The 72,089-nt window shown below is 39.0% G+C and overlaps 1 protein-coding gene across 3 annotated transcripts; it reads right to left on the bottom strand.

Annotated features, from left to right (window-relative positions):
- Window positions 1-36,766: 36,766 nt before the first annotated feature.
- On the bottom strand, window positions 36,767-69,234 carry Cav1 (caveolin 1). Of its 3 annotated transcripts, none has more exons than XM_046422437.2 (3): window positions 69,085-69,234; window positions 67,543-67,707; window positions 36,767-39,007 (listed from the first exon to the last, which is right to left on the bottom strand). In XM_046422437.2, exons 1-3 carry the CDS (start codon window positions 69,112-69,114, stop codon window positions 38,666-38,668), a joined length of 537 nt encoding a protein of 178 aa, XP_046278393.1. In that variant the 5' UTR covers window positions 69,115-69,234; the 3' UTR covers window positions 36,767-38,665. The 3 variants fall into 3 exon arrangements, with proteins under 3 accessions (XP_046278393.1, XP_046278394.1, XP_058428102.1); XM_046422438.2 differs by lacking the exon at window positions 69,085-69,234 and adding an exon at window positions 68,368-68,564; XM_058572119.1 differs by lacking the exon at window positions 69,085-69,234 and adding an exon at window positions 68,390-68,564.
- Window positions 69,235-72,089: the final 2,855 nt, after the last annotated feature.

The following is a 72,089-nucleotide window of genomic DNA, read 5'->3' as shown; positions in this document are numbered from 1 at the left end:
ACACTCAGAATTAATCATCACCTACAGCATGATATTTTCAGGCATGGTCTGGATTACCCACCAGACCATGTGAGTAATCTGTCTGATTAATCAAAGTCCTAGACAGGGCCCGGTAGGGCACACCTGTAATCCTCACAGCTTGGGAGGCTGAGGCAGGAGGATCACAAGTTCAAAGCCAGCCTCAGCAAAAGCAAAGTGCTAAGCAACTTAAAGATCCTGTCTTTAAATTAAAAAAAAAATACAAAATAGGGGTAGGGATTGGTTCAGTGGTTGAATGCCCCCAACTTCATTCCCCAGTACGCCCCTGCTCCCCCCCAAGAAAGAATCAAAGTCCTGATTCGCTGCATCTTAGTCATTATGTCCAGTTTTCCTCTACAGCAGAGTGAAGATAGGGGAGAAAAAAAAAGTACAAATATCTTCTCTATTTTCTATGTGACCTCATGTTTCAGAAGTTGCTTGTGTCTAAACTATTTCTTCACTGAATCCTCAGAGGCCATAGATTTTGTTATTTACTTGTTTAGCATTTCATTATCTCCACTACAATGTAAGCTTAATGAAGACAGGGACTTGTTTCTTTTGTCCATCACTGTTTTCTTCCGTAATCAAGCCTAATACATAGTAGGTATTCAACATGTATTTATTTAGCAAATAAGTACACATAAATGTTTTGACTGTGGCAGTACAGTCGGTGACTAAATATGTACGTTATATGTTCTGCCTAATTTTAACTGTTTGCTTCTATGATAGAAAAAATAATAAAAATAAAGCTATCAGAAATTTCATTCTTATATTTTAGTCCCTTAAAACTAAGAGATTTAATAGAGTTCGTCTATAAACTCTCTCTCTCTCTCTCTCTCTCTCTCTCTCTCTCTCTCTCTCTCTCTCCATACCTATGATACATGACATGTAGACATAGATGCTAAACAGATAAAAAAAATTCTGGTTTTGTTTTTAAAACATGTCTATACAGAATGAAAATTGATCCCATATTTATGGGCCTTTGTCTTACACTTTATAGACTTTCTTAATTCTTTTCCTCTATTCAGACAGTATCTCATTTCTTGGGCACTATTATCTGTGCAATGGGGACTACTTATTAAGTGTTCTGAGTGTAATCCAGACCTGGGAGAAATTGTTTTTGTCTCACAAGAAAATAAAAAAAAAACCAGTAAGGTACTGATAAAGCTTTTTCCAGATGATCAGTGTTTTTCACTAAAGAATTTAAAAACTATTTTCCATGGCAGAGAATTCCATATCTAAATTTTCCACTGTTGCCAGTAAAAGAATTTCCCAGTCCCAGCATAAAAAATACTCAGCTAACAATAACCTTGTAATATATGTTGAGTTCTCTAAGCTGAAAACTATGAGAGACACTTGCACATGGATGACTTATGTGACAGAATGTACTTTCCAGCATTGCAATGCTGTTTGTTTGGGATGACCAAAACCCTTGATTTTGGAGTCTTTAATCTCCTGGAATTCCTGATGAACTGCCTCAGGATATCTGGTACTGCATTACAAGTCACACCAGACTTACTGGGGGTGGGACAGTGGCGATCTTATTGTGTGCACTGATTCTTTGAGGTAGGAATTCAGATAGGGCATGATTAAGGATGGCTCCTCTGCCATTTGTTACCTGGGACCTCACCTGGGAAGACAACCAGCTGAGGGTGGCTGGAATGGCTCAGGGCTGGGATCACCGACAGGGTCCTTGTCTGTGGGCTGGAATTATCTGGAGGGTTTATGTTTCGTACCTGGGCTTAGCTGAGAGGATGATTGAGAGGATGGGTTTAATTGAGCTTTTAGACAGGGCCTCTCCATGGTTTGGGCTTGCACAGCACAGCTGGGTTCCCAGGGGGAGGACCCTGAGAAGAATCATTTTTTTGAGGTACTTGGCATAGTGGAATCAGACATGGGTTTGGGTTTCTGTTGTCCTGCTAGCTATCTTAAAGAGCTGAGATAGTGTTTTCCTTTCTTTCCTCTCTTCTTCTGCCTTCTTTGTTAATAACTTCTCTGAACTTCAGGTTTTTTTTTTTTTTTTTAATCTGTTTAGGAAGATTCTGGCAAAAGAGAAGTTATGCTTTTATTTCTTACTATAAGATGATCTACAATCATGTTTAGTTCTGGGCAAGGAGTTGTTTCCAGACTTCCAAGGATACTAAAATCTGTGGATGCTCAAGTTCCTTATTTAAAATGGTATAGTATTTGCATATAATTTATGCCCATCCTTCTGTATACTGTGTACATCCTTACTTATAATACCATATGTACTATAAATACTGTGCTAATAATTGTCATATTGTATTATTTAGGGAATAATGACAAGAAAAACAAAAGTCTATATATATTAAGTACAGATCATTTTTGCTTTTGTTGAATATTTTCCATTTGTGATTGAACCAGTGGCTGTGTGTCCCAAATAGTGTATTAACTATTGGGGAATGAGGTAGATGTGTTAGTGAGATTTTAGTCACCGTGACCAAAACACCTCACAAGAACAACTCAGAAGTAGAAAAGTTTTGGGGGGGCTTATGGTTTCAGAGGTTTCAGTCCATGGTTAGCCAAATCCGTGCCTCTGGGCCCAAGATGAATCAGAGCACTATGGTGAAAAGATGTGGCAGAGGAAAGCAGCTCATAACATGGTAGTCAGGAAGTAGAGAGAGAGAAGGAAGATCCAGGGCATCAAGCTATAGTCCCCAAGGGCACACCCCCAGAGACCTACTTTCTCCATCCATGCTCCACTTGCCTATAGTTACCACCCAGTTAGTCCATTCAAATTATTAATTCATCAAATAAAAAAATAGATTAATCTACTCATGAAGTTACAACTTTCTTAATCTAATAATTTCATCTGAGCATTCTTGCATTAACATGGGAGTTTATGGGGAATGCTGGAACACATGACTAAATCAGTCAGGATCAGTCCAGGTGAATTGGGCTGGCACAAACAAATCACACAGACACATAAAGTACCTTTTTCTTGGGGTTCGATGATGGCTCCTGTGCTCCAGCTCCCACAAGGGAGGCAAGAGAGACAGGCAAAAGAGAGAGAGAGAGCACTCCTGAAAACCTATTTATGGGGGGAAGACACTAGAGAAGGTTGCACACAAATGAGGCAAGGGATTGGGTTTCAGGGGAGTGAAGCCCAGTTCCATTGATTGACACCCACTCCCAGAGCTGTAATTCCTTGCCAAGTGAAGGTGAGGTCTACTTGCTTTCGCGCTGACTGCCTGTGGAAGCCAGTTCCACACCTCCATCGCTCAAGGCTAAGGGTATGTGCTCAGCTTCTACTTCCTCAGCCCCTTCATGGCAACCCCCAACAGGGGGACCCTTGCAATTCTAATCTTCCTGTGGTTCTTTAAGCAAACTTATCAAAGTAAAGCTTGGGCAGGGCCAGAGACTGGCATAGGTCTATGATTCCTAAAATAAAATAATGGAGTATGTACAGAGAGGGGACCAGGCGGTTGGTTGCAACCACTGGATGGGGGAAGTGAAGGGGACATGTTTTTGTCTTGAAGGAATGTTTGTGTGAGTCACTTGAAGAGGCCGCAAGGTAAGCCTGGGAGGGTAGGCACCTTCTGCTTTTGACAAAACTTGGGGATGAAGGGGCAGTTTCTGATGGCAGAAATACAGGCATGGGTTAAACAGTGTCCGTGTTTTCTATCTGTGGAGGAGAAGCTCTTCCAGCTGTCCACTCTGGTTGAGAAGTGGCCTTCATTTTTGAGGCAGCACCGGGAACACTGGTAACCTCTGGGTGTATACTTCGTGTGTCAGTTATGAGATTCCTCAGGATTAAGAAGGCATTTCTGAGTTGTAACTCCAGAGAAATCAATAGGTCTGGACCTCTACACATTTTATATACCAGCAGAAAACCTTGAGCATATCAAAGGAAGGGTGGAGGAAGTGTAGGTGACAGGTGGAGATTAGAGTCATATGCTCTAGAGCCCTTAGATTTCCACAAGAAACTGTTGTTATAGATATAAAGCTGAACAAATATGCCAACTTTATCTGTTGTTGAAAGAACTAAATAATGGCATACAAGTGTAATCCCAGTGGCGCAGGCACCAGAGGCAGGAAGATCACAAGTTCAAGGCCAGTCTGGGCAACTTAGTGAGACTCTCATTTTATTGGGGAGATCCTGAAAAAAAATCTAAATAATTGGAAAACCATCTCTTGTTCAAAAGAAATAAGACATATTGAATATATGAATATATTGAATATATAAAAGAATGAAAAAAAAACATATAATAAGTGCCTAGCCTAGAACTTGGCCTTTATTAGGAACTAGGTTAACAATTGAGTTTCCTTCCTGCTCTTCTCTATTTCTCTCCTCTCTATTCTTCCTTACAGGGAAAAGCATAGATTTGGGGGTCTAATACACTTGATGTTTAAACTCTTGCACCTTTACCTGCTGTGACCCTGATTTAGTCTCCTAGCCTTTCTGAGACTTAGTATTTTCATTAGTGAAATTGTTTTTAAAAAATCATTTCACTACTTTAGAAAATTAAAAGAAAATCAAGAAAATTGAATAAAATGGCATCTCCATCTCTTTTCTGAATCTTTTCCTTATCTTCCCTTTGCTACTCAAAAGAAATTCATGTCCACTTTATAGTTTCAACTTCCAGGGAAATTTCGAATTATTCCCCTTGATCTTTCCTGATTGGCTCTGGGATTTAACAAGTACTTCTTTGGGACTATCCATATTTCCTAGACCGAAATCCCCCAAATCTCCTTGACTAAACATCCAAATGGTCAAAATCACTTCTTTCCTTCATCCAGGGACAAGATGATCTCCTGTCAATTTTGGAATGTGTCCATTTGAGGCCCATTCCACATCTTTCATCGTTCAACTTTTACCTAAGGCTATAGGAAATGTTAAGCTTATGTTTTTCCATCTTGATGGCAAATGCATTGTCTTCCAGGGCACTAAAACAATTAGTGCCCACAAGGGGCACCCAAGTGCTCATCATTTTTCACAGTCAGTATTAACTAGGTGACCAGAAGCCGAAGGGCTCCTTATTATCAAAGTAATTAAGCTCAAGGGCTCAGACTAGTCTCAGAGTTTCCCTTACCCCAATCCCTACACTCAAAGCATTTTCCTAACTGAGAGTGATTTCACTTAAGAATCAGTGTCCCATAATACCAAGAATTATTCAACACTCCAAGTGTTGAATTCTTGATCTGAAACCCTTGGTAGTTTTGGGGTTTTTCATACTACCTGCCATTGGACCAGATTCATTGTCTAACATCAGTTGATACTGATTGATGGGAAGTCAACCTCCCTTCTTTGTTCTAGCTCCTGTCCAAGTGCAACTCCCCCTACTTTTGCAAGCAGTCACTGTCTTTTTATTTAATTTATTTAATTATTTGTTTGAAGGGGGGATAGATTTGAAGAATTTTCTAAGTGTTTAAATGAAAAGTTGTGCTTGCAAGGTGTAAGAGGGACACTGGTGTGACAGGTACTTCCCTGCATTGTGAATAGAAAATTTCATTATTTGGGACTATTATCTAGATTCCTGTTATAACTAGAGAGCTCAAGTATTAGAAGGACCAACTTATGCACATACACACACACATGCAAGTTCTCATATGCCACAGTTAGTATTAACTGGGTGACCAGAAGCCAAATGGCTCCTTATTATCAAAGTAATTCAGCTCAAGGGCTCAGACAAAGACCATTAATTGGAGACCAGGCAAGAGGAAACCTATCAACTTTGCTCTTTTATTTTGAGACAGGGCCTCACTAAGTTGCTCCAGCTGGTTTGAAACTTGACAATCCTACTGCCTCAGCCTCCTGCCTACCTTCGTAGGCATATGTAATAGTTAACAGATGTGCACCATGATGCCTGACTCTCAATCTTATCTTATTCTGACATTAAAGAAGGGGATTCTGTTGATACAAGGGCATATTCTTTAAGGGCAATTCCCTGTATAGGTTGGTCTGGAACTCTCTTGTGTTAGTAATAATAATCTGATGAAGGTTACTTAGGAAATGACCAACAGAAAGGACTAAATAGATCTTTAATTTTTCACTCTTCAAAGGGGAATTGGGGCAATGAGACCCAAGTGCTATTGATTAATAGATTACTTCCCCTGGAAAGAAAAGTTTCCGGTTGTCCTAGGAGATTTGGTTCTTTGCCTGGATCTCAGGATAGGGATCATTGGATGAGAGAACCAAGAACCAGATAGGCAGGAGGAATGAGCTAACTTTCACCAGATAAAAGAGATGACAATAAATGTAAATGTTTGTACTTGGGCTCCAGAACCCAATATAGAGGGATTGGATGGGGTAGACATGCCTTAGCAGTGGTGTGGGTGAAAATGTCTTTTGTGTCAAGAGATGACCACGTGGCAGTCACACAGAAAGTAATAAAGAGAAGAGTGGGTTCCAGTCTACTCTGAATTGGTCACATGATAATCTGTGATCCACTACTCATCACGAACCTGGGGAAGCAAATGACAAGCATGGTGAAGCATGTGCAGAACAGGGTGACTACGATGGTGGCAGTACTTGATATCATGTCACCAAAACAGTGAGAATCAAGGTTGCTTGGGTGGGAAAGAGAAGACTCATGAGCACATTAGGGTCCCAGTTAACATGGAAGTTAAATTGGACTTGTTCTTCTTCGCTCTATGGGGTGATGACAAACAATAGATAGAGTTTTCAGATATTGGGTTTACTTTTTTTTTTTTTAAAGGTCTAATAAAGACATAATGGATAGTTTAAAAGGCAGTAAATTTTCTGTGACTGGGAGTTTTTGCTCACAAGCTGAAAGACCAATTAGAGAGGGATTAAAGCATAGGAAATATGGTTGGACTAATAATTTTTATGATCCATTGAAGCTGGAAATCCTGAATGTATTATTCACACATCTGACTGAACATTTGTTTGTTAGCTGTGAAAACTTTGAATCATAATGAGGAATCCCAAACCCCAGTTTTTTGCAAACAAAAGTTCGGATAATTTAGTCAAAGTGTGTTGGTAGTTTGGAATGTGTAAGGGGAATTGTATTTTACTGTGTTTGTTCTGAGTTCTACTTTCATCCCACTGCTATGAGCTGTCAGTAGTGTGCTGGAACTGGCTCACAGCATCTGGTGGGAGTTGACTGTGAGCCTCTGTCCCCAACTTTGCATTCAAAGACTTTGTACTGGCAGCTTGAAATGGGCCATAGTGGGAGTATTTGCACCATGGGAAGTGGCAACCACTACAAAATGGCAAATACATGTAGAGAGCTGGAGAGCTGGTTGTTAAACATTTACCAGCAGAACTAGTTTTTAAAAACATATGCTTATGTAGAAACTCCAGTATAAAAATAGATAAAAGAAGAATAAAGCTAGAGAAAGATGGACCTACACAAGACACATTTAGATCCCTGTCCTTGCTACCACATGACCTTCCCTCATAAAAGGCTCTGTGGCACCCTCCAATGTCATGGGATTTAAAAACCTCTGGAAAAAAATAATCCTTTCGGCTCACAGTCTGACTGTATTCTTTTAACTTTTAACTATTATTTCCTTTTTCCCAGATCTAGGAATACAGACGTAAAACAGCAGGGTTTCCCTCAGTTTTATGAGATTGTTTTCAAATGGAATGCCAGAGGGATCACTCTGAGAACACTGGAAATCTGATTCCTATAAATACAAGAAGAAATGTATGTTAAAACAGTGAGTATCCTCACTTTGTAAATGTTCTAAATGGAATTGTGGGGTTTCTCTGGTCCAGACACAGGGCCAGTTCAACGTGTAATTGTGAGTTGTAAGGCCTCCTCAAACCTTTGCATACAAAGTATTACTCCTTTTTCTTCATCACACTGAAAACCTGATGCCCTGAGAGATTAAGATGTAGTGAAATGTTGCAATATGTGAAGGGGAGGAGCTATGGATGGAAGCTTTAAATTACCAACAGATCTTTGGCTAGGGTTTTTGAAAACCGCGAGGGGCAGCAAAATTCTCCCCAGTGGGACACTTTGTCCACTGGCTTTTTTTTTTTTTTTTTTTTGCTGCATAGTCTGTCTGCAGAAGTTCCTGAAATGTCTCCATGAGGATCCTGTAGATAGGCTGGAAGAGAAGCCCAGGCACCATCCATGAAATGCTTGGTGGCCCCTGATGTTTCCAGGGTGTGCAGGTGTCTGTGAGTGGGAGAACAAGGAGCACGAATAACATGATCACTGTAAACTGACTGAGTCCAATTGAGGTTTGTCATTGTGGAATTTCTTCTCCAAAACCGAAGTGATTTCGCATGCACTTCCTTTAGTTTTTGACTATTTTCATCATGATTTTTCTTGTGTGCTGAACTTTTTTTTTTTTTTTTAATTGCACCTTTCCCATTTTACCCAGAATTACACCGGGTTCTTTTTTACTTTCAAAGTCTCCTATCTGCTATCACTTCTTTTCTGGACTTTGTCCCCTGATTTCCCTTCTGTAAAGTTCTCATCTTCAAGGGAGGAGCAGCATTGAGGCTGGCCAGCTTGCTGCCCTTATCTCTACCCACACGCTTTCCTGTTCTCTTCTCTTGCCAAGCTTCCCTCTTCACTCTGCCCTTCAGCCCCCGAGCTGGCTGTGGACCCAGGCTTCTCTGCCCTACGCAGCCCGGGTTGGAGCCCCTCTCCTAATCAGTACTGCCAGGAATGCCCTCTTTCCTCTACTAAATCCTCTCCCTTACCTCCCCAGACTTCAACCTGCTACACGGTCTTAAATCTCCATTTCTTGCCTTACTTACATTTGTGTATTTTCTAAAGCAAATTATCTAAATTATCGAAAGCAAAGACTTTTTGTATTCACACGGGAGCTATGACACCTTACAGATATTAAGCACACTTCACGAGATGAAATGTAGTGCCACTCTCAATCTCTTTATAGTTGAGAAGCAATGAATATTTGTCTTCTTTTCAAATGTAATGAAGAACAATTAAAAATGTCCCCAAATGATTACCAAAAAATCAATTAAGTTTTATGAAAAGCAAATAGCCTTTCTTAGAAGAGAATCAGAAGCAATCAGAACTAGGGACCTGACTGATAGTATTGCTCCAATCTACAGGGACAGCCAAGTCAAGCACAACCACCATGTCAGGTCATTTTGCAATGTATTTGGGGAAGAGAGATCAAATGCACATGTGGAAACTCTTGAGTTCACCAGGTTTAACTTTTCCAATCTGATGATCTGACACCTAGTGTTAATTTTGAGTACTGCTAAATAGTTTACATATGAAGCATATATATTGAGAGTATCCATTCTTTTAAAAATTGAGTTTCTTTATATAACTTGTGAGATTTATTCAGGCTACAATATGGTCTTAGGACAGATTTAGCGTACCTACTGGTGTTCAAAATGCACAATTGGACTTGAAGTCTGGATGCGAGGTTCTACTCTTTATCCAACTAGCTCCTGTGACCTTATGCAGATTTTTTCCTCTTTGAGTCTGATCACTCTCACTGGTAAAAGGGGAGTGATGGACAATATGGAGCATAGGGTCTCTCTCTAGAACTTTTCAACTCTGACACCCAACATATTATCTTTTTAAAGAAATATCTGTGTATGCCAATTCCATTTTAAAGCTTGGGATATGTTCCACCCAATAAACCAGAAAATAAAACAGTTGTTAATTTGGGGCATATGGTTATTGTTTCATGAAGAAAAACTTATGTTAAAAGTTTTAATGAAGAGCCCCAAATAGGATTTTGATGAGTTATAGTAACGATATCAAATAGAGCTTCTGTTAATATGAAAATATTTCAGAACTGTGCTGTCTAGCACTGAGGCCCCAGTCACATGTGGCTGCCAAGTTCTTGAAATATGGCAAGTGATAGTGAGAATTAAAATTCAATTTTATTTAACGTAAGATTAATTTAAATTTAAGTAGCCACATGTGGCAACTGGCTTCAATCTTGGACCATATGGATTCATAGAGTATGGAGACATGCGGGTTTCTTGATGAATTTGGGGATGTATTATACTTAATTTACCTTCCATACTGATTGTCTTTGTATTAATCATGTTATTTCAGGTTCACTATTTCCATTTTTGCCTGAATTTATGATATAAATGCTTTAGCATTTATTCTATAATTGTGTTCTTTCTCATGGATTCAGCTATATAGGTCTGATTTATTTGGTTTTTGGTAAATATGTTTTTTTCCTTCTGTTTCACAAATAAGGATTAAAACATGAAAAAAATGAAGAACACATCTTGCATACTAAGGGTACATTTCAAAGATTAACTGCTACAGCTATTTTTATAAGCTAATACTGTGAATTTGAGAAGTCTTGTTCTAAAAGAAACAGGTTTCTCTTGAGATATAGAAATATATCATCTTCTATTTATTATGGTGTCTGTAAAAATAAAATTTTCAGATGATTTTGTTAAATTTAATTTAAAATTTAGCTTTCTTAAAATCTGTCTAGAAAATACCCAGTAACTTTGAATAGAAGCCTCATCCTATTTTATTCATTCAAAATTGTTTGTCACTAGTGTACTTTATTTGCTGCTCTTGAAATTGAAATTAAATCACCCATTTAACTCTTGTATTGGCACATAAACTGTTGTGGTTTCTTCTACTGGCTTCATCCAAGAGACTTTACTACCAGATGAACAACTAACACATCTTCTAACACATGCACACACATAGACAAACATACATGTACCGCACATACACACACATTCTTGCACACAAATATTCACCCCTCTAAGAGTTAAGGTGATGGGCTATAACTAAGCCCACTCTCCCCCAAACTTCTTATTATAAAACTAGTGTGTAGCCTTCAAAATAATGTCACATACCAAATTTGTATGTTAATTTTACTAACTAGTTACTTTGTATGTGTTCATGCAAAATCCATATGACTTTTTGCAATTCAAAGGATAATGCTTATATACCTATAGGAACATTAGGGAGAGCTTAACTAACTATATTTTTAAAATTTTATACAAAAGTATTTTTAATAATGACACTTGGTACTATAAAACCCTGACTTCTGAAACCAAGATTGAGATTTTTATGAGAATTTCAGTATTGTGAGTGTTATTGAGTTCAATTTCTTTAAAAATTGGTTAATTTCTCGTACTGTAATTGTACAAAAACTTATAACATATGTCCAGAGAATGTGATTAGACCAAACGTCCTATTCTGCTATTGTTTTGGGGAAAAGTGAAGTTCCACATACCAACTTTTATCCCATCCCATGAAGTTCTGAATTATCTGTTTTGCTGCCTAATCAAGAAACCACAATTGGAAAATCATTTTATTAGCATTAATGCAGTGATACTGCATTCACCATAGTGACCAATATTGTGGTGTCTGTGGAAATACAAACTCCTTACGAACAAGAATTTGTAGACTAGTTGGGTGTGGTGGCTCACATCTGTAATCCCAGCAGCTTAGGAGATTGAGACAGGAGGATCATGAGTTCAAAGTCAGCCTCAGAAATTTAGTGATGCCCTAAGCAACTCAGTGAGACTCTGTCTCTAAATAAAATTCTAAAAAGGGCTGGGGATATCATTCCGTGGTTAAGTGCTCCTGAGTTCAATTCCTGGTACCAAAAAAAAAAAAAAAAAAAAGAATTTGCAGGTACCAAAAAAAATGAGTTTCCAGTCTAGAACATTGTTTTGCCTATTTATCCCATTTAGCTATCCTAATAGTTATCTTTCTTATAAAAATTAGTGTTATTTGTAATTAGCTTTTCTTCTACAGGTTCTGCTTCAGTCACTCAATGCGCTTGGTCCTAGAGAAGGTTACTGAAATATTGTAAATGTCCAGTAGATGGCAGTCTATGCACTAGAATTCACAGAACATCCTCTTACCCGCTAATTGCATTTGCCTGAGGTTGAGAGTCAAATTTGAGCTACTGCTTCACCTTCAATCTTCAGACATAAATGAAACTTACATTTGCTTTTTTTTGTCTCATTGCTTTTGACAGAGATTTTGGCACAGTAAGAGTAGATCATTTATTTAAAACATCCATAAAAATTGGAATAATAAAGGCAATAATTCACGTTTCTTTAAGTTTTCTTGATTTATCAGAGAAACTAACTGGAAGGTGTGATTCACAGCCAAGATGCTGTCCTGTAAATGTGATCAGCGACATAGTAGAGTATGCTGTGTCATTTAAGTACATGTGATATGGGAAAAGTTATTTGCTATAGTTTGGATCTAAAATGTCCCCAAAGTCTCACATGTTAAAGGCTTGGGCCCCACCTTTGCACTAGTGAGGGGTGTGGGATATTTAAGAAGTGGGGCCTAGTGGGAAGCTTCAAGTCACTGGGGCATGTTCCTGAAGGGTAGTTGGGACCCCAATCTCTCCTCTTCCTCTTTCTGTCCATGAGACAAGTGGATTTTCTCTACTGTGTGCTTCCTTTGTGTTGTGCTCAAGCCCAAGGCAACAGGACCAATCAATCATGGAATGAAACCTTCAAGACTGTGGGCCAAGATAGTTATTATCATTAAATACTAACAAGTGGCTCATGTACAGTCTTCCAGTATGGTTTGTCAAAGAGAAAATTTTGGAAGAGAAGAGAGAGAAGAGAAGGGTGAGAAAGAGAAGGAGAGAGAGAAAGAGAGAGAGAGAGATATCCCAAGGGGACTTTTGCCTTTAGGGTTGTTCTTGTATACCTCAAAAAATTTGGAACAAGTAAAGTACCTTTCCCACCCCACTGGAGAACAGATAGAGGAAGAATCATTGTTTCTAAGAGTCAATGCATTCAGAGCATCCAGGGAGGAGTTAATCAGACCATAAATAAATAATTCTGTGAGTGTGTCAGAAGTGGAGAGGCTAATACGTTAGTGAAAGCTCAAGGAGAGACCTTTCCTGATCAGAAGACTAGGAAGGTACCAGGGGATGTCAGTGCCTGTTTAAAGCTAAGATAGATTTGGCATAATGAAGAAAAACAGGTCATACAGAACAAGGAAGGCGAGAGGAGATTAACTAAGCATATCTTCACACATGGCTTTTGCTCAGCTCGAGATGCTCTTCTCCCCTCTGCTGTTCACCAGGTCATCATCTTTTTAGTCTTCAGGTCTCAGACTCATAATAAGTGTTTTTTTTTTTTCAATAAATGATGAAGAGCTCATCATGCCGAGAAAATTAATATTCCAAGCCCAAGGATTTGATGATGCAAAAGAGGCAGCAACTACAGTCACAATAGGAGCAGAAGAGGGAGAACTCTTCCCTGGGAAAGTTAGCAAACTCTTGCCACAGAAATCCCAAATAGTCTCTGTGGCCTACTCCAAAGAGGCATGTAAGTCAGGATGAGAACCTAAGGAGAGGTCAAGACAATCTTACTTCTGGGTGTACACAGAAAAGAATTGAATCAGAGTCTCCAAGAGAAGATATTGGTTCTTTCATGTTCAAAGCAGCATTATTCACAATGGCCACGGCAACACAAATGTCCATGGAGATGTATAGATTGATAGACAGATGGTGGCTAAACAACATGCAGTTTACACAAACAACCAAATGCTGTTCAGCCTTAAAAAGGAAGGGCATTCTGACACATGCTACAATGTGGAAGAAACTTGAGGACACTGTGTCAAGTGAAATAAGCCACTGACAAAAAGACAAATATTGAATGGTTCCACTTATATGGAGGAACCTGGGACAAACACACCTATAGAAGCATAAAGTAGAATAGTGGTTGTTCGTGGCTGGGGGAGGGAGAAATACACAGTTCTTTAATGGGTATAGAGTTTCAGTTTTGCAAGGTAAAGAAGGTTCTGGAGATTGGTTGTTTAACAATAGGAATATACACAACACTACTAAATGTACACTTAAAATATATTTCTTAAAATTATTAAGAAGGTAAATTTCAGGTTATATATATTGTGCCACAATTAGAAGAAATACTTAAAAAGGAGAAAGAAAGAGCTCAAGAGGAGATAAGGCAGGACAGAGTGCTTTGGTGGACATCTGCATCATTCTTTGCTTTGGAGTGAAGAGCTCCACCTGTGGTTCAGCTTTGTTTAAGTCTTAGGCATTAAGCATTTTTAGTTTGAACCTCATGCTACCTAGACTAGTTGGGCCTTGACCTTACATTGTTGTCATCTTGCATTCCAGCTTTGTTAAACGGGGCTCTCTCATCTTTGAAGAGGCTCTGGACAGATGCCTCTAGGGCTGGGGTCCTGCCTAACCTGCACAGACCCTTCTTTTGCACCTCATTCTTTAGGTCCCATCTGAGTGGGACCTAAACTTGAGACCTTATCTTCTTACTAATTGACATCCCTGCAGATACCTCCTGCCTGCATTGCCTGCTTGGACTCTCTGCTCCAATTAGGGTGATGTAATATCTAGATTCCCCAGGACAGTCCCAGTTTTAGCATGCCAAGTCCTACATCCTGAGAAATGCCTCAGCATGTCTCAGGGCAACCTGGGACAGTTGGTCACCCTATCTGTTCCTGCCTTCCTTCAGCATGTTCCTTGTGTCCCATGCTCTAACACTTATTCCCTGACCCTTAGTGGAAGCAGGGGTTAAGCCTAGACAGAGTGCCAAACCTACAACCTGGAGTATGAGGCAGTAGCTACAGCCAAGCAATACAGGGCACAGAGGATGAAGAAAAATAAGTATTTGGAAGGCACTGAAGTTCAAAGATAGGAAGGCACAAAGAAAGGCAATGTGGTGCTATGAGATAACATTAGGAATTATACTGAGATTTGTAAAAGAACAAGTTCCTTTAATCCTTATAATCTTATAAATTAGACATGATTATCATCATTTTATAGATGAGGAAACTGAGACTTAGAACAGTAATTGGTTGAATTAGACTTTGAACTCAGGTCTTTGTATAGTATCTCAGTGGCCCTGGGAGCTTTCAAAACATTCCTGATAAGCCTGATTTAACTGTTTCGGGCATGGCCTGGGCTTTAGGAGTTTCACATACTCCCCAGGTGATTTTAATGTACACTTAGGGTTTAAACCACTGTGCTCAAGCTTGACTTTCTATAGTTATCTAATTTTATCTTCCATGAAGGCAAAGGTTCAGAATACAGGCATGGCTGGGGAAGTCAAGCCCTAAAAACAAAGATGGAAATAATGAGAATAGGTTCTAGGTTGATGGCATCAGTGCATCCCTAGTCACATGAGCTACTTCCTTTCATTAGCTTCTCACCATAGGTGAATCAAACTGCTTTAGATGTGCACAGTGAGGACCGGTGCCTTTGATCTGCCTATTCCTTCTTGACATCTTACCCAGATGTCATGTTCTATGTGCACAAGAGGCTGGGTGTACCCACCTCCATACCTGCTTTTAGCCACTGGGATAAATCAAAATCAAGCCTTAGCTTCTTCTAGAATTCCTGTCTTTTAAATTATCCTAAAAAAAAAAAAAAAAAAGAACTTCCTGCTATCCAACTCCATGCTTTTTGTCCTGTGAAAAGAGGCAGAATGAGGACTTAGATTTTGAGATTTTACTTGGGATGGTAAGAGTTACCATCTCCTTGGGGTGTATTCCTTTTGTTATTTTCCTGAAGAAACTCAACCAGGTAGAAAGTAGAGACATCCATACTCTGGGGGGACCACTCAATCAACCCTTAACTTTGGCACTCAGGCAAGAACCAGTTGACTACCAGGACCTCATCCCAGGAACACTGCCTACAGAGCTCTTAGTTTGAATACTTCCTGAAGGCCAAATCTTATATAATGGCCCTAAGTATATTCAAGAAAACCAGGTCTTAACGAAGGGCACACTTTAGGTAAGTTGACTAAGATTCCAATTCCTGTCAGTAGATGCAGGAGTTTCAAGAAATTTCATTTTCCTTCATACTCAAACTTAAAAGATCCTGTAATCATTTCCACATTTCCAGTAACCTTCTGTTTCCTCCAAACTTGGAGCTTGAGTTAATAATCCTGTGGTGCTGATAGAAACACTGAGATAGGTTCAATTTCTCTTGCTCAGTCTTCATTGGCCAGGAGAGGGTTTTAAGATAGCCTGTGGGGTGAAACCCAGGATGGTATGTGTAAGCCAGGTGTCACTGACCGACATTGGCTCTGATCACTAAATCAAGGATCAGCAAATTATGGGCACAAGGTAAATTTGGACTACTGCATCACCTATTTTTTTTATCCTAGTAAACTATAATTTTATTGCATGATAGCTATGCACATTCATTTACCTATTGTCTCTGGTTGCTTTATTGGGAACATGGCAAAGTTTACTAGTAGTGACAAAAATTCTGTTCTGTAAAGCTCTGAAATATTTGCTATCTGGCTCTGGATAAGTTGTAGTGGATTATTTACAGAATTAGCAGAGTTGGTTAAAGATATTCAATAGTGTCTAATCTTTTTTACTCAAATAGGCCACCACTTGACTTGAATGAGGTACTTGGGCAATTTAAGTTTGGTTTCTCAAAGGCTATTAGCAGTGAGACAATGCTTGTGTCCTGTTGGCACTTAAGAAGTTTTTATTTTTCAATACTCATTATGAAAATAGGTTTATTTTTTTTTTAAACTCCAGTGGAAGTCACAAACTAGTTTGGGGTATAATTTGGGTTAGTGCTCTAGTCAAAAGAAAAAAAATTGTATTGGAGGCCTCTTGGAAAACTTTTCCAGGACAGTTCTTTATATTCAGCCTGCAGGAATGAATGACTAGCTTTTTTTTTTTCTTTTTCTTTTTCTTTTATTTTTTTCACTCTTGTCCCCTTGGGTCTTATTGTTCTCATTTTTTTTTTTTTAAACTAGTGAGTCAGAGTCTTGCTACAATGAGAAAAACGTTCGGTCTCACAGGCCCTTGCTATCGTGAGAGATGGTGCTGCGGCACAAAATGTCACTGCAGAACTAAATATAGGCCCAGCAGTGCACTCGCTCCCAGGCCCAGCTATGTCTCTGCAGACAGCCTTGGCATTCCTCAGGAGCCTCCTCCTTTTTCTCTACCCTGAGCTTTTTTACACTACTCTGAGGAATCTTTCTCCTTAGGGTAGGGCTGATGAGGTGTCCCTAATTCCCCAGGGCACATGAGGAGAGCTGAGCCTTCTATGGAGGAGACAAACTGCTCTTGGACCAAGTGCAGAGTTAGGAGCCCTAAGACACCTTGCTAGAACTTGTTTTCGTTCTCAGGTCTTCAGCTATTTGCTCTGCATTTGGGTGATAGCACTTAGCTGTGAAGTGTGATGAGGACACAAAGGGTGGAACTTTTCAATTTGCTCCTTTGTAGAAATGAGTCGGGCAATGCATTCTATGGATTCAGTAATGAGAAGGTGCATTTCTAATGATACAAAGAAACTGATGCAATAACATCACTGGGAAGAGGAAGGGAGACGGTATTATATTTAAATCCAAAGGGAGGGAGACTGTATTATATTTAAGTCCAGCTGATTTTAAGTTTCCTTGCTTGTCTGAAGCTGGAATGCTTGTCTTCTCAACATTCTCTTCAGAAGGTAGGATCCTGAGCTCATGACTCTTCTTGTTATCGACCAACCCCCCATAACCTTAGGAATAGTACTTGGACCTCATCCTGCAAGAGGAGAGATGCCCCAGTAGAGGGAGGACAAAAAAATGTTGGCTTTGCTCTGACTCACTGTGTTACCATGAGAAATTCTGATTACAGACCAAATGGAAAAGTCAATGCTTTTCCCTAGAGAAACATCTCTGACAGTGCCTCCCACCCACTCACCCTATATTTCTGAAACTGCCTCTGTAGGCAGTAAGGAAGGCTGGGACCTCCACAACTATGAGAGGGGGCAAGCTCCAGACAGCTGGGATAACTCACTTGGCTGGGAGCCTTGCTTTTGGCATGGATGACTGTGTTCCATAATGTAAGTCCAGCTGCTGTAACAGATAAACCCTGAAATCTTCATAGCTCAGCTCAGTGGCAGTTTCTTACTCAGATAAAAGTCATTAGTGCTGGAGAGTCAGGTAAGGTAGGGGATGGTGCTGTCCTCTGTGCAGTCTTTTGAACACCTAAAGTAAGAAGATTTCCCGTCTCAACATATGACTTTTGTAGATGTCCTTGATCTAGATATGAAGCCAACAGTTAGAGGAAGGGTAAAAGATCACATATGAAGTTTTTTTGGTTTTTTTTTATGAATTAAAATCTTTAATGAATTATTTGTAAATGAATTAGTTAATATACAGTATGTACTCACTGATATTGTAAGGTATTTCTACAATACAAATACATAATTAATTTCTTTTTTTTTAAATTTTTTTTATTGGTTGTTCAAAACATTATAAAGCTCTTGACATATCATATTTCATACATTAGATTCAAGTTGGTTATGAACTCCCAATTTTACCCCAAATACAGATTGCAGAATCACATCGGTTACACATCCACATTTTTACATAATGCCCTATTAGTAACTGTTGTATTCTGCTACCTTTCCTATCCTCTACCATTCCCCCTCCCTCCCCTCCCATCTTCTCTCTCTACCCCATCCACTGTAATTCATATCTCTCCTTGTTTATTTTCCCATTCCCCTCACAACCTCTTATATGTAATTTTGTATAACAATGAGGGTCTCCCTCCATTACCATGCAATTTCCCTTTTCTCTCCCTTTCCATCCCACCTCATGTATCTGTTTAATGTTAATCTTTTCTTCCTGCTCTTCCTCCCTGCTCTGTTCTTAGTTGCTCTCATTATATCAAAGAAGACATTTGGTATTTGTTTTTTAGGGATTGGCTAGCTTCACTAAGCATAATCTGCTCTAGTGCCATCCATTTCCCTGCAAATTCTATGATTTTGTCATTTTTTAGTGCTGCGTAATACTCCATGGTGTATAAATGCCACATTTTTTTTATCCATTCATCTATTGAAGGGCATCTGGGTTGGTTCCACAGTCTAGCAATTGTGAATTGTGCTGCTATGAACATCGATGTAGCAGTATCCCTGTATGATTCAGATCTGGAAATAGAACTTATGATCTCTTCTCAAATTCCAATACCAGATCTTGCAGCACATGACCAGTTCAGTATAGGATGGAACAGGTATTCTAGTGTGTTCTGGAAAGAAAAAATTTTAAAAACATGCATATACAACTTGCCACTTTCTGTTTCAGTGGCCAAGGCCCACTTCCCAGATTAGCTACTATTAATGGTTGGTCCATCACAGGTTCTGGTCTTCAAGCAATGGAGAGCCTTGGAGTCTTGAAGATCGTGATTGTATACCTGCTTCTGAAGAGTCTGTTTAGTTTGAAGAGGTCAGTGACAGAAGGATGGAGAATAGGGTTCAGTGCCCTGGAAATCACTAGGAAGAACCAGGTAGGATTGTAAGGAAGGAAGATCATGGTCAAGTTATCTGGGCCCAAACAAGTTCCAGTCATGGGATAAGGAAGAGTGATCTCAGGATCCAAGGTGGAAACACAGTTGAAATTATATCTCTTGACCAATTCAATCAGTTAGGAGAAGCTGTAGCCTGGGTGCTCAGGAATTGGGACAAATGTTTTGTATATAATATTTTAAGTGAAATCTGAACAATACCTCCTGATAGAGAAGGATCTCTGCTCTATCAGACTTGGTAAAATTAACCCTGAAGCTAAGTAAGTTAAAGGACCCCAGAATCTCCAACTGGAGTAGGAGAAAGCAATTATATATACCATTTTCCCCTTTCCTTGAATCTGTTAGGCAGAGTGGTAGACTCCTTAATTCTATTCCACTACACATCCCAAACTGTCTTGGTAACTCTATACCATTTTCTTGGCCAGTCAGCTTGGCAACCTGTAAGCCAAATCCCCCATGTGAATCTGCAATTGTATGATTAATGAGAAAGTGTACTCCACAATTATAAGTAATGTCTCCCGAAGGTGAGCATTTTCCAGCAAAGGATGTAGAGATGCATTTGATTGGACCATCTCAGTTTAGTCACAATGAGAGGGAGGTGGTGAAAGTAGGAGGTGATGATGGGGTCTCAGATAGTTGGCTGTCCCCTTCCTTCTAGTAGGCAGCGGAAGCCAAGGCCAGAAGAATGGGCAAATTCAGAAACTATGCAGGAGCTCATAGCCCTGAATTTCAAGCTCACTGCTAAATCTAGAATGGACCAGAGGCCAGCACAGTGAGAGTATGTGGTTGATGATTCAGGATCGGAGAAACTAGAATGAGTGGCTTAACATCTGCCAAAATTAGGGGTTTCCTCTTAGATCTATGCAGACTGTTCCCATCACAAAACATGGAAATTTTAGAACAACCAAAAAAGGTTCCCACTCTTCATTTTCTACAAACACTAGCCCCAAAACAATGCTTGACATTACTCATGTTGCTTTCTGTCCTCAGTGTTATGTGGGTCCTCAACCAAGGAAAGAATTGACTCCAAGGTAAGTGTGTGGAAACAAGCATGCAGAGAAGGCCTGACCTTTCAGATGTGTCTCTGTAAGATCTGGTCACCTGAGCAGATGCTGTGAGTGCTCTGTGCATAACTCCTGGATCTTTCAGTGTCTGCATCTCAGGGCCCAAGGCCTCCCCACCCCCACCAGTGGAAACTTCTCTGCCTTACTCTGCCTAAGAGCAGGAAGGCCAGAAGTGTCAAAGGATTAACACCTGCCACTCCCCACTCCCGGCCCCAGCAGCACCCTTCCACCAACTTGAGAGCTGGCTATGTATACTTGTTCTCTGTCCCTTGGGTGGGATAATTCTGCCACATGTGGTCTTCCCCTCAGTTTTCCCATGTATATGAGCTAGCTGCTCCCCTTCATGTATCACTTTCCTAGTTCCCACCTAATATTCCCTTCTCTTCTCAAATGGACCACTTGCCTGTGGATCTTTGCTTCAGGGTCGGTTTCTGGAAGGATACAAACTAAGACTACACTTTTCCAGAAAATGTCCTGGGCTGCATGAGGGGATTATTCTTACACTTTAATATTTCCACAGGCAGATGTTTTGGGATCCTGATAAAATTTACTCCAAATATTTCTCCCTAGTTAAATCTTGATAGGTATGTAGGATTTTCCATTAGAATTTTATTACACTTTACTTGGGATCCAAAGAAAATTTATTTTCAAATAAATTATGGCAGTAGTCTAAATTTTTTTGATATTGTCTTTCGTACTAAATATGCTTTATGTTGCAATATTACACACATTGTCACTTGTTAGTCTTATTAAACTCATCCTATTACCCTTGCAATCTGGGATCTACTCAGATATTTCTCTCTTCTTTCTTCTTCCCTCCCCTTCTCCCCTTTCTTTTTAAATCTCTTCTCCTCATTTTCAGGTAGTCATTACTCAGTAAATCAATTTCACAATTCTATAACAGGTGCTGTGATCTAAATGTGTCCCCTCCAAATTTGTATGTTAAAATTTCAACCCTTAAGACAATGATATTAGGAAGCAGAGACTTATGGAGGTGATTAGGTCATAAAAACCCTCAAAATGGATTGGTGCCCTTATAAAAATGTCCTGGAAAAAAAAAAAAAAAACTAGCTCCCTTGCAACCTCCTCTGCCATGTGAGGACACAGTGTCCTCACAGTGACATTGCCAGAAAAACTCCTGGTACCTTAATCTTGGACTTCTCAGCTTCTTACAAATTTTTGTTATTCATAAGACACCCAATTTATGATATTTTTGTTATAGCACCTGAATAGACTAAATAAAAAGTCAACACTCAGAATTTGATAAACATTAGATAAAGAAGACAAAAAACAGGGCAGCCAAATTGGATTCTCAAAGAAAGAACATTTTCAAAAAGGGAGTTGTAAAAGTATTTTTTGTTTTCGGTCATAGATATTACTGCATAGCACTGAGAGCTATGCTGTGATCTTTATTACTATTCTCGCTTCTAGAAGAAAAAAAAAGTCAATACATTGAAGTACCAGGATGTTCAGCTCCCATCTGGGTATTTTTCCAACTGTCCCCATTCTGGGGAAAAGAAACTGGCAGATTGGAGGACCCTGAATGTTTGGAACAGCACTCCTGGGTCTATAGTTGTTCTTAAGGTTGGCACATGTGTGTTCTGGCTGTCTGGAAAATCCAGGAGCTGGGTGTGTGTAAGCTGTGTACCCACAATGATTTTGCACGTGTGGTATCTAAAGTCGGCTTGATGGCTTGTTTGTTTGGGAGACCTAGAGGAAAGACAATGACGGGAAACACTGAACTCCAAGGTCAACCTCTGTATCCTGTAAGAAGCAAGAGTTCAAACCTTTCAGCCGTTCACAGGAAGAACTCTTCTGAAGGGAAAGCAGCCCTATTATATTCTCTGTGAACTATTTTATGATCCTTTCACACTAACAGAAGGCTGTGTGTGTATTTTAGAGCATACCCCTTTCATAATGGCTGGCGAAGAAGTTCAAGCTCCAGGGATCCTCAGCCAGTGTCTGCAGGAACTTAACCAGGCTTCTGATTATAACCCATTTTCGATGGACACAGAAAGTTTGCTGGGTAACAACCACAGATTCTAGAAGTAAATATTCATTGGTGAAATGAGTAGTGATAAACATATGTAGATTAGCAGGAAATATTATGTAGGCACTTCTGCCCTTGTATAAACACAGGGAGTATGAATCTAGGGAGAGCTTCCCCGACTCCTCCCTTCACTTGGATATTTTTGGACCTTGGCTTCATTCAAAAGTGCAACAGGGGAGCCTATGATTTGACTTCTGATCAGAATTCATCAGGATATTTATGCACTGCCTTGAGGAACCTTTTCATGCATGATATTGCCTGGGACTCCATTGTGCTTACTGTTTTGGGTGTATAGTTGTTTTGGAGCCTACTTTGAATATTTGAACACATGACATCCTTGGTCTCAAATATGCCTTTTGGATAGTATGTCAACCAGTAATGAGATTGTGGAGGAGAAGAATTCTAATTCTCATCTGTTCCTAGCTGCTAGAGATGATCAACATTTGCCAGAGGAACCTAAAATTCATGAACAGAAAAATTTGCTTTAGTTGGTTCCCTAGGTACACTCCCTTGATCTAAGAAAAATTGCTTGTGAGTTAGAGAGAAACGCTGGTCTTTTGAACACAACCTAGCGAGTGTAACCAGACTTAATCCTCCCAGTTCTACAGGGTTGGGGGTTGTGACAAAGGGTGAGTCAAAAGTCCACCTCATGATAGTTCCTGTAAAAAAATGTAGAGTGGAAGGCAGCCTGCTTTGAATCACAGTCATCAAGAGGCAGGCAATATGATTTTTCTTTTAAAACACAGGATATGAGTAATATTACATTTCTTTCCTTTCTCTAAATAAAATGAATATGCTGCAAGCCTTCATTTGGCCTGACTAGTGGAAAGGTCAAGATTTATCATGGTGCTGTCTTTCATGGTGCCATGAGGATGCCAATATCTGATCCCCAAAGACCACTGTTGAAGTGCTCAGACTTCAAAGCTGAACTCTTCTTTAAAGATGGAGGCTCAGTTGGGGCTTCCATCCTGGAACACTGAGGTTATTGCCAAGGCTCCATGGGAACTCTAGGTGGCTGTTTCCTACTGGGGTCTCCTTGTTTCTTGGGTTACTAAAAGGGATCAGGGCACAGGCTGCTAGTGCTTATGGAGTTCAGGTGGCTTTGTTGTCTTCCCAGTTTTGAAGGATGCTACCCAGATTGCTCTTTGGTCTTGCTTTTCCATTTCTTCCATTTATTTGAGAGGTCTTTAGAAACACAATGGGAACTGTTCCTCTCAGAAGGGTGACTGGGAAAAACACTAGGTCAACACTAGCTACGAAGAGGGTCTCTATGGTGTAATTCACTTGTGCTGACAGAACCACATAATTGAGTGCCCAGTGCTTTGTAGCTGAGAGCTATTTGGCAGGATGCAGGTTTATGGAGGGATTGGGCATTTGTAACCATTCAATTCAAACTATAATATGTTGAGCATCATTTTAGACTCTATTGCTCTGTGTCCAACATAGTAGCCATGAGACACAAGGAGTGACTTAAATTTAAATTAATTGAAACAAAATTTGTTTCTCAGTCACAGCCACATTTTAAATGCTTAGCAACCACATGTAACTGGTGGTTGTTATTGAAATGTGTATTTATAATCTAAAGAAAAAAACGTTTCAAAAAACTTTCTGTTTCTTATAATAGCAATAGAGTATCTCCATTATCATAAAAAGTTTTACTGGACACCACTACTCCAGAGTTAAAATGATATCAAAGAACCAGGCTTGGTCCTTCCATTTGAAAAACTTGTAATTATTGTGTGCCTATGACAGAATTTAGTGTTATAATAGGGTGCCTTCTATATAGTGGTAAACTCTACAATAGGGTATCAGTTTAATTTAGCAAATATTTCTTCTGCCAGTCATTATACTAAGTTCTATGAATATAATTATGCCCAAATTCCGGTCTCTACCCCCTGGGAGTTTATAGTTCAATAGAGATAAGAATAGAATGTCTCAAGGCCTGGGGGACCAAAGCAACTTTCTTTGCCTGGGAAAGTTACAAGAGGCAAACACAATTATGCCCATTTCTTCCTTCTTCTCTGTCATCAACATACATGCCTTGTTTCTTGAACAACACAGAAAATACTTTAATAACTGTATTATGTAATAAGCAATTATTATAATTTTACATGGACATTCTCAAAGCACTGGGCTCCATTTGCTCTATTTTCCAAATGAGCGTGGACCACAGGGTGGGAACCGTGACAACTCCCAAATTTGCTTAGCAACATTAATCATAGGGCAGGCAATTAGACCTCATGCCAATGATGTTTCTCACTGCACTCTGTTGCTTAAAGCTGAGAGAACCTCCCTTCCGGCCCCTGCCCTCACCACAGGTCAGGTGGAGGAAACATTTATGCCTCATAATGGTCCCACAGTTCTCAGGGTGCCCAACAGCAATCTTTTATTGAAACTCTGGTAGCAGCTATTTTCTGTCTCTTCTTCCTTTAGCATGTTTCATTTGAATTGCACAGATAATGAAATAGTTACGTCATTTACAGTAGGATATCTCATTTTTTTTTTCTGAGTAGTGACTATTGGCTGTGTTTTCTTGTATGAAAGAGACATCTATTTATTGACTGAATTATGGGGCCAAGGGGGAGCTCCCCATTGCCACGGGGGCTGGGGCCAAGGATTTAACCCTCAGGTTCCTTCCTCAATGACATTAATGTTCCTCTACTGGGTGGAGGTTGCTCAGGAGTGAAAGCAAAACTCTGTGGAGACAGAAGGCTATTTTAAGCTGGTATCTTTCCTCACTGTAGTGATCTTGGATAGTTCCTTCTTTTCTTCATGTTTGTGCCTTTGCCTTCGCAATGGATACAGATGCAGCATTTATGCTACTTGCTATATAATTTAAAGTTTTTGCAGTCTTGGTTGTTACAGAGAGACAAGACAGCTTAATCCCTCAACTTGAAGTTATTGCCCGTTCCACTACCGTCTCAATGAATTACCCTGGGTATGTCATTTATCCTTGTTGACTTACTATTCCCATCTGTAAAGGGGGTTAGGAGTTGTCCCTGTTATGATTTAGTTATGAGAGTCCCCCAAAATCTCACATGTGAGACTATGCAAGAAAGTTCAGAGGTGAAATGATTGTGTTAGGAAAGCCTTAACCTAATCAGTGCATTGATCCTCTGATAATGATTATCTGGGTAGTAATTTGTAGGGCAGGCCCCAAATGGTCATAGTTATGCTCCTTCACTAAGGCTTCCAGCAGGCTGTTTTTAGTGGGTAGTCAAGGTCATAAACACTCTGATTCAGCATATGCAGTCAACATCATAATCATTTGCTCCTGAGCATGTACACACAGATGTAAGCTGTTGGCAGTGTTCCTCCTTTGTCTGGCGTGTATATCAAAGAGGCCTATAGAAATGGCTCAAGTGGGGCTGGATTTGTGACTCAGTGATAGAGCATTCACCTAGCACATGCGAGGCCCTGGGTTCGATCCTTAGCACTACACAGAAGTAAATAAAATAAAGGTATTGTGTCCAACTACAATATATATATATATATATATATATATATATATATATATATATATATATATATATATCATATATACACAACTAAAATAAATAAATAAATAATATATAAAGAAATGGCTCAAGGGACTAGATGGAGCCAGATGGGGCTAAGGGGAACTGACTGGGGGCTGAAGCTAGAGCTCGGGGTTGGCTAGGGGTTATTATTGCCTCAGAATAAACCATGTTTATTATTCTAATGAGCAAACAAAAAAAATTCTAGTCTGCAAAGAGAAGCATGAGAAAGGATTGGACATGTTACGAAAAACAGAAAAGTGACCCTGTTACTTTAGCCAGTGAGATAGGGTCAAGGAATGAAGGGCTGCCTACAATGTTCTTTTTTATTTATTTTAAAAATTTATTTATTCTAATCTGTTATATATGATATCAGAATGTAAATTTAATTCATATTACACAAATAGAGCACAATTTTTCATGTCTCTGGTTGTACACAAAATAGAGTCACACCATTTGTGTTTTCATACATGTATTTAGGATAATGATGTCCTTCTCATTCCACCATCTTTTCTACCCCCATGACCCCCTTCTTCTCCCTCTCCCCTTTGCCCTATCTAGAGTTTCTCCATTTCTCCCATGCTCCACCCCCATCCCCATTATGAATCAGCATCCTTATATCAGAGAAAACATTTGGCATTTGTTTTTTGGGGATTGGCTTACTTCATTTAGCATTATATTCTCCAAGTCCATCCATTTACCTGCAGATGCCATGATTTTATTCTCTTTTAATGCTGAATAATATTTCATTGTGTATATATATATACCACGTTTTCTTTATCCATTCATCTACTGCAGGGCAACTAGGTTGGTTCCACAATTTAGCTATTGTGAATTGTGGCTATAAACATTGATGTGGCTGCATCACTTTAGTATGCTGTTTTTAAGTCCTTTGGGTATAGACTGAGGAGTGGAATAGCTGGGTCAAATGGTAGTTCCATTCTCATTTTTTAGAAGAATCTTCATACTGCTTTCCATATTGGCTGCACCAGTTTGCAGTCCCGCCTGCAATGTATGTGTGTGCCTTTCTCCCCACATCCTCACCAACACTTATTGTTGTTTGTATTCTTGATAACTGCTATTCTGACTGGCATGAGATGAAATCTTAGAGTAGTTTTAATTTGCATTCTCTAATTGCTAGAGATGTTGAACATTTTTGCATATATTTGTTGATTGATTGTATATCACCTTCTGAAAAGTTCAGTTCTTTGGCCCATTTATTGATTGGGTTATTTGTTTTTTGGTGTTAAGATTTTTGAGTTCTTTATGTATTCTAGAGATTAGTGCTCTCTCTGATGTGTGTGTGGTAAAATAGAGAGCCATTTTGTAGGCTCTCATTCACTTCACTGATTGTTTCTTTGCCTGCAATGTTCTAAGTCCCATATTTATTTTAGACATTTTCATTGGCACCCGTCTAATGAGGTGGAAGCATTATGGCCACTGAGTTGGAGCACATAGTCAGTTCTAGGTCTTACGTAGGAGCACACAGCTGGTTCTTAAGTTGGTTGGGCATTTGATGATAGGTTCCTGCTTACAAGTTCAAAGTCTTTTCTGCTACACAATGGCTGATTGTTTGCTTTTTATTATTGTTTAAGGTTAAAGTTTGAAAATGAAATAAGACCTGAAGAAAATGTTCTAGTCCAATGTAAAGATGGAAGGCCGATACTTTATTTGTAATTTGCCTGAGCAATATTTAACAGCATCCCAGATATCTGTCTGAATGCCAAAGGGCTTGCTGTTAAATTTATTTTCTCCTCAGGAATGTAAATGACACTACCACGTTTTCCCTACTCATCCCACTCAAGTCATTACTCATTTCTGTTAGAACAAGAGTGTGAGAACTTGCAAGACTATCCTGTATTTTAATTGGTATTTACTCATGGTTTTAATAGATATTTTTTGTGTTTGGTCATCTACTCTGTTAAGCCTGTATCTTCAAAAAATATTAAAGTGTATTTGAGTGCTAATGATGAAAGCAAGCAGCAATGTTTTGTTTAAGATCTAAGCTGATATAAAATATGCATTTTTTATTTCCCTGGGTCAATCAGTGGTTTTCAAATTTGTTTGGCAATGGAACTATTTAGTCAAATAAAATGCAATGCTGAAAATTAATAAGAAAATAATTTAAACAAGAACTTGTCTACTTAAGGGAAAATAGTAGACACGATTTCTTTGATCTTTACCCCTCATCACCTCTGCCTTCTCAGGGGATTTTAAAGTTACTATCTTAAACTATAAAATTTACTGTCAAAAATAGCAGAATATGAAGTCCATCCTGAAGCATCTTCATAGTGCTTCACTGAACTCCACCAAGGCAGAGGCCTTTGTATTGTTCATCTTTATCTTATTTTTCTATTCCCTATAGTAATTGCTCATATAAGTTCCTGTTGGAGGAATAGCATGAACAACTTTGTTAACAGCACCATACACTGGAGAATACATTATTTACTTGGCTTTTAACCACTTACTCCTCTTTTTTCCCCCACTGATGACATACAATGATGACTGTCAAATGGTGCAGTCCTGAGCACTTAGTGAGTGTCCCTATAGAGAGGAGCTTTTTTTTCCCCATGTTTTTTTAGTTGTAGATAGACCTTTATTTTATTTATTTACATGTGGTGTTGAGAATCCAACCTAGTGCCTCACTCATGCCAGGCAAATGAGCTACCACTGAGCCCCAGCCCCAGCCTCAAAGAGGAACTTTGAGTGTTAAGTGCATTAGGTAATCAAGAGTATGTTTTTTAACCTCTCTGAACTTTTGTTTCCTAATCTCTAGAACAGAGCAATAGTATCCACTTGATCTAGAAAATAATATATAGGACATAGGGTTGTTGGTAGTAATATTTGTCAACTGTTTAACACACTGCCTGGTATATGGTCTGAGTTCAATAAATGAAAGGTTTTTTAATACATATTTTTAGAGCAATATGAAAGGCAATGAAGAAAAAAATCACTGTGAAAATGCTAAGTCTGTGTCAAGCCAAATTATATCCATCAATATACATACTGTATTATGTAGTCAGAGTGCTTGGTTGTGCTATACAGTCAACACAGCTTTCTGTTTTAGAGTTTTCAGGTAATTAAAATCTTACCTTTTCCAAGAGGTTGTGCAATGTGATAGGGAATTTAAGAAATTTCCTCTAGAAAGAATGTTGGTTGATGCCTGGGATAGTTATTATCTCATTAATAGTTGGCATCACATAATAACTGCAGGAAGAGGTAGGCTTCTTTGTTGGCCACTCAGAGAGCAGCTCACACTGCCAGCTGTTGCTTTCTTTTTTTTTCTTAATAACTGCCTTCTTCCTGTTGCAAATACCTTCCCCTTATTGCCAATTTTCACTTGTTTCACTGAAATTCTAGGTAGGTGTCCAGTTTTTTCCCTTTGGCATATATATTATTCAACTTTCTATAGAATCGAATCTCTTCTCTGAGTAGATTTAATTTTCAACTTACTCCATGTCTAACTGTTCTCATTCCTCTCTCATCACAATAAAAAAAAATTCCTACTTCCTTAGTTGTAACTTTCTAGCTCTGTGGAAGTCAGAGTGACTCATTGCATAGTGGAATTGATGAAGTCAACAGCTGCTGGAAAAACATCTTTTTCCCTAATAGCTGTATCAACATGTGTTTGCTATTATTCAAGTAAGAAAAATACGTATATCAAACATCCATGTTAGTTCTTGCTAGAATCTTTGTTAGGGAAACTTATGTTTTGATTATAACGAAATATTCAGATGGGTACAATTGAGACACTCTGTTGGATAACAAAATTATGGAGAAATATTGTGATGTAGAAGAAGAAAAACAAGTGATAGATGTGTTGCTGACAATACTGCAGCTTATTTCAGAACTGGTTAGATGACTTTCTTCATGACATTATTAGAGGTTAAAGCCAAAATTCGACAGTTTGTGCCTGCATAGACCCTGGCTGGTCTGACTATCCATCCATACTTCTGTTCAACAAACATTAGTTTTTTGTTATGGTAAAATCTCTGCCTCATGGAGCTTAAATCCTAAAGGGGGAATAGACTAAAAGAATACAAACAGTCAAGTAAAATAATTGATATATTCTGTGATGGAAAAAAAAAGAGGCTAAGATACAGATTAAGAAAGAATGACTTGCTTCAGGTAAGGAAGACCTGAAAGAGCTCTGAGAGGTGACATTGAGGTTGGGCCTAAAGGATGAAAGGGAGATAAGAAAGAGAGAAAGGTGAAGGAGCTTCTCAGTCACAGGGAGCCGCTGTGCAAAGTTCTGTGACCAGAAAAGGCGTAGCATGCTCTTGGGACTGAAAAAGGATCAGTGGGTCTGGTGTACAGATGGTGAGGATGTGCAAGAGAGAGCGAAGGGCAGAGACTGGACCACAGTAAGACTTTATAGGTCTTGGTACAGGTATTCAATTTTATACTGAGTGCAATAATATGTCATCAGAGAATTTTCTGCTATAGTATATGTCTGTGTGTGTGTGTGTGTGTGTGTGTGTGTGTGTGTACATGCATGGGGCAATTTATGTTTCTGTGTAATAAATGACTAAATGAGTTGGGTACAGAGCAAAAGTGGAAATAGATTAGCTAGGACAGACCAGGATTTGAATGACAAATGTTCACACTGAGGTAGTAGCTGTAGAAATGAGGCAAGAATGCCAAAGCAAGATGTGTCATGGAGATGGAACTAATGGAATTTGCTGGATTGGCAATAGGGATCATGGCAAGAATATTTCAGGGAAACTCCTAGATTTGGGGCTTGAGTAACTGCCTAGATTACCAAACAATTTAAAATTATGTAGAATATTTTGCAGGATGGAGGAAGCATCAACAAAATAGTTTTGAATAGGATATAGGAGAAATATCTGTGAAACATCCAAAGGAGAGAGAGAGTCCAGAGGTCACATGGATAAAGGGACAGGAAAAGGTTTAGAATGAAGCCTGGGGAATTTTCAACATATATGGTAATGTAGAGGACCTTTGAGGAACAAATTATCTCAAAAAGAGAACAGCAAACTGGATTACAAATACCATCAGAAGCAGACATATTTAGAACAGAAGGACCAAAAATTTGTATTGTCTAAAATGAACACTTTGAGAAATGGAAATATAATAGAGTAACAGTATGAAATAATAAAAGAAATCACAAAAGAATTATGTATAACATTAGAATAAAAAATATAAGAGTTGAAGAAACCTAATAGATCGGATAAAAGTGACATAAAATCAGGTTAAGAGTGAATTAGTTCACTGTAAGACCAGATTGAGAGTCCTAGGAAATGTGAATGTTCAGAGGCAGAGATAATATAAGTACTAACTTGTTTGTTTTTGATTTGCGTTTTTCTTCTCTTTATTTCATTTTTTGGTCCCAGGAATTGACCCCAGGGCACTTAGCCATTGAGCCACATCCACATTCCCAGACCTTTTTATTTTTAATTTTGAAATAGGGTCTCACCGGGGCTGGGGGTGTGGCTCAAGCGGTAGCGCGCTCGCCTGGCATGCGTACGGCCCGGGTTCGATCCTCAGCACCACATACAAACAAAGATGTTGTGTCCGCCGAGAATTAAAATAAATAAATAAATATTAAAAAAAAAAAAGAAATAGGGTCTCACCAAGTTGGTTAGAGCCTCATTAAGTTTCTGAGGCTGGCTTTGAACTTCTGATCTTCCTGCCTCAGCCTCCCAAGAAGTACCAGATACTTTGGGAACCACTGAAGGAGAAAATATAAAAATGGAGAGAAGAAAACATTTGAAGAAGAAATATGGAGAAATATTTCTAAAAGAACAACTATAGACTGAAATAGTCTACAGAGGACTAAATGGGAAATACAGATCTCTTTTTTAAAAAAAATCACACATAGATACACTTTTTAAATCATACACTAAGATATAAAAATATCATAGACAAAGAGAAAATGATAAATGACACAAATGACCTAAGTCTTTTAAATAGTGATGCCAAATGCCAGATGCAGTGCAATAATCTTTTTAAAATACTGAAAGAATTTGAAGATAGAGTTTTACAAGTAACTAATTTGTCATTCAATGTGTGACCACAATAAAATATTCTGAGACATACAAAGCTTTCCAATCAAGAGACTCCCATTGAAAATACCTTTAGAGTAAGTGGCAAAAAAGAACAAACAGAGAGAGAGAGAGAGAGAGAGAGGAAGGAAGGGAAGAAAAAGAAAATACATCAATTAACTCAGGAAACCTTGGTAGACTTGCCATTTTCTGAAGGAAAAAAAAAAGCTAATATTAAGCTTCTGGATAGTGTCAGCATGATTGGCATTGCTAGTGTAGGAAGGCCAATGTCATAAATGTGTGCTAAAATTCTCATATAATTAGAGTAATATATATAATCAGAAAGTATCAAAAAGAAAAAAACTAGAACACTGGCAATAAAAATAAGAAAATAGAAAAAAATATCAATAATCTTAAATTTATTTATAATAGACTGAATTTACTACTTAAAGAACAGACTATCAGGATAAAATACACACTCTAACTTTGTACTGTTTATAAAAGATGCATAAAGCATAAGGAAGTAGGGAAGGTTGTGCAGGACCCAGATGCCATTCACCCAGCAGTGTCTCTGATTGGCATGCTGAGTGATTCGGTGTGTAGTGGTAGAGTACACTGTCAGTACTGCTGTGGATGGCAGCCTTAGGGATAAAATACTGGGAAAAAACATATTAGAACAGTGCTGATGTAACTAGAAGTAAGCTGATATAGTCACATAAATATCTAGGGAAATAAATTTAGGAAAAAGCAATTAATTAAAGATAGAAAGACTCACTAATCAATTCATAAGTAAGATACAATATTTCTGAGGAGGTACCAAGTGAAGTAGTTTATATATTCTCTGTATACATAGATATACACACACATGTTCATGTGTGCATATATGACATACTCACCATTGTAGTTCTTTGATTTGGGGATGAATTCTTAGGTGTTAATGATAATGATAATTAAATAACAAAATAAAGAAATCAAATCAAATACAGCCTCCTGAGGAACAATAATGGTATTGATTTCTGATATACATTATGTCTAGGAACCTGGAGTAAAATGTTATTTTAAAAACCTAGGTGGCTTAAAAATATGATGCTAGCTAGGGTAATTTAATAATGTCTAGATAATGTCTACAGATAATTTTTCTAAGAAGTTTGCCTGTAAAAGAACATAAATAAAATAGTTGATGATCAGAGAAGGGTCTGAGGACAAGAAAAGTATTTTTTTTAAGAGAAATATAGACACATGATGTTTGTAGGCGAAATCAAACAATCCAGAACACAGGGAGGGGTTGGTTGTAAAGAAGTTAAAGGAGATAACCAAGGGAGCAAAGATCTTGGGGAAATGAAGAATAGGACTTGGGTACCTATGGAAGAATTGGCTTTTGGTATGAGAGGGAATCATCCATTTTAGCAGAAGGGAAATAGATGATGGGAGCAAATCTAAGTAGATTGTTGTGCATTCTGGGAGGAGAGAGTTTGCACTGATGCTTGTATTGTGGACTCAAGCAAGTTGGGTAAAAAATAACACCTACAGAAATTCATTATGGTTCAAGGAATTGGCAAATTTAAGGTATGAAAGTCAAGTAAAGAACGGAGATTTCTAGAGAAAAAAAATAGCAGTTCTGAGTGTTAATGGTAAAATGGTTCTATCAGTTATCTGGTTTTTTTTTTTTTTTTTTGGTCTAAATAAATATAAACATTATGGTTCAGTTCAAAATGGATGTTTCTTCTGTCAGTGAAATATCTGCCCTGGAGTTTGTACATCAACTAATGTTAATCATTTTATATTCTTAGAAGTCATTAAGCTATGTGACAAAATATACACTCTTATGAAACATTTTTGTGTTGTAAAATCTTTTCTTTAAATCTATAAATCAATGATTTTGATAAGTTTGTGAGCAGTTTTAGTTTTATATTTTAAATGTAAAATGTTTTGATTTGCATTTTAATTACCACCTATGTTTTTAACTATTACTTATTCTCAGTAGAGATACTCCTTGCTCTCTGCTTTTTGGCATCACCGCTAACTGTATGGTTTGGTATCCTGGTTCAGCTCCCAGACCCTGGACTTAGACTCCATGGATTCAAAACCCAGACTTTACTGGCTGTGTGACTTTGGGCAAAGTACTCGATTCCTCTGAGCCTCAGTTTCCTAATATGTAAAGTTGGAATGATAATGATAATACATATCATTTGAGGTTATTGGGAGGATTATGTGAATTAATACATTTAAAATGCATAAACTTGGCACTTAGAAAATATTACAAGTTTTAGTTGCTATTACTTCACTGTTGAGAAAGTTTACTCCAACTTTGCTCATACTACTTGCTTATTATACATTCAAAGTGGATGAAATGATTCTACAAGTTTGTGGGAACAGGAATCTTCATGAAGAGGAAGAAGGCTGAGGGCTCAGAAGCCACATAAAGTTAGGTGGAGGAGTGGGAGGAGCAGAGCATTGATACTGAACACACAAGTCCAAGACCTCTTATTTATGAGAGCTGGTGACACAATACAACACTCTAAATCTTATTTGTAAAGTGAGAATATCAATACCTATTTTGAAATCTTACACACATACAATAATGCCTATAAAGTAGACAGAAACTTAGAAATAATTCAACAATTTAAAGCCCTACCCCATCCCCATTTTTAAGAAACAACAACAACAAATTAGTAGCATATTTCACATATAATTTTTATCTTTCCTTTTTTGGTTAAGATTATCAAGACTATATTTTCATGTGGTTATTCTATTACATAAGATACCAAAAAGCTAAAAGTAGTCTGTTAAGTTCATGCACCAAAATTTATTTAACTGACTCCCTGTGTTTGTATATTTATGTTGTTTCCAACTTATTATACTATTGACAACCAAATAACAAACATCTATAATGATGAATCTTGGTATGCCTTTGTTACTTTTATTTAGTAAATAAAATTGTAATTTTATAAAGATTTAATTTTATAAATTTTATAGAACTTAACTGTCCACCAGTGACCTTCAAAAAAGTCATGGATGAAGGCATTGCCTTTCTCATCCTCACCAGTATGAGCATTACCTTTATTTCAATCACTGCATATGTAGGTGAGAATAGTATCCCATTGCTCTGATGTTATTACCTCCTAATAAGGTTTTCATGTGATTGTCATGCATGTCCTTTTGTAGATTATCTTTTTATATCTTTGCCTATTTTTCTATTGACAACATCTTTTTCTTAATTTATGAAAACTCTTTATATTTTAAGTATATTATAATGCATTGCATGATATAAGTTTCTCAAATGCTTTCTTTTACCACCTTCTGTAATTTCTTTTGTATTTGTTTCTACAGTTTTTGGTATAGAAGTACAACATTTTTATGTATTCATAAAATGAATTTTTTATGGCTTAACATTTTGTATTATGTTAAGAATGTCTTTCTTTACTCTCCCTTCTCTAATTTTAGCATGCGGATAACTTAAAAACCAGAACATTTGAATATCAGCACTCATATGCAGGCAAGTGAAAATCAGCTATTCAAATACAGCCCCATTCTGCTGAACTGATGTGTATTATTACGTTAACTGACATTTATTAAATGTGTGACGAATGCAGCTGTGATCACCAATACAGAGATAAGTCCTCCAAAATCACCTAATTATTTTTTTGTGCATCCAGAGTTGGAACTGTTTCCTGTGTATGGCTGAATCACAATATAAATAAGTCCTAATTTTGTTAATATATATTCATTTAGAGACTCATGTAATAAAACCAAAAGAGAATCCTTGTTTATATTCACTTCACTTATTCTGCTTGAACTAGAGATGTAACTTCAGCCTGGATCTCAAATGCTGCCATGAGCAGAGACTCAGAGGCATGTCTTCATGTGCATCTGGAAAAGGAATTGTTGGGTAAAAACAAATCCCAGAGTGAGTTACCAACACAGCAGTCTCAGTATTTCCTTGGTAGTCCAGAGAAAGGATGAACTCTGTAAACTGTGTGAAATAAATTTCAGAGTGAGAGAAATTAGAAGATCTCCTTTGCAAAATTTGGTTTGGAAAACATTATTCTGGATATTTCTTGAGTGTGTTTTTGAGTGAAAATTACATTTAAATTGGTAGACTGAGTAAAGCAAATGCCCTGCCTAATGTGAGCACACTTCACCCAAGTTGAAGGTCAGAGAAGAACAAAGACCAGCCCTCTCCCACGTCAGAACTTATGCTTCATTGCCCTCAAACTGGGACATCAGTTTTTTCCTGCCATTAGATTCAAGTGAAAAATAGAGTTTTCCTGGGTCTTGAGCCTGCCAGACTTTGACCTGGACCTTCAGTGTCAGCTGTCCTGAATCTTCAGCTTGCTGGCTTACACTGTAGATTTTACAGTTTGTTGGCTTCCATAATCCTAGAGCCTAGACTTAATACTAAATCTCTTGCTCCCTATTTTTATCTCGGTTGTTTCTAAGTCCTATGGGTTTTGTTTTTCTGGAGAACTTTGACTAATAACAGAAGTCCTGAATATAAACTTAGCCAAGGATCAAAATAAATGATTACCTTTTGATAAATCCCAGTTAAGCCCTGGCAAAATTCAAGGCATTGCCTCCTAAATGCAAATTGTGTCCTTAACCAAATGACTGTGTTAATATCCAACACACAAGGTTGTTGAGGGCTCATATTAGATAATAGATAATAAAACATTAAGCCAACTGCTAAAAAAGTCTTTGCTATTAATTACAATTTTATCTGAAGTAACTCATGAATGGCAATGACCTTAGCAAAAAGATCCCAACTAAATGATTGGTAATAATTGAAAAGTAGAAGACCATTACTTGCCCCCCTCCAATACAGTACAAGCATGTGCACATGCACAACACACATGCTCACTACATACAAACATACAGACACAAACACACTGACACACAAAACCCTGTTTTGAGGAAAAAATAAAGTTGATGGTTTAACTGTTAAATGTTTTTATTTGTGCAGATTTGTAACTTTTATAGGACATGCAGGATAAAAAAGTGTAAAATATATCAGTAAGCATATAAAATTTCAGCAATTTTTCAGACCAGCAATTAATTTGCATGAGGGACTAAGCCTCTATACAGAACAGACATGTCTTGGGATATACAGTATACAAACTGAATCATAAAGCCGTTTCCCAAATGATTTTCCTCAAATAAAGATAAAAATATCTTTATACTTAAAAAGTATGCAGTATAGTATATTTTTTCAGTTATGTACACTGCTTAAAAGAAAAAAAAAAAAAAAACTATGTCCACGCCAGTGTCTGTTTTAAATGCAAACAATCATAGTAGGTAACAGATTGGTAATAAAACTGTCAAGAAAATTGGAAGAGGCAAAAAAAAAAAAAAATCAAGCAGAGTTCCAATAAGTGTATGAAAATAAAAAATAAAAGCGTAACTGGAGGTTAAAAAAAAATTTCCAGCAGCAGAAATGCAATATGAGCAGGAGGAATAAAAAGCTTTTGGAGATACCAGGCAACTTTCTGTATGAGTCAGGTTTACAGGTGAAATTCCTCAGTTTGAGTTCAGAAGAACTTGAACTTATTCCAGCAAAATTACCTCAATCTTTTATTACTGCCTCCTCCCCCATCTTCTCTCTGAGCAAAATGATGCTTGGATTAGGTCCAAGGCTCCTGGCAGGGGGAGGGGCCGAGTGTCACAGCGTAGCAGATGGTTGCAAGGCTTTACTCAGAAGGGGTCATGTTTGCAGCCGCACTGACAGTCTCACACAATGGCCTCCATTTTGACAGCCCTTCCCCAGAGGCCCACTGATCAGCTGAAAAGGGAACACAATGTTGAGCCACTAAACCACCCTGGTGATGGATTAGTTTGGATTCAGGAAAGCGTGATTATTCTTGAAAATAAATGAAGCTGAATAGACATGCTGACCTCATTCAGCTGATGAGAGGCAGGGAAAGCTGGCGTCTACTCCTGCCAGCCCAGAGAGGGCTCAGCCCCATTCGTCCACTTTCATTCATTTTATAGGGCTAATGTTGACCATACTTGACATGGATAAAGATGCTACACAATCGAGTGCAGACAGGAGCTTCCCCAGGTTCTGCATCTCAGAGTCAGAAACAAGTATAGGGAGCTAGGCAATGGGTTTTCTTTCTAATTTTGGTCTTCAGGGAGGCTGCTGATCTAATGACAGTTGATGAGTTAGATCCTACTTGAAAAGGACCATGTGACAAACAGGAAGGCACTTAGGTTTTGTTATCTCTACAACAAATACTGAGGCACAGAAAATTTCAAGAAGAAGGAATGAGTGGGGTCATGTCAATGCAGAAGATTATGCTTTCTAACTTGATAGGGATCACTAGATCCAATTGGATTACTAAGATGAATGGCAGCAATTCATTAACTCCTCATGATGGGGAGAAAGTGTGCTTAAAAGCAGCCCACATACTTGTACACTCATGGCCACAGCCTGGAATTCTTTCCTCCTTATAAAATGATCAATATTTTAAGAATAGGCACTTGAGGTTATTGGTTCTCTTTTATCCCCTCCTGAGTTCTTCATATTTCTGTCAAATTATCTTTCAACAATATGTTCATATGTTAGCCAATAAACCAATGATCCACTTGCAAATCAAAAGGTCAGAAAAAAACTGGAATGGTTTTAAAAAAATTCAGATCACCAAAAATAGATGAAATAGCTCAGAAGAGACAAATAACAGTTATGAAAACTGAGAAAGTGATTTCTTTGTTCTGAACCATGATAAATCATTCATAAATTGTTGCACTAGCAACTTGAAACTTGGGATTGGCACCAGGAAAATCACAAGGAAAAAAAAAGGAATAATGAATACTTTTATCCTTGAAATGTCATTTATATTTCTTTCTGCGTGTTGATGCGGATATTGCTGAATATTTTGCCAATGGCTTCAAAGAGTGGATCACAGAAGGTGTGGATGTAGATGGAATAAACACGGCTGATGCACTGAATCTCAATCAGGAAACTCTTAATGCACGGTACAACTGCCCAGATGTGCAGGAAAGAGAGAATGGCAAAGTAAATGCCCCAGATGAGTGCCATCGGGATGCCAAAAATGGTGGACAGTAAGCGGTAAAACCAGTATTTTGTCACAGTGAAGGTAGTGAAGCTGGCTTTCCAGATGCCATCGAAACTGTGTGTCCCTTCTGGTTCTGCAATCACATCTTCAAAGTCGATCTAAAAGAAAGAAGTTAAAGAATATGAGCATGCGACAGAAGAAAAGAGGGGGAAAACACTACTCAGAATTTATACACATTTATTAGTTCTGTTCTAGTCCTTTGTGAGACGCTTGAAAGCAAGCAGCAGCAACAGCATCACTTAGAACTCATAGGGAAAACATATTTGGGGTCTACTTTGACCTTATTGTAGCTATAGTGGAGCTTAACAGCATTTTAACATGTTCCCCAGGTATTATTTTACCATACCAAAGGTTGAAAACTACTACTGCTCTCGGAACAACCAAGTGGATGTGATTAAATATCTTGCTTAAAATTCAAACCCAGTGACATGGATAAGGTCACTGGGAACTCAGTAAAATACAAAGAACATGATTAATTAGTTTGGAATTAATTTATGACTCTTCAAACACCATTAGCAGAGTTCCTTCAGGAAATGAGATCATTGTGAGCTTCGAGGCACAGAAAAGTCCTCATGGGATGGTGAGACTTGAACAGGGCTTGGGAAGTGGGGTATGATTTGGAGAGGAAGGAAGAAGGGCCTTGGAAATGTTGTGAGCGAGATCCCAGGAAATAGCTAGGGTGAGGACAGTGAGCACCACAGTCAGAGTAGAATGGTGTGATCAAGCATGGAAAGACAGGTTGAGGCAGGACTTCATACTGTGAGGTCTACTGGGGATGTCGGACAGAGCAGGGAAGCACAGCCTCAGTCAGTGCAAGGCAGAGAGACTGAAGCAACAGCCAGAGTTGGGGACAGTAGGGTCGAGCTGGAAAATGGCCATAAAAACAAACAAATAAATAAAGGAAAGAAAAGAAGGGATTCCAGGGATATTGAGGGAAGAATTCATATGACTTAGTTACTTCAAAGAGGTGGTGGGACTCACATGAGCTTTGAGCTTCTGATCTGAGGACAGAGGCGACGTTAAGTAGTACATTAGAAAAAGAAGGTAGTCAAAAAAAGGGCGGGGGAAATATAACCAGAGGTTCACTTTTGAATTAAATAAATTAAGAGTGAAGTTTTGGATAATGAAAGATATGATTATCAGTGATCCACCCCTAATGAATCCTATAGATGTCCTTTCGGGTGGGCTTTAGGAAGTAAGGAAATGAGTTTGCAGTTGCAGGAAACTTAGAGCCAGTAAATTCTTCTCTAATGCATCATCTGCATGTATGTCTTCTGGGGTTTCAAACCCATCAGAGATGGTAGCTTATTGGAATTTTGTAAAAGAAGAAGGGCAAAGGCCACTTAAGCACACAGCAAAGGAGGAACTCAGAATAAAAACTTTCTCAATAGTATCCTCTTGTGGGACCTAATCACCTATGCAATTAGTTTTTAGAATTTGTATTAACTAAACTAGAATTAACTAACGCAGAATTAAAAACAAAATTATCAACAGAAATGTAGGGCAGCACCAGCTCAAGTACTTGTGGGTGGCAGCTATCTGAAGGGATCTAATGTAATCTGGAATCCAAACAAGTCAATGAGATCCAGCCAAGCTCAGGATTAGGGAATGAGGACTTGGATGACTCTAAGGAGCTGCTCAGTGCCAAAGAGTCACCTTTGATTCAACACAATAAAATGTCTTTTGGAAAAAGTACATGATGCTTACCAATTTTGAAGCTTTATTTTCTAGAACATTCTGTTTCTTGATCTATTGCCCAATTTCCTAATAGTGTAATATGCAAAAATGGTATGGTTATAATTCTGTACATGAAGTTAAATAGATTTATTATCATTCTAATATTTCTTTGTCCATTTTGATCAGATTTTTTATTTATTTTTACTTTTTTTTTACTTGTGTTTTTTAAAAGGTTGTAGGAAACGTGGCAAATTGGATCAACATTTTAATGATATTTCTATGTGACTTTGATAATTGTCTGTAATGAGGTTTTGTTCTGACACTGCATTCTTCCCAAAGTTTTAAACAATAAACTTGTGATTTTCCTTTAAACCCTCACATTTTCATTTTTTATGAAATTATTTTGTAAGAGAATTTAATGAAGTCAAAATTAATGTATTAGAAGATCTTTCTTGACATGGGGTCACAGGATGAGCAATGGTTATTCACAAATACCCTGAGATGGGTATAGAAATTTTGAGTGTACAAAGTGAAAAGGAGCATTACTTTTATTACAGAATAAAGCAAACTACCAAAGAAAGCTAAGAAGTGGTTTACTGGAGAGAGGCAATTCCTTTCTTCTACAAAGCAGACTCTCAGCAGGTCTGCATTGAGAGTCTCTTGCAAGGAAAGGAATCATTCCTAACATTTGCTGACAGGTTATTAGAATCAACTGTTCTTGATATAACTCATAGGAAGTCTACAATAAATTATTTCCATTTCATAAAAAATGTGAGGTTTCAAATGTTAATGAATTTCACAGGCAAATAAGAAGCTTAAATCTGGTCTAAAATAAACCACTGCTTTGGTTAATACCACACTTTACAAAAACATTTTTTCATGTTTTCTCTAAGGTGAGCATGGTATTTCATAGTAATTAAAAGGCACACAGATTTAAAAAAAAAAGACTTTGCTGGATTTAACCCTTTTGGAACTAATAGTCCTTCTAGCATGACCTCTGAGGACAGTATTACACCTTGTACACAAATAATCCGTGTCATATAAACATATTCAGTTTTTGAAGACATCTATGAACATATGAGGATACAAAGTATTTCTTGACAATAATTTTTCCAAACATAAATATAAATACTTCTTTCAATGATCATATTGGAAATTCAAATGCTTTTTTTTAAGTTACTTAGTAAACTTTGGGGTGTCTGTATTTTCAGTACTTTCCAGAAAGAGTTAGTGAGCATCATTTGTCTCAAAAATCCAAGTGAATTTAGAGCAGGTCTCCAGGGCTAGACAGCAATAAGACCAAAATAACATGTTATATAAATATATTCAGTTAGTTGCTGCTTTTGCCTTGAAAATTTGAGGTAGTTTAAAACAATATTAAAAGTACAGCTGGAAAAATAAAGCAAAGCAGCCTGAAGAGACACAATGAAGATAGAGGGAAAACTTGGTTTCACTCTACCTCCTTTTCCACACCAAAAGGTTTCTGTGAAGAGTGCAGGAGGGAATGCACATGAACTACTCAATATGGGCACAGTGCATTGCAGTATACACAATGCCCAGTAAGTAGCAATGTTAACAATTACTTGCCCTGGATGCCTAGGTTTTTTAATGGACAATTATAATAAGAGAGATTCTCAGTTGCAAAGCACACAGTGGCTTAGAATTCAACCCCATAACTGACTAAAGACCACTAACTTGCATCTGCAATCATCTTCATCTCAGTCCTCTGAGACACTTGTCATTATTCCCCTTTTTACAGATGAAGGTACTGAGGGAGGTTAAGAAATTGCTCAATATCACCCAGATGCTAGGCAGCAAAGCTTAGACTTGGCATATTTCAAGTCTCCACCTTTTGCTTCTGTATCCCTAGGGCCCTTACAATGATCCTCATGGTTTAAATTTCACCCTGCTAGATGGGTTTCCTAAAAACATCACATTTTTGATTATTAAAAGAATGACTCTTGCTAATATTTCCACTTTAAGTCAGGACATCTAGTAACTAGGATGTTTTGCAGTTGTGGTGCTGATCCTATTTCTATGGCTCTGCACAGTATATTCTCACAATCCTGGGCACTGAGCCAGGGACTCTCACTCTAATTGGCAGATATGGAAACTGAGGCACAGGATGATTAAAATGCGCCAGACATTCTCAAGGTCCCAAGTGAGTCAGTGGAAAAGCTGAAATTAGAACTCAGAATTCCCAGGACCACGTCCAGCCTTCTGCACCACATTGTTTCCTTAGGAACTCATTCCACCCCCTCCCTGTACCTTCTCTGCCTATCCCATTCATTTCTCTACTTTCTCATACATGTATTGTCTTTAAGGCATGGACTTGAAAGTTATCTCTGCACGAGCTTAGGAGTACTATTCTTTTCACAATGTAAACACAGGCATATTTGTACATCACCTAGAATGAAGAAAACTGGGAAGAATATTTTTAGAAATATTTTCATTGTACATTTTGATTTGCATTCAAAATGCACTGAACCCAATAAAGTTCTGCTAACTGAACACTTATGTCATCAAAGGCAGTTCCAAATCCCACCTCAATCAAAGCACAGTTATTTCAGCAGGTTCATAGATATTTAAAGCTAAAAGGATCCTTAAAGAAGTGGAGTCCTGTTTGAGATAGAGAAACTGTTGACCACAGCTGTCACTTGCCTGAGTTAAGGATACCTTCCCATTTAAAGGCAGACCCAAGATTGGAACTGAGGCTCAGGAACTCTCCTGTGCTTTCCTATTACTGCTGCTGTCCCACATATGCCCCAACAGTCTTGCTGCTATGTTCTGTGGACCACGTGAAAGGAAACTAGGTTTGCATCTGAACTTCAACATCATCTTGCTCTCAAGAGACCCCACAGGTCTATCTGTTGAGTGATTGATAGTGCCTCTTTTTGCCAGTCCCCAGTGTGTTCATTGCCTTACGTGCAGCATCAGCTTGATTAATCTCTCATCAAAACAATCATGATAAGTTCTGTTTCCTAGGGCACTCATTCCAGTTGCCTACAAGTTGCCCCCTGGAGAAGTACTTTCTGTTTACTGAGATCTGGAGTACAATAAGAATTAGAAATGTGCTTAAAAACAAAACAAAACCAAAGCCCAATAGGTGTAGATTCCTGTAATTTCTCAGAATGGGAATGGGATGCCTCCAATGAAGCTGAGCTGCTCTTCCCAAGAACTGATTTTCTGTTCCACAGTCTATGGAACAAGTGCTCTTCTGGCAAGAATCATTATGCAGACCTAAAGACCAAAAGCATGAACGTGCTTCAGTGATATTTTTGTCTCAATAGATGCTTTATAAGGAGTCAACAGTTTATATTACTAGATTTTTATAAATGATGTCAAATACCTTTGTACAGCACTGGCTTATGATGCTTCAATTTCAGAAACATAAGTTAACAAAAAAATCTAGCAGCAGATGTCAAGAAAAGCAATCTGTCTTGTTGTGTTTTGATAATACTTGGCTTGTGCAGTAAATCTCAGAAGATTTCATCCTGTTAAATGTTATCTGAAGGCAATATTTTAAAACAGTTTATATGTACACAGGATTAAAAGAAGCACAGTCATTTTTTATCTCAAAATATGGACATTTTATTTCTGAATAAGGAATTTTCAAGAAGGAAACTTTAAATAAATCTAAGATTTCAGACACAGTGATGCTTACACATTCTGTTTCTATAGGTAAATATCTTTTCAGTCTCAGTGGAAACTGTGATTGTGTTGGAACATATGAAATGTATTATATTAGAACATAATTAAACACTTTTGGGCTTCACTGAATATATAGAACATATTTTTAAAATACTGAAGATATTTATTGAAGACTATCTGCCAGCATTCACAGTCCCATTTCTGTGCTACAGATTCCTAATTGACTCAGGTAATTGGAATAATCCTTTGATCTCATAGGAAATCATGGCTGATTTATACTTAACATTGTCACTTAGTCCTTTTTGGTGAATCATTGGTTCAGTGTAGACATGTGACTTTATTTTGACCGATGATATTTCAGAGGAAGACTGGTGGGTGGGTCTTGCTTCCTTATGAAAAGAGGCTTTTTGCCCCTTTCTTTTTGCTTAGAATTGGGTGTGCTGCCTGGGTGAAGAAAGTCATCTTGTGACCATGGGGTGACTTTTTTGTATGATTAAAAGGATAAGAGATTAGAAGAATTGCAGCTTTTGTGATTATCAAGATACCAAAATAATGCAGCAATGTGGGTCCCCTGACTTCTTAAGTGACACATACACACTTATTTTTAGTTACCTGTGGCTGGAACTATTCCTAGAACACCCTTTCCAGTTGGTTAACATAGTGTACACCTCTCCTTGTTTAGAAATATGGGTCCCATTTCTGACCTCATCATTTCCTTCCAACACTACTAGACTCTTTCCTCACAATAAGCTGCCTAATCTGTATCAGGACATGTTTGCTTTCCATAGTTTTAGGAAAGCATGAGTAGGCTAACAAACTATGTGTGAAACTGTTTAATATATATATTTTTTTCATCTAGAAAAGTACATTTAGATGTGTTAGGCAGCAACTAAGGAGTGTCTCAATGATTCCCTTTCCTGGAATTCATGCCCTGTGTAAAGCCCTCCCCTTGAGTGTGGGCTAGAATTAGTGATTTACTTATCAATAATAAAACATGGCGATTGCAATGGGGTGTCACCTCCAAGATGACATTACAAATGTCTGGGTATCTGTCTTGCTTGCCTATCTTGCTGTCCAGTTTATTCTGCTGGAAGCCAGCTGCCATGATGATGCCCTGTGGAGAGGTCCATGTGGAGAGGAAGTAAAGGAAGCCAACAGCCATGGAGTCACCAAGGCCCTCAGTGCTACCGCCTAACAGGAACTGAATCCACTATGTGAGGGAGCCCTGGCATAGTAAATCCTCTCTCAACTCTCCTTTGAGAGGACCCCAGCCTTGACACTTGGATTGTAGCCCTATGAGAGACACTGAGCAACTACTCAGCCAAGTCATGCTGATTCCTGATACACAGAATATATAAGATGATGAATGCTTGTCATTCTATGTCACAAAATTTCGGGGATAAATTTGTTATGCAGCTAGAGACAAAGAATAGAATTACAAAACAAATCACTTTGATTATCATTTCTTATTTTCTATTTTATGTGCTTACAGAAAAGATCTGAGGCAAAGTCCGGAAATAAAAGGACACATAGCATTTTCAACTTTCTATAATTCACACCAAACATAATATTAGAAAAAATTTAGGCTATTTTCTAGTGTTTGTGTAGCACTGTTCACCCATATACCTCAAATAACTTGGTTTTATAACCAGATATGCTGCAAAAATTAAGAGCCACCTCCATTTAGAAAATCTATCACCAAATTTAGGCTCTTAAATATATTGCTCCTGAAGGCATAATATAAGGTTCTTACTTCTCAGGAATTCTTGACAAGAGAATTGTGTGACAAAAGAACCAGACAAGGAAGGATGTACATTAAAAATGCAGATTCTCAGGCTTCACTTGAGACTCAACTCAGACTCTCTGTGGTGGGGCCTGCGGATCTGTATTTTTAACAAGATTTCTCTCCTTTCTCATGCAGTAGACTATGCTAGTGTATGCCATGGCTTTTCAGATTTAATATCAGTTCCTTTTTGTCTATGCCACTCTCTCTACTCCATGCCTCACAGCCCTGGGTTTCATCCTGCTTCTTCCTAGGACATCATTGTGTGCTGGATGGCATCTGGATTCTAATGGATAAAGGAATGGAAATGCTCTTGGAAAAGCTTTTCCTCATTTCAACCTACAAATGTTTGTTTTTGGACAAGGATAAATGACCATTATTTATTATGAAAAACACTCAGACAATAGAATTCCTAAAATAAATAATGATTTATTTTCATTATTCTACACTCAGTATAAACAAATGCATGTTTTTAAAAATCAAATATGTATTTCTAAAATCCTAATGTATGTACTAAACCCAGTCAAATGGAGAGAGGGTCTAAATCAATTTCCAATTCCTTTCTCTGTTCCCACACATATTTCCAACATGTTGAGCTGCCTTTGAAGCTGATGGAATAAATGTTGTGCAGGAGTGTGTGGGTGCAGGGAGCGTTGAGAAACAGCACAATTAAATGTTACCAGAACACAAGAACTTGGCTCTAAAACCCATGTGTTCTCAGGGATGAACTTTACTGGGCCAAACTGGCACTGTTGAGGAGAGGCTGCTGTGTTCTTACAGCTTGTACTGAAAGCAGGAGTCCTAGAATGAATTGTTCGTCCCTGTGAGTACAGAGATCTCAGTGTGATCCACCCGAAGTTTTAGGAAGGATAGAAGTCTGAGGTAGGAACATTGATATGTGTTCTTGGACTTGAAGGCTGGCTACCTTGAAGTGGTAGATACTAGGCCACTTCATCCTACAGAAGATTGCTTCTTAGGGAGGAAGTGAGAAGGATCCTTTGCTAACCAGGGCTTCAAATGGAAGACGGCAGAAATGTGGGTATTTATCTACCTCTGTAAGCGAGTGAAAAGTTTTGGGGTGGGAGATGTAGGATGCGGAGGAAGCTGCAGTCTCAGGCCTGGGCCTCCCACTTGGGCCCAGTATGTCTCCCTTTGGACTGAGTTGTTTCTTGTTGCTTCTCAGTCATCATGGAGGCTTGGAATAATATTTTACATTTATAATGCCCAATTTCCCTTGTCTGCTTCTCTTTACAAACTTAATAAGTTCTAGGTTATCTTCACAATCCGAATGGTGTACAGGATCTTATTTCCCATTAAGACTATGGAAAGGTCAGAAGTAATAAGTGACTAGACCAAGACCAGGACTTAGAGCAGAGCCTGTGTCTATTGAAACCATCTGCTGTCTTCCATAATGCTTAGCAGTGCCACGTACATGGGAATTAGCAAATAAACATTTCTTGGTTGCATCATATTTTTTTTTAAAAGATGAAGGGATACATGGCATTTCACTAGTCATATTATCTCTTAAGAATTCTTTGCCAGGTATCACAAATGTAATTTTATTTATCTTTTTATTTTTTGGATCCTTTTTTATTCCAAATGACTTTCTTGTTCACCATAGTTTTATACCATCACCATTCTCAACAGGAAATAGAGGTTGGAGACTTGGTCAGCCTGGGAAGCCTACACACAGAGAAGCACGTGATTTAAGCTCCAAGTGTCACCTTTAAGGAAAAATGATTTTGAAAATACAGATTAAAGTATGTTTTTAACTTGATTAGGTTTTGTCCCAGTGATCTGAATAATTATGATTGTGTAGCCCTGGCCTGAAAGCACTGGATTGTGAGAAGGATGGAGCCCCAGGGAGGAGGTAGAAGAAGCAGCCAGGCCCAGTCCTGTTGGGGAAGGGCTAAGGAAAGACAGTGAACTTGTCCTTTGGTGCCTTTAGCCTCCACTTTTCTTCACATCTTCTGTGTGTGTATGTGTGTGTGTGTCTGTGTGCGCGTGCATGCACAAAAAGGCATGTCTGTATGAATGCATGTGACCTACTGTGGGCAAAAAGGTCCATAGGAAATTTGTACTTTAGAATGAATTTAGGTGCCTCTCTTCAGTCTTGTGCAGGGAAAGCAGAGGATCCTCTCTAGTTATCTTTTTGTGTCATTAATGGGCTGCAGGCAACAGTGTGGTGTATATACTATGGGGCAAGAGAATTTTTCAGAGGTCTTGGAATTGCAATAATTTACATTATTAAGTACTATATGTCTCTAAGATGTGAATACCTAGAAGATAGGTCCTATTTTGTCCATTTTACAAAATGGACAAAACCCCCCAAATGTTGTTCTATTACTTGCACCCAGACTTCCCAACCAAACTAACAGAAAATGCATCTGCTGAATTATCAGTTGACTATTTCCACAGGAAAGGGCGTGTGATCATGCAGGAGGAAGGAGGAAGGGGCTGCTCTCAACCCTCCACTTTTAGCTTTACTTCCCTATGACCTCACTCTTCTCTGGCCAGGACTGTTGGATCATTTGACTTTGACCTTATTCTTAGGACAATGGTTCTCAAATATTATTAGCATATTGAAGAATTTTCTGAAGATACCTGTTAAAATACAGATTCCTGGACCTTGAGTTTGAATCAGTTGTCTGCGGATAGGATCCAAGTAGCTGTCCCTCCTTCCCTCTATGATCTGGATCTTAAATGATCCCAAAGGCTCACAGGCTAAAGGCTTGGGGGCCAACTTGAAGTGCTATTTGGAGTGGTGAAACCTTTAGGAGCTAGAGGCTACTGTGAGGAAGTTAGGCCCTTGAAGAGTGGGGAATCCCACTCCTTTCCTCTTTTCTTTGCCTCCTGGCCACCATGAGGTGAACAACCTCCTCTACCACATGCTTCCCACCATGATATACTGTGCTGCCACAGCCCCCAAGCCACAAGTCCAAGCGACCATGGAGTAAAATCACTGAAATCTGAGCCCCAAATAAACCTTTTCACCTTTAAGTTATTTATTCCAGTTATTTTGTCACAGTGATGGAAAGCTAACTAACACATTTCCCCATAAGGACACTTTGAGAAATGAAGTTTAGCTTAGGCTTCATTCTCTGCTAGGCAAAAGCATCTACAAAACCTGACACCCAGATCTGAGTGAGTATGATACGTGACTGTCTTGCTTTAGAAAGGACTTAGAAATGCCATGTGAGCTCTTGGTTAACAGCGTAGAGCTGAGTTTGAATTCCTGCTCTGCAGTGCTCTCTCAGATAAATGACTAACCAATTTTGTGCCTTGGTTTCTTATTTGTAAAAATGTGAATAAAATGGTACCAGCCTCCTAGGGCTGGACTGAATTTTATATGTGTTAGCTTATGTAAACTGTTTAGAACAATGTCTGTGACACCAGGAATTCTGACCCAAGAGCCCTGGCCAGGAGTAGTAGGGAAATGTCAGGCACTTCAATAACAGTACTGGGAAGATGGAGAAGATATTGTGGAAAAAGAACCTTTTGGCATTCTTAAAATTCTTCCACATAGGTGGCTTCTTATTTTGTGTTCTGCTTTTAAATGAGCAAGAAGAATTAGTTTACCACCAGCAAGTCAATTACCCCTCTAGAGTTTGATACCATGAAGTACACAGTAGCCAAGTATGCCTCAAGGCAGAAGATGCTCTGGCGAATGATTGCACAGATGTGTCAGAGAAACTGATGGCAATACCAAATACATGGGCTCTCTTTGTTTTGGATTATTTCTCTCTCTCTCTCTCTCTCTCTCTCTCTCTCTCTCTCTCTCTCTCTCCTTTTTATCTTACTTCTTTTTTCTTTTTTCCTCTGCAGGCAGACATCAGATTTCTCCATCTTTTTCTTTTCTTAGGAGGGAGTATGAATTATTCTGGGGTTCAGAACACACTTTGAAAATTGAAGAGGGTTCAGAACACACTTTGAAAATTGAAGCTGAATCTCTCTGTTCTGATAACATGGATACACCTTCCTAGTTTTATATCCTATTTTGCATTGAATTGTGTTGCTGCCACAGCTCTATTGAAGTCCTAATCCCCACTGATCATGTGACTTTATTTGTTCACAGGGTCATTATGGATGTCATTTGTTAAGAAGACATTATACTGAGTAAGGTGGGCCTTCACTTACTATGACTGGAATTCTTATGAGAAGATGGCCATATGAAAACACAGAGGAGAAGACCATGTGACAACTGAGGCAGAGACTGGAGTAGTGATCCCAGGCATGCCAAAGGTCCCTAGCAAACACCAGAAGCTAAGAGACGAGGAAGAGTCCTCCATAAGTTTCAGAGGGAGTGTGGCCCTTATGACCTCAAGATTCTGGAGTTCTGGGCATCCAAATGATGAGACCAAAAGTTTCTGTGGCTCTTAGATACCCAGTGTGTGACATTTTGGAGGGAAGCCCCAGGTGATATATACAGATCCCCTTTGAAGTTGCTTGAACCTATCTTCATTGAAAGAGTTTTGGGGTTCCAGAGTATTTTTATGCCTCTTCCTGCAGGCTGCCCACCCTTTCTTAGGACAATCCTGGGTGGGAACCTAAAGCTATACTTGGTGTACTGTATACCAGCTGAGCAGGAGCCTTCTTTGGGAACTTGGTCCCTCCTGTCCACACAACTTCGGTTTTCATTATCACGAAAAATGTCCCATTGTAGATGAATCTGTATGAAGCAGGCTGCACATCTCTGGATTCCTTCTTCTTTTCTTTCTTTCTTTTTTTTCCCTCCACAGCCTTCTGGTATCTATTTGGTGGCACTTGTTGATGTTGAGTGTCACCAAACAAGTGACATAGAACAGAACAGTGTAAAAATAGGCTGAGCGAGGGCCAGCAATAGGAACATGGAGTTTCAGTGATGAGTCAGTGAACTTGGAGAGAGAGAAGTGATACCTTGGTGGCACTTGTCTTTGCCATCCTTGAAGAGGAATAACTATGGCCCTTCAGAGTATTGAAGGTTCTGTCCCAGGGAGAAAATACTGCCTCATGTAATGCATGGAAAGCTTTTTTTTTGTTTTGTTTTCTAAATATGCAATTAAGGGATTCATCCAGAAGTCTGGTTTGCTCACTGAATTCTGTGTTTACACTTAGGAGTTTGTTATTCTTTAACCCTCTGGGCATGTCATGGACAGATATGAATGATTACCACACTGAAGAAAATATAAGCTGTATTTTATCAGAAACACAAGAAAATATCTTCACTATTTTCAAGCTACACATTGGTCTGCAATCACGTTTCTTTGAACCAGAGCTTTTTAAACACCATTAACATCTTTCGGTTTCTACATTACACTTCCTGGTGGCAGAGGTTGCTTCCTACCATTCAGTTAAGTGAAACTAGGGTTGCTAACAGCATTCGTCTTACCTCATTGCTGGGATATTTTTCCCTGCAGTGCTTCGAGTCTGTTTATTAAACAAATAGAAAATAAATAAAATAAATCTCTGAACACTGCTTGGAAAGAGGGGATAAGATATACACCAGGGCTCTTGCCATGTCTAAGCAAGGATAAGCTTCGCCCATTGTACAAGACTATCTGATACTCCACGTAAGGTGACTATTAGGACACAGTCCACAACTTCTACAGTACAGTTTCTTAACCTGGGCACTCCTGGCATTTGGGGCCAGACAATCCTTTTGTTGGAGAATGAGCAAAGGGTCACTGTGCTGTGTGGATTCTACAATGATTATCAGCCTCTCTGGCCTCTACTCACTGGATGTCAGTCGCATCTTCCAAATTATGACACTAAAAATGTCTCAGCACTGTCACATGTCCTCTTGGAGGGGAGGCAAAATTGCACCTGGCTGAGAACCCTGCTCTAGAAAATCATAATATGATGTAATGAGACAGGACCCTATGTTTAGAAATATCTAGATCCTAGAATGATTGCTTATGTTTCACAGGGACTTTGGGTTTACACTATAGTGACCCTATTCATTCATTCATTCAATATTTGGAATGTACCTACTCTTTGGGGATGTAATAAGTTAGATAAGAAGGCAGGACCAGCTCAGGGTTGAAGGGCTGGCTATGGCTATGTTTTCACAAGGCAGTGCAAATAAAACAAAGATGGCTTTCGGCTTTTCAAGCTCACCCAGGAATCATTACCATGGAGGGCAGGGTCCTCGGTCTGGGATGCATTCCCTTATTTTTTAAAAAATATTTTTAGTTGTGGGCAGTCACAATGCCTTTATTTTATTCATTTATTTTTAAGTGGTGCTGAGGATGGAACCCAGGGCCTCACATGTGCTAGGCTAGTGCTCTACCACTAAGCCACAACCTCAGCAACATTCCCTTATTTTTAATGTAAGAGATGGAGTCATTTCCTTTTTAATTAGTTATACATGCCTGGCTTCACAAATCACTGCCTTCTAGAATTCTGACTGGAATCTTGAATATTCTCTCAGGACAATGCCGCAAGCCCTTTCCTGCCTCAGAGTTACCCACTTGTTCTAGGTTTGGCTTGGAACACTCCTGCAATGTTTCAAGCCATTTCTCCTCACCTGGCTAACTCTGAGTTATTTGTAATGTCTTAACCTAAATGTTCTTTCTTCACAATCTTTTTTCTAACTCCCACCCTCTTTTCTCACCTGGACCTTTCCTTTGTCCAGCCTATCACATATGTGATATATTTTTGATTGTGTGTGGTTATTATTTCTGTTAACAAATACACTTCTGAAATGTAGTAGTACTAAGTGAATATTGCTGAATACATGAATGGCTTAGTGAACGCAGCCATTTGTTAAGTTATCTCTACCTCTTTCTTCTATTTACAAGAGCACCATCCCGATAATATCTCCTTTAGGGAAGAGAGCTCTGAATGTGTTCTTCTCTGGCTCAAGGATTAATAATTCATTCCTTGATTGTATCTATTTTGTCTAACCCAGGCATGATTTTCATAAAAGAACGAATAAAGGGTGACTAATCACAAGGAAGATAGTCTACAGTTTTTGCTTATCATAAAATTTGTATTCAAACCTACAGATTTTTGACACAGCTTTGCTCGAAGAGATGATAGGTTCCAAAGAGTGTGCAGGAGGCCTGGAATTCAGACATCATGTTTACCTTCAGAATCATACAGCTGGGATGCTAAGTGATGTGATTAAAATCATACAGAGCCCTAAAGGCCAAACTTTATATGGGTCAGAGAGAAACAAACTTTACAGCTGGGCAATGGGAAAATGTGACTCAAAGTAATAGTGCTTCTGCCTGGTCGCTCTTAGTCATCTGATCCTATTGCTCACAGATGGGCTGTTAAAAGAACTTCGTGAACATGGCCACATGATCTAGGTGAATTTGACAACTGTCGTCATCTGAGCATTTTCTATTAGTTAGGCTTTTTTCAAACTATTGCTCTAATTGAAGTTGCAAGTAATTACACATTTCTCTGTTATATGAATTAAGGTGAATTGGCAGGTTGCAAAAACAATAAAAATACTGTAAGTCTGTAGCCAGCTTTGGAACTGACTTTCTGGTCCTCTTGGAACTTAAACCTTCAATTTGAAGGCAAGGACAATAAAAGGAAAGACTACACAGTACTGACCTCAGATCAGAGGAGGAAATGGACTCCAGTGCTTGATCTTCTTTAGTGTCAAATGCTCACTTGTGGTACATTTGCATGCAGAGGTCCATCTGTAAGCTCAGTATTTCAAAGATGACTTAATTAAATCCCACAGTCTGAATATTAAAAGTGAGGAATGCCAACCAGTAAAATGTAGGAAAAGAGTAATAAAAAATGCCATTGAGGAGAAGTCCTGTCATTCTCCCTGTGTGGGTCCAATGCACTTTTATGCTTCCATCTTTTATGAACACTGGTCCAGTGGAATCCATTTTAGAAATGAAAGCAACTTGGAGATTGTATACCTCTGCATTTTGATTGTTGTGAGTGAAGACACTGCTGTCTAGGGAGTACACATGACTTTTCAAGGTCCAAGGTAATCCTGGAGATCTGGCCCAAGAGGGGACTAAAATTCAGATTTACTCTGAGGCTCGGTTTCCCTATCTGTTCTGAGGAGTGATCCACATCAGTAAAGTACTTCCCAATGACATGGTGTCGCTTCTCTGCCAGGTACTAGACAGATGAGTGACAACCTTCCTGTTCCTGAGTTCCCCAGAACTGCTGGCACTGCAGGGATTTTGCAGCACCTTTAGGAGAAAAACCAGTGCCTATTGCCAGCTTCATTTCCAGTATCCCTGATGCACGAACACAGGTATGCCAAGTGGGTGGGTTGAACCAGCAGAACTTTTTCTTATGGAGAATAAAAAGAACAGGGAAAGATAAGGGAGAAACAACAGAGCTGGATCACAAAGGTAATATGAGCTTTATTCTATATACAAAGTATCTTTCATGCAGTTGCTACAGGAGAGTTCCAGAAATTATTTTTCAATAGGAATCTGTGTGACAAATATCAAATTCCAATGAAAATGCTAAGACCACCCCCTGCCCCGTGAGGACCTAATAAAGTAATAATTACACCCCACTGTGGTTCTTATGGTCCTGAAGGTCTTATCATGATACAGTTTTATTATTTATTTATCATTAAATTATTATTATTTTATCAAATTATTATTATTTATTTTATTATTAATTTATTATTAAGAAATTCTGACTGAGAGTCTACACCAAATTGAATTCTGGCTTTATATTTGCAGTACCTGGGAGCTAAAAAAATTAAAATAAGTGAATCTGGGTCCCACCATAGACAATTACATCAGAGCTTCTAGGGATAAGTATGCACAGCAGTATTTGAAAATGTTTCCCAGATGATGTGCAGGCAGGATGAGGAGCCACTAGTCTAAATTTGCAGAATGGCCACCCTTTGCAGAAACTACAATCTCTCACGGGTTTATATCACAATGGGGTTTATACAAGCTGCAGAGTCCTGTGAATATGTAGTGTGTAGGAGGAGTGGATGGGCAGGCTTGCCATAAAGATAACGTTTCATGCTGACCTTTCAGTACATACAATGCATGTATTTTTCAGCATTTTTGTTTCCAATGTTTACCACTAGCATTCTGAACTGCTGATTAAAACAGTGCTACATCAACTCTCCTTTGCCCCCTACAAACCAGTTATCCTGCTGGATTAGAGAAAAGTGTTCATATGCATGTCTGTGTTTCATGAGGGTGTGTGTAAGGGTTGCTATAGACTGAATAATAACTGGTAGAAGTGTTGGGGAGTTGTACATGTAAGGAAGTTAACACTCAACAATTACCAAACAACCTCTTTTGACTTTTTCTGGATTAACTACTCTTGTTACTTGAAAGAATTTTCCCCACATAACAGTACTTTTTTTTTTTTTAAGTTGAGTACACTAGCCCTCCCCTTAGTTCTTATCCTGAATGGTGACTGTGTCAGAGCAATGTTTTCTTGTAAATCTTGTGATAACCTGGCAATAACCAAAGGCAGTTGTTGGTCTGGTCCACATTCCTTTGCAACCCTTGCAACAAGTCATCTAGACAAGCAGTGTTACCCTAGCACCACGTGGGGATTTCTCTATCACCTGCACTTTGCTCTCCCCAGGGCTTCTCCAGAATCTCTGCCTTCTCATAAGATCAAAACAGAAGCCCATTTATAATGAGTCTGAAGATAGCAAGTTGGAGAACCTTGTGTGTTACATTATTTTTTAGATTCTTCATTGTTTTCTTTAAAATATCAGTAGCCAGGCTCTGGAGTATATGCTTGTAGTCTCAGCTAAACAGAAGGCTGAGGATCACAAATTTGAGGCCAGCAACTTAGTGAGATACTGTCTCAAAATAAAATCTAAAAAAGGATGAGGGTGTATCTCAGTGGTAGAGCACCTCTGGATTCAATCCCCAGTATTGTAAAAATAAATGAATGAATTAATTAAATAAATAAAGTATCATTCTATTATAGAGATTAATGTTTAAGAACAATGACAAACTTAGTTTGGGTTTCCCATTGTCTAAGGGCTGTGCAGTGGGGATTCATCTAAGGATTTATTTACAATAGTACTTTTCAACCCAGAGATCTTGGTTGTTTGGAATTATTATAAAGAGTTTCCTTTTCTATTATGTTCATCAGGTATCTTGGTTTTCCACATTATAGGCTTTCTCCAAAATGACATTCATCTCTTGATATTTTCTTATTTTTTATGTTTACCTATTTATTTCCTACTTAGCATCTATATATTTTATTTCTAATTCTTTAATATTACTGCAATTTGTATGGGTCTTTATCTTATTTTTAATGGGCTATTTATAATTCATAAGTCACTTTGATATTATTTTTATCGTAGATGTTAACAAGGTCATGTTAATTGGTGTCATTTGTAAGTTGAGAGTCCTCTTAACTTGTTCACTCTGGTCTCTGATAAAATAGTAAATGTGCTAGGACTGTGGTCCTGGCTGTATGTTAAAAACCAAGTCACACCTAAAACTGACCTTACACATCGTCACTCTTTTCTGATGACGGCTTCCTAGTCCTACCTATTCTTGACTGAATAACAACCCAGATATTTATACTTAGCCTGTTGATAGGGAAACTATTTGAGGTCAAATCTTTGAGTCTTACTTGTATACACATTATAGTGAATCCATTCCTATCATAGGAGAATAGAGAAGGAAGCCTTCTGGAAAAAGAGCTAACATTCATTTCAGTTGGCACAGACATCAGTAATAAATGAAAGTTATCTGATCCCTTCTAGAGACACTTAAATGTTTTGCCTGCCTTGTTTTTCTTGTCTTTTTTCCCTAAAAAGAGATCTGAGATCTGTAAGAGACCACCTTGGAGGTGGAAAGAAGCCTCCCAGCAAGTAAAATCTCAGATGTCTGTGTACTTAACATTTAGAAGTAGTAAAGCCAAAGAGAAAGAAGAAGCTTGCATTTTCCAAAACGGTTTTCTCCCCCAGGTATGGAAGAGTTTGGAATTTTCTTTAGGGCTGTCGCCTAATCTAGTCATTTCTCTGAATCTTGCCATTTTGGAGGGACAGATAGTGGATTCCATTAGGGAGTCCTTCCATCCCTTTATGGCAAGTGAGTTCTCAGGTGGCCTGAGATCCAACTCCAGCCTGCACACATCTCATTCTAGTCTCATTAGATGGACAATGCTAAGCCAGAGTGGATGGCATCCTGGGAATTTACCACAATACTCAAGAGATTAGCTTTATCTTCCAGGGCCCCAGGAGCTTATTACCAGAAGGCTGAAAAGAGATGTACTTGGGTCTTCTTAAGACTGGGGATTTAAAAACAATTTAAAAAATGAATATTCTAAATATATAACACACACGAACATGCTTTTTCCCTTATGTAAGTAGAGTGAATATTCTTTATATTTTTATTTATGTTTTGGATTTTTAAAAAGTCTTTAAATATGGCCAATAGAGAGAAAAAAAGCAAAGGAAATGATTCAATCATGTAGTCTATTGAGCCCTTTTGTTCACTTACAAAGCAATTTCAGAGTGTTGATTCAATTCAGTCTCCATTTTCTGATGGCTACCTCCATGGGATCCTGGGTTCTCCTGTGGGCACTGGGCAGCTACAGAGTAAAGAAAAATTGTCCCACTAGGAAGGACATGTGCAGAAGTAGGGAGGGAAGGGGGAAAGAGGAAAGTGGATAATGAAGGACAATAAAGCAGAATAGCTGGATAAATGCTACAGCCAAGATAAAATCCAAATGTAGTGGGAAAAAAATAGAAGAGATGGCTGATTCTGAGGAGGCCCAGATAGCAGAGACCAGCCTGGCAGATGGCTGTGGCTTCGAAGGTAGGACTCATGACCTGCTCTGTGACTAATAAGGAATCCATGTTTCCTAAATACCGGTTGAGTCCATGGCCCTACCAACCTGAATGCCCCCAATCTCATCTAAATACTGGTCAAGTGTATTCTCTGAACAGTGCATGGGAATGACCCACATTCTCAGACCTTCTTAACTAGACGAATAAAAGCTAATCCAGGGATGGGGTTGTGGCTCAGTGGTAGAGCACTTGCCTCATATGTGTGAGACACTGGGTTCAATTCTCAGCACCTATAAATAAATGAATAAAGTAAATGTCCATCAACAACTAAAAAACATATTTAAAAAAAAAAAGCGAACCCAAAGTGGTTCGGTGCATCAGCGGCACGTCACAATTTCTCTTCCTATTTAAAAGCCTGATTCTCAGGATCAAGTGAAGAAGAAAGTGTTGTTGAGATAACAAATATTGTTAGTGATGAAATCTGGTGAATACAATTCCCATTCCTTGACATATTTTGGTAGGCTCATTTCTACCCCTGCATCACTGCTAATAATGTAGAAAAGGCAGGCAGTAAGTTATGATTGATGGAACTTTTCAAGTATTCTTCTGAGAGATTAATGATGCATTATGAAATGCACTGTTCAGTCTGTCTTTGCTTCTGGTGTTTGTTTTTTAGAACAAATATGTAATTTCTAGGGAGGAAGTCTTGGAGAAACTGCTTGAGGGATTCAATAGGCCTTTCTCTCACCAGCAGAAAACTAAGGTTTCCCCCAATTGCTTCCTGTTTTTACAATGGAAGGTTTGGTGGCAAGAATGTCTGTAGAAACTTAACTGACAAACTGAGTACATTCAAAGAAGCTGATTAGTTCCTGTTGGGACCTGCTGTGTTCCCTCACACTTACCCTCCCTGCAACCCTGCAAGATCAGCCCCACCCCAGATGCCCGGACCAAGCAGGGTGATCTGGGCCCTTTAAAGAGTCAGGTAATTCATGTGTCACTTAGTAACTTATCTGGTTCCTCTTCTCATCCCTGAGACACACCCCATTCTGGTCTGTGGAACTTATCTTCCCAGCCTCTATTTTCCTTGACATCTGGGGTTTTACGTTGGTCTTTCTCCTCCTTCCCCACCTACCTGCTAGGATGTGGAGTCTGATTCTAGGCTCACAAACCTGTTTCTCCCAACACAAACCATGGCGGGAATCCCTGCTGCCATTTGCTGTCTGATGAATGTGAGAGCAGTGGTACATCTTTTAGCAATCTGGACTGTGCCTCATTACAGGGAGTTATGGTCAAGAAGCCGGGCTTTCAAATTTCACTGTCTGAGTTCAAACCCTGCTTCCCCCACTTTCTACCTGTGTAATTGAGCAACTGGCTAATCCTAAGTTTCCAAACCTGCAAAATGAATAGGATGGTGATGCTAATAATAGTACCCAGCACATGGGCCCACTGAAGGAGTCATTAAACAACCTGTGTTACCAACCCAGCCTGCAGGAAGTGTTGCAGGAAGCATCCCACGTCCTGTCTCACTCCACTTGCACTTCTAACATCATACACTGAAGCTGGCCATTGAAAGGCTGTATCCCTTCTGGACACTCCCTGTCCCAGAAACCCCTCAGGGTGTCACTGCTGCCTACAAAGAGACAAATGCCTTGGCTGGGCAAAGGAGGTCTTTGCTGATCTGGTTCCCACTTGTGTCCCTGACATAGTCACTCTGACTTGCTGCTAATATTCAGCACGTGCCAGGCTCCCTTATCTTTCTGGTTGCTCCTGCTGCTCTTTCCACTGGGATCACTTTCTTTGTGAATATATGTTTGGCTTTGAAGCTGAAAACTCTCTGCCTTGTGCCCAATTGGGGCCCATCTTTTAGTTGCACGATCTCATTCAGATTTATTTACATGTATGTTTCCCCACTAAATTCTAAACCCTATGGGGAGTAGGAGCTGTAATTTAACTACTCAGTCTATACCTGAGTCTGATCAGGTCCTTGGTCATGGCAGAAGTGTGCAAAGAAATGGAAGAGGTTGAATCCTGGAGTTGGGATGTGTGTAGCCCAGTCCAGCACAAAGCAGATAGCAGGCCAGGGACAAGGGCCTCATGAAACTTTCTTCATCTTTGCTTCTTTGCTTCCCAATCTCCTACTTTTTCACTGTTTGGGCTCAGAATCTTTTCATTACTCATTGTAAATGAGAAAATGTGATTGTGTTTGATAGCTGTGACATATATGACCCAGTGCAATCTCTAGACACCATTTATCATTTTACATAAAATCCATCAATGTCCATCTGTATTGCAAAGGCCTTACTTGGATCAGAAAAGGTTTATATACTGAATGAAATTCAGCTTTTAAAAGTTTAACTTTTAAATTGCTATGAAATAGAATATTAAGCATATTTAGTTGCCATCAAAATTCACTTAAACCACCTCAAAATTAAAAATGCCTGGCTCTTAATTGCCAAAACAGCTAACAATGGTTAAGGGAAAACTTGGTTGGTTGTGTATTTTGGAATATTTACTTCCCTGTCATGAAATAATGACCAAACAAGAGACAACATCTCAAGATTCAATAAAGAAAACAAGATGTATTTTATATCTGAACCATCAACACGTTTCCTGTGAGAGGCAGGAAATATGTATTCTGTGCAGGTGTAAATCTGTTCTACCAACTAATTCCCTTGGTAGTTGCATAGTACATGGATCATGCAGATTTCCTTTAAGACAGAACACTTCCCCCACCGTGAACAATGGTTCATGTGAAAGCATGCCATTTTATGTTTCCTGGACTCACTGAAAAAAAAATAGTTAAAACTATTTTAAACATTTTAATCTTTGATGGAGTAGCTGACAAACATGAGATGGAAGGATGTCAGTCTTATTAACCCTGTGTTTCAGGGAAAGAAACTAAGGGTGGAGGGTAGAGTAGACAGCCTGATTGCTGTGATGAAACATCCGAGAGGGTAGCACTAGAGAATGAGGTGGGGAAGAAAGAGGCATGTGGTGCCTGGTACGTGGAAATTCTGTAGCTTCTTTCTAAAAATGAGTGTGAGTAGAGATTTCTGGTGTGCTCCAAGTGCAACAATCAGTAACAGGTCATTCATTTCCAATCCACTTGTGACCATTATTTTTTCTTCCAAACTGTGACATTTCTGAATGTGAAAGGGGCACTATGGGAGTTACTTGGTGCCTATATGGAACAACCTAGAACATATGGCCACCCTACTCCTCAGTCACCCTGAGGCTTCAAGCCTGCAGTTGGCTTTAAGCCCAAATGGCCTAAGAGATGGAGGACCATTGAGCAAGATTGATTTGGGAACCCTTCATGGTGTTTCAAAACTCTCTGGAGGATTTAAAATAGTCCAACCCTCAAACCGTGTTCTGGCAGGGAATACAGCTATATCTCTACCATATGACTCATCTGTTCTCTTAGAGTGGAATCCACAGGGTGTGTATCTTTAAACCAACCTTGGTACAATCATTTCTAAATCTACATGACTACACTTAAGTGTCATCATTTAATGAATGATCATTTGAAGCTCTGAAAAATAAAGGTAATCAGAGTCCACTCTAGATCTTCCAAACTAATAGATTTTGGGTAGGCCCCTGCATCCATATTTTTTAAAACTCCTTTGGCCATTCTGATTCCTAGAAAAATTTAAGAATCCTCTTGGGTTTGTAAAGAGGTTATGGGGTTTAAAAAGGCTGCAAATTTCAAATTGTCAACGGGAAGATAAAAGGTTGATTAGAAGAAAAAGTATTTTTTTCTTTTAATTTTTTTCATGGATGCATGTCATTATTGGCTAAATTTGAATACGGAAGAGAAAATATTAAAGGAACTGAAATGTTTCCCACAATTTAATTACAATTTTTATAGAACTAAAATAGGAGCAAATTGTTTAAAATAATAGAGGTTCCTTATTTTGCTTTGTTTACTGGCATAAACCATCCTCTAAGTTCTGCTCTTTCTCCACTGCAAACCCTGGCCAGAGGATCACAGGTCAGTGCATGGAGTCCCATCTCTCAGGGACCAGCTGTCTCTGGCATTTCATTATAGAAAACTTATTTTTAAAGTAGGGCAAACTAAAAAGCAGTCTCATTTGGAGTATGAAAGTGTTGGCTATTCTGTGGAATTGAGTGGGCAGGATGCATAAGCAGGTGGCTTTTTGAAATTACTGGACTTTCCAGGTGCTGCTCACTATTGCAGCTGTTCATATTTTAACTCTCTTAAAATGTAGCCAACAGCCTGTTAACTGAAAGAATATCTTGCATCATGAACCTTTTCATAATTGAAAGATATTTGGTGTACCTTGTCTTAAATTCTAATAAATAGTATGAAATTATACTTAGTTAAAAATCAAAATTGAGCTAGTTCCTCACTGTTTTCCAGAGCTAAGAGATAGAGAAATTTTTTTTTTCTTTTAATAAGCATGGATGCATGTCCTTATTGATTAAAGTTGAAAGCATGTCTGATGCTTAAGAATGAATGATGTGTCCCCCATTGCAATGTCATTCTTAGCTCAGTAATGTGAAAATAATCTTCTACCAAAGATGACCATGCTATTTTATAGGCAAGGGATTCTGAATTCCATGCATGATTTCTTGTGTGACAGAATATCAATTTCCATCTTGAGAAGTTATCTCTTAAACAAACAAACAAGCAAGCAAAACCAATGCCAATTCCAATAAAAGAGAATATTAACATGGTACCAAGGACTTTGATACAATCTGATATTTTAAATCATATGCTTTGGGGATAAGTATATAAGATAAACATAATTTTATAAGTGATGATAATGCTGACATTAATCACCAAATTCTGTAGAACATGTTTCAGTTGAAAGGAAACATAGAGGCATTAGGTTATTATGTTAAAACCAAAACTGATCTGATTGCCTTGTAGCATAGCATGCACCCTTCCTCCATGGCTAAGGAATATTTTGGGGGACCTGATATGGTGCCTTATGCCTGTAATCCCAGCAACTCAGGAGGCTAAGACAGGAGGATCACAAGTTCAAGGTCAGCCTCAGTAATTTAGTGAAACTCTAAGCAATTTAGTGAGATCTTGTCTCAAAAAAGGAAACTAAAAGGACTGTAGATGTAGCTAAGTGGTAAAGAATCTCTGGGTTTAATCCCCCGTACAAAAAGAAAAACGAATATTTTTTTGTCTGTATACTTAAGAATCATTACATTCAAGCTTTATAAAATAAAGTTACATATTTTTATTTTTCAACAAAGACCTCCTCCCAGATGTTCTGATTTGTCTCAGTGCTAATCTCAGACTCATCAAAACTAATTTCTCCCTATGACAATAATCCATGATGAATCAATCACATTGTCTTGTCTATTCTTCCTTCATGATATACTTCGAAATAACTGTTTTGAGCAGTAACTATTTGAAAAAAATGGCTAAAATTTTAAGCTGCGTTAGCTCTTAACTTCTATTAAGGTCAAAAAGGAGAAATTGGAGGCCAGACTGATAACCACTATGTTCCCTAAAATTCTTAAAATGCTTATAGGGTTCAATCCTCAATGCATGCCCTAATCTTTTCATCTCACATCTGGACCCTGGTACAATTGTAGATGGTCCTCCAATTACCATGGGGTTCCATAAATCCATTTTAAGTCCAAAGTGTCATAAGTTTAAAATGCATTTAACACATCTAACCTACCAAGTATCATTTTTTTTTTTAAGCCACATAGTACACTGTAGAATATCTGTCATTTCCCCTTGTGGTCTTATGGCTGACTGGGAGCTGTGGCTCACTGCCACCGCCCAATATCACAAGAGAGCATTGTACTACATTTTGCCAGCCTGGGAAAAGGTCAAAATTCGAAGTACACTTTCTACTGAATGTGTGTTGCTTTCACACCATTAGAAAGCCAAATAATCATGTTGAATTATTGTAAGTCAGGGACCATCTGTACATCTTGACTCTTTTACTTATCCAGAATGGTTATCTTTCATCATATCCTTTGCCTTCATAAGCATCATCTTCCAAAAAGCCCACCTTCACCATGCCAAACCTGGGCGTAATGTATTCTAGAGATTCTCACATCTGATGTGAGAAAGTTCAAACACCATAAATACTGGCTTCAGTACTCTGGCATTTGTCCGGGATCAATCCTTTTATTTTTATCACCTACCCCTCTGTCACATAAATTCCCAAATTCCAATCAAAATGGGTTACCAAAACTTCCCTGTGTGTGACATTCCTATCGCCATGCCTTGATCACTTAGAATGGCGTCTTCTGATTGGCTCAGCTATTTGCATTCCATCTATTCCCCACAACCCAACTCAGATTGCACCTCTTTTGTGCCCCCTCCATTAAACCATCTACAGTGCATTCTCTGCACCCATTACCCTGTTCACAGCAGGGTCTAACATTTACTATCAATACCATTCACTGAATATCAATACTGAATATTGCATAATATTCAGTATTATTTACTTTTGATTTATTGTAGTATGTCTCTGGTCTGTTTCTAAAATGATAATGAGAAGGTTTACAGTCGAGATCTAATAAAACAATATGCCAGTTATAAAAGAAAGTGAAAATACAAAATGTGGAAGAGGGTAACATGGGTTAATCAAATTTTAAATCTAGCTATGTCAAGGCAAAACTAAAGGACCCATTGTTATTTGGCAGAGACTTATCATTGTGATTGGGAGTATCATTTCACTAACTGTGATAACTGCGATTGTTGGGCTTTATTTTAGGAATCATGTAGCAAAGCATATACTCTAGATTCCATAAGATAGCCTAACAGTTTGATGAATAAATTTATTGATGATTAATGTGACATCAGAATCATCAACTTGAAGCCATTTTCTTTCTTAGAAATTCCAAATAAGTACATAATGAATACAGAAAAGAAAATGTGAACATAAAACAAAAACAAAAACAAAACCCAGAAATCTCAGGAAGAGAATGAAATCTCTGAGATTGTTCCCACTTCAATCAGTGGAAATTTAAGAAAATATTCACAATCACAATATTTTTGGATAAATGTTTGTATATCATACTGTGGAGCAGCAAACTTAGAAGATAAAATAATTTTATTGGAAATAAATTGTACTCTTTAATTTCTAGCAGATAAATAAATAAATTGTTCATTTAATTTCTAGCACCTTCTTGAAATACAAACTTACAGCATTCACAAGTTTTTTTTTTCCTTCCTAAATAGTTGTTTTACGGGACTGAACGAATATGTACAGAACACAATGTTGTTCTTTATATTTTATATCGGGTTTCATTTCTTCTATATCTAGAGTTGTTACTTCGTAGTATGGGGACATTTTAAAAATGTATGTTACACTCTAGTAGGACACACTATCCAATAGAGTTTTCTGCGGTGAATGACATGTTATACATCTTGTGACCAACTGATAGAGAAATGTAATACATCCATGCTTCTATACTCACAAACTGAGCCCTTGAAATATACCTAGTATGACTGAGGAACTGAATTTTACATTTCACTTAATATTAATATGTGAAATTCAAATTGAAATAGCCATAGTGACTGGTAACTACCTTATTGGATAGACCAGTTTTTATAGGCTGTTTGCTACTAGAACAGAACTTTCCTTACTTGGTTGGTACTTTTAATAGTAGATTCCACCAATACTGTCTCTTTATCATTGTGTGAGGCTATGAACTACCATTTATTCATGGTAAAGTTTTAGATGTCTTTATAATTAAGAATAATTATTTATTATTTAAGAAATTGATGTCAAAAGTAAAATTTAGGGAAATGTATTATTTACCATCATGGTAACAGGGAGAGGATCTTCCCTATTTTATCATTACATTTGAGCTTGGACTCAAAGATAAAACTTTTAACATAAGTCTTCATAAGTATAGGTAGGTCCCCTTCCACCACCCACTGTTTGGGCCTAGTTTGCATCTGTGGCCTCTGTATCTCTGCAGGGCATTCTCTGAAGTCAATCCTTCTAGGTGGGGCATCTGAGTTAGTGATCCTGCCAAATTCTTCTCAAGGTAGATTTTTCTTGTCTGACTTTCTTGTTTTGCTCTTAGCTCTATGAGCAAGTGGGCAGGGTTTGGTTTCTTTAGGCCAGCAGGAGCTTGCTTTAGCTCTTCTTTTAATTTCTTTAATTTGAAGATCTCCACACTTACTTTTTGAAATGCTGTTTTGTAAACCGCTATTTCCTCCAAGCCTGTTATGCCTTTTTTCCATCTGTGTTGAAGCCTCTTTTCCCAGTGGGGCCTTTCTTTCTCAACTTAGTCATGCTATGTGTGGAGACCCACATCCACACTGCTGGCCTCTCTGACTCATCCCGCGAGGCTGCTTTGCTCCAGGGAATCCCGTTCACAGTGCAGTGGAACAACAGGGAGGATCCAGTGAAGTGAGCCCTTTCTCAAATCTGCCTCTTTTCCTGGCAACTCTCCCTCTTGTCCAAAGCTACAGGAGAAGGAAAAATGCCCTCTCCCCTTTAAGGTAATGTGATTAGCAAAAAGTTTTTAGCAATTCTAACTCCCAGTTTATAAGGTACTTTTGTTGTTGCTGGGGCTCTCAAAAACTCCATAATCTGGCTAATAGAAAAATCTGTGAATGCTCCAATTTTCCTTTTTCCTCTACCAGCAAGCCAAGCAAGTCAATTCTGACAGCTATACTTTCCTTCCAGTTACAGATGAAACTGTTCCCCCTATTGAAATGCATTATTCATAACTGTGAACAGACTCTGCGGCTCCTCCCATCCATAGATGGAAAGCAGGTGGGTGGGTGGAAATTGCTCATCCACCTCATTGGCTGCTCTGAGGTTGTTCAGAACTTTGACTTCATATTCTCCCTAGAGGCCAGGATTTTCCTTGGCCTTCCCTGGCCCCTCAAAGAAATCCTTTGCCAGGGATGGCTCAAATCCATGATTTCCCAATCCAAATGGGTTCAGACAATAAATTCCTCCCACTGAATTTGTTAAAAAGGTCAAAGTTGAATAACATCATGATAATAAAAAACTGACCACTGTGTCAGATTCAAGTTTGGCCAATAATCCAGACAATCTATCTTCAATGCCACCAAGCACATCCTGAAAGTATAACAAGGAACCATAATTCAAACGTCCTGCTAGCTCAGGGCAGGCTGACCCAGGTCATCACTGAAGAGGCAACTTTTCACACCTAACTAGAAGTATCCAGAGGCAAAATCAAGAGGTGGGCATTATTTTTGGTTTTATAAATTGGATTACTTCTGCACAAGTGCCACTTTCTTCTATTTAGAATATCTTTCTAGTTAAAATTCCTAGTTACCATATCTTTCATATGTACATACAATATCACATAAAATTTATAAATATATAACTTTTGTCAGTCCTCAGCATTTCTATCATTTTTTATTTTTATTTTTAAGAGAATCAGTTCAGGTTATTTTAGCTGGAGGAACATGCCCATTCTGACTCTTGCCTTTGGCACAATTATTTTATTGCTTTAATTCAATGTGCAAAGGGGACTCATCATTAGAATTTCAACCTGAGAATGCAGTCCAATCATCCTCCCCTACCAAGAAGTGTGGGCCCCTCTGTGATTGAGGTCAGGAGGTTTATTTGTCAGGAGAAATGTGTAGTTACGTGAACTCCTACAAAACTCCTTTTAGCTAAATTCCAACTGAACTAACCAGCAGGAGGAAGGAGGGAGATGTGACATTTCTGAGGACCACAGGAGTTCCCACAAACCAAGCCCAGAAAACGGTGTGTGTGTGTGTGTGTGTAAGTTAGAGAAGGATGCACAGCTGCTTGCCAGAGAAGGGCAGTGGGCCCTTGACAGCGGCCTCCCGCGGGCACATCGCATAGTCTCTGGCCAACTGGACTTACCTTGACCACATCGTCGTTGAGATGCTTGGGGTCGCGGTTGACCAGGTCGATCTCCTTGGTGTGCGCGTCGTACACTTGCTTCTCGTTCATCTCGTCTGCCATGGCCTTGTTGTTGGGCTTGTAGATGTTGCCCTGCTCCCGGATGGGAACAGTGTAGAGATGTCCCTGCGGAGGGCCAGAAGGGGGAGGGTGGCAACCGCGATGGGAAGAAAAAAAATCAAAAGGAAAAACAAACGTCAGAAGTCAGCCTGGCGGCGGAGCAAAACTCGAGCTCAAAATCGAACTAACCGCTTGAACAGCTACTGCTTCGCTCACAGAAAACTCCTGCGCACTGCAAGCTTTTTAAGAGGATCGAGGAGAGGACACCACACCCCTCGGTACCAGGCAGGGAGCGCCTGCCTCCCCCGCCCGCCACCAGGGGTCAGGGCGAGCCCCGGCCTGCGCCCGCCCTGCCTGCGGAACCCGTGGGGACCACCGGAGAGGACGTCTACCTTTTCTTCTGACCCTTTTTCAGCCACTCCACCCTCGCCCCTAGTACTTCACCTGTTCCATTTTCCTGTCCCGGGCCCATTACCCCTGCCCCCATAACCCCTTCCAGCTTTATCCCTAAGATCCAACTGAATCTCCTGACCCATAAAGTGTCCCACATTCGATGCTTCTTGGCTGCGTCCCCCTCGCACCTGCCGCCGTTCCTCACCCCTCTCTCTACTTTGTATCTCCATGGCTACCCCACCCCACTTCCGCGATGGTAAAAATCCCGCATACACCTACCTCTGGGAAGAACCATATGCCAAACCCCCTAAACTCCCTACAACTCTATCTCACCTGCACGACTGACCCGACCCACCCTCAGGTCCCTTCCAGGCTGCCGGTGGGTAGCTGAACAGAGGCTGCGTTTGGGAAAACGTGGTCTTCACACCCAGGCTGAGCCGGAGCGCGGAGAGACGACTGCGGGTGGGGGTAGCTGGGGGAAGGGAGATTCCTCCCACCCGCAACGTGCACCTCTGCACACCTCTGCAGCCTTGGAGATAGGGAAAGAGTTCTTGAGATGGCCCAAGAACTTAGGAAATCGCAAACACTCGTGCGCCCGCGCGTCTCCTCCCCTGCCAGCCGGTCCAGACGCCTGGCAGGGACTGTCCTAAGAACTAAGGGTAAATGACCCCCAACCCTGCGCTCCAGTTCCCCGCCTTCCACACCGTAGCGGATAGATTTCTGGGGCCCCGTGTCAAGGGAGCACCCTGGACCCATCCGGGAACCTGCCTTCGGCAGGCAGATCCAACTTCAGGACCTCGACCCCCCTTTCCGTGGTCTCCTTACTCAGGGGCTCCCTTGATGCCCTCCCCAATAGGAAAATATAAAACATTCCTGGCTTCTTTTCACCTCCCCGCCCAGGCCCATTCCTTGGCGGTGCCAACCCGAGAGGAGTGCTCCGAAGTGGAGAGGGCTAGGGCGAGAAAAGCAGCCGGAATATTTGGAGTGGGAGATAGTAGAAGCAGGCACTCCACTTGCACCCAGGGCTGGCGCGCCCACACCCAAGCCTACCTCGGAGTCTACGTATTTGCCCCCCGACATGCTGCCGCGTGGCTGGATTGCAGGCTGTGAGGAGGTTTCCCTGAGCTGTAATTTAAGGGAACTAAGGAAGGAAGATCTTGTATTGTATGGGGGGGAAAAAGGCGCTGGCGGGGGGCGGTGGCTGGGAGGGAGCCTCCTGGCTGCCCGCCAGGGGTTTGTTCTGTTCGCAGTTGGCCGGGACGTGCGCTGCGCTGGGTCTAGGCACATCCCCAAGGTTCTGGCAGCAGAGGGCGGGGAGCGCCCACAGCTAGCCCAGAGCAAGTGAGAAAGCCTTTCACCCGCGCCAGGCTGTTTGGGCAGATATTTTAGACCTGGGGCAACATTTTCCCAGCTATGAACCGCGGAGAGGCATCCTGGGGAGGGCGAATATTTTCGCCGTGCATCATCTCAGCAGGGGTGGAGGAGCCCAGTAATCTAGAGATGCCCTGTATGAGCAACCGGGCGGCAGATTGTGTTTTGCCCTGTGCTAAAATTTTTTCCCCTCACCCATGTTTCATTGCCTTCTAAGACACTTCTGTTATCCTTTTTCACAGAAGAAGAGATGAAAAAAGGCTCAGAGCCTTTAGGTACATTTCACATCTAAACACGAGGAAGGAATCTGTGTGGGTGCCTGTGTGAGGTATGCTTTTGGTGACATACAGTCTGTGTGGATGGAAACCTGGAGACAGATGCAGGCACGCAAAATTGAACGTTTCTCATTCGCTTCTTCCGAACTCTTCGAAAATAGTGGAAATGTTTAACTTTGCTATAATTTTATTACTGATCTTTTCTGGAACAAAAGATATTCATACTAACAGGTTATGCCATATTTATTAAACATATTGAATAGTTACATTTGTAGAAAAACTTAATTAGAGCCTCAAGTTTAATACTAAGGAGGGTTTACTTTTAAAAATGTGCTTGGATGTAAGCAGAGATTTGATTTTTCTACAAAGTGACTAGATTTTTTTTTTAAGTATTAGCAATTAAAATGTCGGTTTTTGAATTTGGGATCCCTCTTTTTTACTTTATTAAAAAGCAGCACAAGAAAAATTAAATAGTGATCAGTGATTTTACTTTTTTTACTATAAGCATTCAGAAAATTCACTAATAAAAGGAAAGGGTGTTTTACCTAAGGATCCATATGCAAAAACTTGAAATAAAAAACTGAGGTACCCATGAAGTCTCACAGGTTAAATTTAAAATACTGGCTGTCCAGAAAGGGGAATATGAAATTGGAAAGAGGAGATGAGAAGGAATAGAAAATGGAACACTAAAAATATTAATTATCTAGTTGGAAAGAAGACATAAAGATGAGGGAACTATAAAGGAACTATAAACTATTGTTGATAGCAAAAAGGCAATCCATTTTTTGAATTAATTATTTTTGTTAAACATATAACAATTATACACATTAATGGGGCACAGTGTGACAATTCAACACATACATACGCCATGCCATGCACTGATCAAGTCAGGGTAATTAGCATTAAGTTTTGTTAAAAAAGAAAAAAAAAAGGATCAGTTTCAACTTGGAATGGCAAAGAAAATGTCAATGTCACAACTGTTGGAAGACTTTGTGCTGGCTATCCACTTTTAGAAGACAAAAGCTGTTCTAAAAATTGAGTTTTCTTAGTTATATTTCTTCCAAATTGCCTTTCTTAATTCTTTGAACGAATGGTGTGTTCCCAAAGGATTGCAGCTAGTTCAATGTGTTACGAAGTACCTAGCTCACCTCTGAAGATTGTTCAAAGATTGCTGTTTGTGTGTAAATATTCTTTTATAAATGAGTGCTGCAAAGAGTTGGGTTCTGTTCTATGGAAAAATGTGGACACCATTTCCCATCTATTGTTATTCAGTTTTCAGCTATGATGAGTAATCTTAAATGAAAAAGTCAACAGGAATGCAGAGAGAGCTCGTCCTGCATTCCAGCAAGGAAAGGACTTTCTGGGGAGGCCCTTGAGTGAATGCTTAACCAGTACTGGGCAGAGGGAAAGCAGCTTTGCTAGGGAAGCCCAAGTCAATAGAATCAACAGCAGCACATGTAATCATAAGGATCAGTGAAGCGTTGTCAATGCCAAAATGAATTCCTAATGAATGGAAAAACCACACACTGTTTAAGTAACCTGCCTCAACAAGAAGCTGGCACCCAAAAGAAACACATCCTGTTCTGGATATAATAGCTGACTTGGAGAGAGTTCCAACTTCATGAAAAATAAAGATGAAGAACTTTGTTAGCATAGGTACAAGATTTGAAATGAATAGAGGATGTAAACAATTTTTTTCTTTGATACCCACACAGACAACTAGGCTTGGAGGCAAGTCAATAACTTTCTCCGAATCATTTACTAAAATGGGTAGATGACAACTCATTTCCCCCCTTTTTTTCTTTTTTCTTTTCAGAAGCAGAATTAAAAGTCAGCTCACGGATTATATGTGGTTAGAAATAAAGAAAAAGAAATAGGACCCAGATTATCTAAGCCAACCATCTTAGAGATGAAAAAGCTAAGGTTTACATACAACTGAAAGTATTTGTTCCTAAGAAGTTTTGTTCAATAATGGAACATTTTGAAGTGGATAAATAACTGATACAACCTGTTAACTTCTGGGACACGGGACTCTTTAAGTAGGCTAGTCAGAGCTGGCTTGTGGCAAAATGGTGAATTTAGTTACTTCTGTTTTTCCTCTCATTTCCTGCTCCTTGTTCCCTTCTATTGGCCTTGTTTCCTCTTCCCATTCCTACTATCATGGTTCTTTTCATATCTCAGCTAGCTTCGTCTCATTCTCACTTTAGGATTGAAGCCTAAGGTCTGACCACTTACACTGCTATCAATGGTTTTAGGAAGCAGGCATCTTTTCAGCACTTCCCAACACTCAGAATCCTGTGACCCCCCCTTACCCCCAAACATGTCTTTGTCAGTGAGAGCCTCCTACCTCAGCCTCCGAGTTGCTGGGATTATAGGAGTGCACCACTGTGTCCAGCCAGAAAGGGATTG

The sequence above is a fragment of the Marmota monax genome, unplaced genomic scaffold, assembly GCF_021218885.2.
Source record: "Marmota monax isolate L192 unplaced genomic scaffold, Marmota_monax_Labrador192_F-V1.1 WCK01_AAM20220418_F8-fsc00027, whole genome shotgun sequence".
In the NCBI taxonomy this organism is placed as follows: Eukaryota; Metazoa; Chordata; class Mammalia; order Rodentia; family Sciuridae; genus Marmota; species Marmota monax.
The sequence above is the reverse complement of the archived record's forward strand: the minus strand, read 5'-3'. Positions and strand labels throughout refer to the sequence as shown.

Excerpts from the sequence above, each read along its gene's own strand:
- Cav1 (XM_046422437.2), bottom strand. The coding sequence starts at position 69,114 with ATGTCGGGGGGCAAATACGTAGACTCCGAG. Across the intron at positions 67,708-69,084 it reads GCAAATACGTAGACTCCGAG|GGACATCTCTACACTGTTCC; the intron begins GTAGGCTTGGGT and ends GGCCCTCCGCAG. Across the intron at positions 39,008-67,542 it reads TCAACGACGATGTGGTCAAG|ATCGACTTTGAAGATGTGAT; the intron begins GTAAGTCCAGTT and ends TCTTTCTTTTAG.